The 61,402-nt window shown below is 46.0% G+C and overlaps 2 protein-coding genes across 3 annotated transcripts in view; both read right to left on the bottom strand.

Moving 5' to 3' along the window:
• Positions 1-9,859: 9,859 nt before the first annotated feature.
• On the bottom strand, positions 9,860-47,967 carry DDX55 (DEAD-box helicase 55). The gene is made up of 14 exons (XM_038763741.1): positions 47,848-47,967; positions 43,507-43,557; positions 43,300-43,386; positions 43,006-43,097; positions 42,863-42,925; positions 40,354-40,503; positions 36,948-37,137; positions 29,885-29,967; positions 27,820-27,951; positions 23,971-24,063; positions 22,459-22,573; positions 17,440-17,608; positions 16,826-17,118; positions 9,860-10,402 (listed from the first exon to the last, which is right to left on the bottom strand). The coding sequence occupies exons 1-14, from the start codon at positions 47,965-47,967 to the stop codon at positions 10,223-10,225; spliced, it is 1,818 nt and encodes a 605-aa protein (XP_038619669.1). The 3' UTR covers positions 9,860-10,222.
• Positions 47,968-59,276: 11,309 nt separating this feature from the next.
• TMED2 (transmembrane p24 trafficking protein 2) overlaps positions 59,277-61,402 on the bottom strand; it is a 17,196-nt gene continuing 15,070 nt past the window's right edge. Inside the window, exon 5 of one of the 2 annotated variants that reach the window (XM_038762871.1) lies at positions 59,277-60,921. In XM_038762871.1, the coding sequence (XP_038618799.1) occupies positions 60,797-60,921 (125 nt within the window). In that variant the 3' untranslated portion in view covers positions 59,277-60,796. The remainder of the gene's footprint in view (positions 60,922-61,402) is intronic. The other variant, XM_038762872.1, reaches the window with a different exon arrangement.

Here is a 61,402-nt window from a genome sequence, read left to right as displayed (position 1 = left end):
CCCTGCCCACCAGGAGCGGACAGTCCTCCCTTCGTCTTCCACCCTGTACTCCGGGGACGCGCAAACCGCAAGGGCAAAGGTGATCCAGGCCGTAGGGGGGACATTTCAGACAGAAATAAGCTACCGTTTCATCAGGTGACCGCAGAGGCCCTGGATGGGACCTTACGGAGTGGGATTTGTTGGGAAAAATGTGTTTTCCAAGTTCACATTAAACTTACTGGTCAAAAAGTCCCTGGGGGTCCCTGGGGTCTTCTCCGAAGCTCACCGAGGCGACACTTACCCAGATGGAGTCGGCCCCGTTCCACTGAGGCGCTGTGACAGTAGCCACCGGAGAGCGGTGCCTAAGGAGGAGTGTTCTGGTACTGCCCTTCCGAGAAGTATCGCAAGACATGGACGCCCTCGAACATGAGGGGAATGCTCTTCAGGGTAAAGATAATAATAATAATGATGGCATTTATTAAGCTCTTACTATGTGCAAAGCACTGCTCTAAGGGCTGGGGAGGTGACATGGCGATCAGGTTGTCCCACGGGGGGGGGGGCTCACAGTCTTAACCCCCTTTTACAGATGAGGGAACTGAGGCACAGAGAAGTGAAGTGACTTGCCCAAAGTCACCCAGCTAGTAATTGGCAGAGCTGGGATTTGAACCCATGACTTCTGACTCCAAAGCCCGGGCTCTTTCCACTGAGCCACGCTGCTTCTCTGCAGATAATGTTTGGGGGGTGGGCAGAAAGACCACCACTTCAAATAAACCGTACTGAAGAATTTGAAGATGATGCAAGTTAATCGACCGCCACCCCCCTCGCCCCGCAAAGCAAGCTGTTGATTCACGCTCTCCAGAAAAATACAGTGCCAGTATAATGATGACGGTATTAAGCGCTTACTATGTGCAAAGCACTGTTCTAAGCGCTGGGGAGGTTACAGGGTGATCAGGTTGTCCCCCCGGGGGGCTCACAGTCTTAATCCCCATTTTACAGATGAGGGAACTGAGGCCCAGAGAAGTGATGCTCAAAGTCACACAGCTGACAATTGGCAGAGCAGGGATTTGAACCCATGACCTCTGGCTCCAAAGCCTGGGCTCTTTCCACTGAGCCACACTGCTTTTCTAATAAGGAAACTAATCCAGGTGAAACCTATTTTTGTCAGATTTAAGATCCTGTAACATGTTTGACAGTGAGCTCCAGATGGGACAGGGACAATGCCCTGACCTTTTCATTCAATTGGATTTATTGAGCGCTTACTGTGTGCAGAGCACTGGACTAAGCACTTGGGAAGTACAAGTTGGCAATGTATAGAGACGGTCCCTACCCAACAGTGGGCTCACAGTCTACGTAACTTATGCGTAGATCAATGCTTGACAGATACAATAATAATGTTTTTTAATGGTATTTAAGTGCTTACTTAATGCCAGGCACTGTACTAAGCACTGGGGTAGGTACAGGCTAATCAGCTGGGACACAGTCCATGACCACGTGAGGCTTACAGTCTTAGTTCCCCTTTCACAGACGGGCTAACAGATGAGGCACAGAGAAGTGGCGTGACTTGCTCAAGGTCACACAGTAGACGAGAGGCAGAGCGGGTTTAGAACCCAGACTTGCAATATTCAATCAATCGTACTTATTGAGCGCTTACTGTGTGCAGAGCACTGTACTAAGTGCTTGGGAAGTCCAAGTTGGCAACATATAGAGACGGTCCCTACCCAACAGTGGGCTCACAGTCTAGAAGACTGCCATAATAATAATGATGGCATTTATTAAGCGCTTACTATGTGCCAAGCACTGTTCTAAGCGGTGGGGAGGTTACAAGGTGATCAGGTTGTCCCACGGGGGGCTCACAGTCTTAAAATCCATTTTACAGTTGAGGTAACTGAGGCCCAGAGAAGTGAAGTGACTTGCCCAAAGTCACACAGCTGACCAGTGGTGGAGCCGGGATTTGAACCCCTGAGCTCTGACTCCAAAGCCCGGGCTCTTTCCACTGAGCCACGCTGCTTCATTAAGCGCTTACTATGTGCAAAGCACTATTCTAAGCGGTGGGGAAGTTACAAGGCGATCAGGTTGTCCCACGGGGGGCTCACAGTCTTAATCCCCATTTTACAGGTGAGGTAACTGAGGCCCAGAGAAGTGAAGCGGCTTGCCCAAAGTCTCACAGCTGACGAGTGGCAGAGCTGGGATTTGAACCCATGACCTCTGATTCCAAAGCCTGGGCTCCTTCCACTGAGCCACGCTGCTTCCTCTACCCACTAGATCACACGACTTCTCTTTTCATCATCAATTGTATTTATTGAGCGCTTACTGTGTGCACAGCACTGTACTAAGCGCTTGGGAAGTACAAATTGGCAACATAGAGAGACGGTCCCTACCCAACAGTGGGCTCACAGTCTAAAACATTGTTTCTCTTTTAGAAACAGTATCACACCCCAGAGCGAGAATTGTAAGAGACCACCGCTAACAGAGACAGAACAACCGGTCAGGTGGGTGGCGGGGGGGAAGGAAAAGGAAAGGAAGGAACTTCCTAGTACGTGGGTGGCCCCAAAAGTGAAGTGGGGGGCAGTTCATTCATTCAATCAATCGTATTTATTGAGCACCTACTGTGTGCAGAGCACTGTACTAAGCGCTTGGGAAGTACAAATCAGCAACAGCGACAGTCGCTACCCACCAATGGGCTCCGACGGAAGCTGGGCTTGAAGTACACCCCACTCTGGCTTCTGTCTTTAGAACTCCAAGTTTCAGGAAGATTTAGGGCTTTAATAATAATAATGATAATGATAACGGCATTTATTAAGCGCTTACTATGTGCAAAGCACTGTTCTAAGCGCTGGGGTGGATACAAGGTGATTAGGTTGTCCCAGAAGGGGCTCACAGCCTTCATCCCCATTTTCCAGATGAGGTAACTGAGGCCCAGAGAAGTGAAGTGACTTGGCCAAAGTCACGCAGCTGACAAGTGGCGGAGCCGGGATTTGAACCCACGACCTCCGACTCCAAAGCCCGGGCTCTTTCCACTGAGCCACGCTGCTTCTCTCGAAGGCTCCCTCCCCCTCTCTCCTTCCCTCACCCCTCACCTTCGCTCCATTTCCCGAAGCCAGCGAGTTTGGGAATAGGAATGGGAAGGCCCAACTCAGCTCCCCTGTGCTAAGCACTGGGGAAGAGTACAATCATCATCATCATCATCAATCGTATTTATTGAGCGCTTACTATGTGCAGAGCACTGTACTAAGCGCTTGGGAAATACAAATTGGCAACATATAGAGACAGTCCCTAATCCAATTGAGTTGGTAGACATGTTCCCTGACCACAGAGAAGCAGCGTGGCTCAGTGGAAAAGAGCCCAGGCTTTGGAGTCACAGGTCATGGGTTCAAATCCTGGCTCCGCCAATTAGCTGTGTGACTTTGGGCAAGTCACTTCACTTCTCTGGGCCTCAGTTCCCTCATCTGGAAAATGGGGATGAAGGCTCTGAGCCCCGCATGGGACAACCTAATCACCTTGTATCCACCCCAGCGCTTAGAACAGTGCTTTGCACATAGTAAGCGCTTAATAAATGCCATCATTATTATTATTATTATAAGGAGGAACAATTATTGCCTTCTCTAACATTTGTCCAGAGTCAGGAAATGTAGTAAGCGCTTAATAAATGCCATCACTATTATTATTATAAGGAGGAACAATTACTGCCTTCTCTAACATTTGTCCAGAGTCAGGAAATGTAGTAAGCGCTTAATAAATGCCATCATTATTATTATTATTATAAGGAGGAACAATTATTGCCTTCTCTAACATTTGTCCAGATACAGGAAATGCAGCGGCTCAGTGGAAAGAGCCCGGGCTTTGGAGTCAGAGGTCATGGGTTCGAATCCCGGCTCCACCACCTGTCTGCTGTGCGACCTTGGGCAAGTCACTTAACTTCTCTGAGCCTCAGTTCTCTCAACTGTAAAATGGGAATGAAGACTGTGAGCCCCACGTGGGACGAACTGATCACCTTGTATCCCCCAGCGCTTAGAACAGTGCTTTGCACATAGTAAGCGTTTTAACAAATGCCGTTATTATTATTCCTAACCCCTAGTTCCCTCTAGTTTCCTAACTTCCAGTCCCTTTCCGTAGCTCAGAGCTCATCATCTTGTAGCCTGGATTACTTTTCCCCACATAAATGGTTTTGCATTTTACACGCGCCACTTTTCCACCCCCTCACTCACCTTTCGAGTTCCTGCGGCATATCCCCCCCACTGCACGACACTTCCCAGTTCCCGAAAAGGTTAACTCTGGAAAACGGTGGCATTCGTGAAACGCTGGGGTCAGATACGATCGGATCGTGCTGTCCCTGACGGACAGCCCGTGACCTGAGGGGATGAGAGGGACTCTTTAAACCTCAATTTAGGTGAGAAGTAAAGCGACTTGCCCAACAACACACCCTAGGCAGGTGGCGGGACGGGGATTACAAACTGGGTCTCCTGATTCCCAATCAAGTGGCAGGACAGGGATTACAAACTGGGTCTCCTGATTCCCAATGGTGTGTTTTTTTCCCAATCCTGTGTTTTTTCCCCACTAGGCTCTACTACACTCTCATGGTTTTGTGCTTGTCTTCCCTTCCCCTCAAACACCTCCAATAGTTTCCCATTCCTCTCTGCCTCAACCAGAAACTCCAGCCCGTCGGCTCTAAGGCCCTCAATCAACGCTCTCCCCGCGACTTATCCTCCCTCCCAGCTCACACGCTTTGCAATAAATACGACTGAATGAATGAATGAACCGGTACCTAATACAGTTCTTAGGCACATCATTATTATTTAACCTTTTTTCAGGGGTTACTTGTGGGGCCTGGGGAGCCCCAAACCACTGATGCTTCGAAGTTATTTTCATTTCGTCGGTTCTGATGAGAGGTTGGATTAGTAGGATCCTATATGGATCCTATATCATCATCATCATCATCAATCGTATTTATTGAGTGCTTACTGTGTGCAGAGCACTGTACTAAGCACGTGGGAAGTACAAATTGGCAACATATAGAGACAGTCCCTACCCAACAGTGGGCTCACAGTCTAAAAGGGGGAGACAGAGAACAAAACCAAACATACTGACAAAATAAAATAAATAGAATAGATATGTACAAGCAAAATAAATAGAGTAATGAATCTGTACTAACATATATACATCTATACAGGTGCTGTGGGGAAGGGAAGGAGGTAAGATGGGGGGATGGAGAGGGGGACGAGGGGGAGAGGAAGGAAGGGGCTATAGGATCCACCGTCCCTATATGTTGCCAACTTGTACTTCCCAAGCGCTTAGTACAGTGCTCTGCACAAAGTAAGCGCTCAATAAATACGATTGATTGATTGATAGGATTATTTACCCTTTTCATTTCGTTGGTTCTAATGAGAGGTTGTATTAGTAGGATTATTTACTCTATTATTTATTACTGTGTATTAGATTATTTAGAGAAGCAGCGTGGCACAGTGGAAAGAGCTCGGGCTTTGGAGTCAGGGGTCATGGGTTCAAATGTCGGCTCCACCAATTGTCAGCTGTGTGACTTTGGGCAAGTCACTTCACTTCTCTGGGCCTCAGTTACCGCATCTGTAAAATAGGGATTAAGACTGTAAAACCCCCCCATGGGACAACCTGATCCCCTTGTAACTTCCCCAGCGCTTAGTACAGTGCTTTGCACAAAGTAAGCGCTTAATAAATGGCATCATTAATTTTAAGCGCTTAGTCCAGTGCTCTGCACACAGTAAGCACTCAATAAATACGATTGATTTATTATTATTATTATTATTTATTACTCTATTTTATTTGTACATATTTACTATTCTATTTATTTTATTTTGTTAATATGTTTTGTTGTCTGTCCCCCCATTCTAGACTGTGAGCCCGTTGTTGGGTAGGGACCGTCTCTATATGTTGCTGACTTGTCCTTCCCAAGCGCTTAGTCCAGTGCTCTGCACACAGTAAGCGCTCAATAAATACAATTGAATGAATGAATGAATGCTCCTCTCAAGTCAACATCATTCATTCATTCAATGGTATTTGTTGAGCACTTACTGTGTGCAGAGCACTGGACTAAGCACTTGGGAAGTACAAGTTGGCAACATATAGAGCCAACAGTGGGCTCACAGTCTAGAAGGGGGAAACAAAGAACAAAACAAAACATATTAACAAAATAAAATAAATAGAATATGTACAAAATAAAATAGAGTAGTAAATACGAACAAACATATGTACATATATACAGGTGCTGTGGGGAGGGGAAGGAGGTAAGACAATCAATCAATCGTATTTATTGAGCGCTTAATGTGTGCAAAGCACTGTACTAAGCGCTTGGGAAGTACAAGTTGGCAACATATAGAGACAGTCCCTACCCAACAGTGGGCTCAGTCTAAAAGACAATGCCTCATTGTCATCTCCCAGCTGAGCTCCCACGGACATTCCCACCCAGAGGGGATTCAATCCCATCCAAGTGCTTGGCGTGAATCTAAAACATTCATTCGAGAAGCAGCGTGGCTCAGCGGAAAGAGCCCGGGCTTTGGAGTCAGAGGTCATGGGTTCAAATCCCGGCTCAGCCACTTGTCAGCTGTGTGATTTTGGGCAAGTCACTTGACCTCTCTGGGCCTCAGTTCCCTCATCTGGAAAATGGGGAAGAAGACTGTGAGCCCCCCATGGGACAACCTGATCACCTTGTCACCTCCCCAGCGCTTAGAACGGTGCTTTGCACATAGTAAGCGCTTAATAAATACCATTATTATTATTAGAGCTAAAGCATCCCGCCCAGAATTTAATCCATTACTTCTTCCCCACCTGCTATAAAATAAAAAGTCCTAGGCTGTGGGAATCCCTTCCATCTCAGTTAAGGCGATACCAGAAACAGCCTCTCGGTTTATCTCCTCATTCCCGCGGGCCCCTTTCACACCCCAATCCCCAGCCGCCCAATTAATAATAATAATAATAATAATAATAATGGCATTGATTAAGCGCTTACTATGTGCAGAGCACTGTTCTAAGCGCTGGGGAATTTACAAGGTGATCAGGCTGTCCCCCGTGGGGTTCACAGTGTTAATCCCCATTTTCCAGATGAGGTAACTGAGGCCCAGAGAAGTGAAGTGACTTGCCCAAAGTCACACTGCCGACGAGTGGTGGAGCCGGGATTCGAACTCATGACCTCTGACTCCAAACCCCAGGCTCTTTCCACCGAGCCACGCTGCTTCCCACGGTGCACAATTCCCACGGTGCAATCATAAAACGTCACTGTACGAGTCGAAACCCACAAAATAAACTGGGAGAGAAACAAGATTTTCTCTCTCTTCACCCTTCTGCTGCTCAGGAGTTTCCTCACTGGCTTGTGTCCTTCTGTGAGATCGCGGTTCTCAATCAATCATCAATCAATCGTATTTATTGAGCGCTTACTATGTGCAGAGCACTGTACTAAGCGCTTGGGAAGTACAAATTGGCAACACATAGAGACAGTCCCTACCCAACAGTGGGCTCACAGTCTAAAAGGGGGAGACAGAGAACAGAACCAAACATACCAACAAAATAAAATAAATAGGATAGATAGGATAGAAATGTACAAACATTAGGTTGTCTCTTTTTTTTTTTTTTGGGTATTTGAGCGCTTACTATGTGCGGAGCACTGCACTTGATCACTCGGGAGAGTACAACGCAACAGAATTAGTGGACACCTCCCCTGCCCGCAATGAGCTTCCAGTTAAGAGCAGCAGCCTGGCCTAATGGCTAGAACACCGGCCATTAGCGTCACTGGTCAGAAGATCGCGGGTTCGACTCCGCCACCTGTCAGCTGGGTGACCCTGGGCAAGTCACTTCACTTCTCTGTGCCTCACTTACCTCATCTGTAAAATGGGGATTGAGACCGTGAGCCCCACGTGGGACAGGAACCGTGTCCAACTTGATTTGCTTGTATCCGCCCCAGCGCTTAACACAGGGCTTGGCACATAATAATAATAATAATGATGGCATTTATTAAGCGCTTACTATGTGCAGAGCACTGTTCTAAGTGCTGGGGAGGTTACAAAGTGATCAGGTGGTCCCACGGGGGGCTCACAGTCTTTTAATCCCCATTTTACAGATGAGGGAACGGAGGCACGGAGAAGTGGAGTGACTTGCCCGAAGTCACCCAGCTGACAAGTGGCAGAGCCGGGATTTGAACCCACGACCTCTGACTCCAAAGCCCGGGCTCTTTCCACTGAGCCACGCTGCTTCTCTAATAAACACTTAAGATATCATCATCATCATTATTATTATTATTGTGAAGCAGCTTGGCTTAGTGGAAAGAGCCCGGGCTTGGGAGTCAGAGGTCGTGGGTTCAAATCCCAGCTCCGCCACTTGTCAGCTGTGTGACTTTGGGCAAGTCGCTTCACTTCTCTGGGCCTCAGTTCCCTCATCTGTAAAATGGGGATTAAGACCGTGAGCCCCACTGGGGACAACCTGATTAACTTTTGTATACACCCCAGCGCTTAGAACAGTGCTTGGCACATAGTATATATGTTTGTACATACTAATTACTCTATTTATTTTGGGGATTAAGACCTTGAGCCCCACTGGGGACAACCTGATTAACTTTTGTATACATCCCAGCGCTTAGAACAGAGCTCGGCACATAGTATATATATATGTTTGTGCATACTTATTACTCTATTTATTTGGGGGATTAAGACCGTGAGCCCCACTGGGGACAACCTGATTAACTTGTATACACCCCAGCGCTTAGAACAGTGCTCAGCACATAGTATATATGCTTGTACATATTTATTACTCTATTTATTTTACTTGTACATATTTACTTATTTTATTTGGTTTATTCGTTTTGTTTAGTCGTCTGTCTCCCCCTTCTAGACTGTGAACCCGCTGTTGGGTAGGGACTGTCTCTATTTGTTGCAAACTTGTACTTCCCAAGTGCTTAGTACAGTGCTCCGTACACAGTAAGCGCTCAATAAATACGACTGAATGAATGAACAAAAACCATCATTATTATTACTAGCGGGGCAGACGTCCATGAATATGGGTAATTTATCATTCCCTCCTCTCCCCGGCTCCAGCCCTTCCCAGCAGCTCAAAGAGGCTGCTCTTTTAAGCTTCTCAATAGGTGAGCTGCCAACTGGAACCCCCAAAGTCCAGCCTGCCGGTCATTCATTCAATCGTATTTATTGAGCGCTTACTATGTGCACAGCACTGGACTAAGCGCTTGGGAAGTACAAGTTGGCAACACAGAGAGACGGGCCCGAGGTCACGGTCTAAGACGGGGGTTGACCCTCTCCTGCACGGCCGGCCTCTTCCGATCCTCTTCCTCCGCCCTCAATCAATCAATCGTATTTATTGGGCGCTTACTGTGTGCAGAGCACTGGACTAAGCGCTTGGGAAGTCCAAGTTGGCAACATATAGAGACGGTCCCTACCCAACAGCGGGCTCACAGTCTAGAAGGGGGAGACAGAGAACAAAACCAAACATATTAACAAAATAAAATAAATAGAATAGATATGTACAAGTAAATTAATAGAGTAATAAATATGTACAAACATATATGCACGCCCTCCCCCCCCAACCCCGGCTCGAGGGTCTCGTTGCCCCCGGGCTCGTCTACATATGTTTGTACATACTTATTACTCTATTTATTTTGGGGATTAAGAGCCCCACTGGGGACAACCTGATTAACTTTTGTACACACCCCAGTGCTTGGCACATAGTATATATGTTTGTACATACTTATTACTCTATTTATTTGGGGGATTAAGACCGTGAGCCCCACTGGGGACAACCTGGTTAACTTGAGGGCTAGATTCTTGCCAAACGATTGCGATTTAGACAGAACAAAGTGAAGCAATTCCCCCTAATCATCTTTTACAATAGCGTACGATACGGAAAACGGGAATGCTGTATTTACGAAGCCTTTATCAGAATATTGAGAGCTGTTATTTACACTGGAAGTCTTGCAGGTAAAGTCCAAAATCTGTGAGCAAGAACTCTGTGAACGCGCATCCCCCTAGGCACTGTTTAATCCTCTCTGTGGATCACCCAGGCAGGTTTTAAAGTCCTCAATGGTCCCGAAGGCTGCCCTTCCTCCGGTTTTTTCTCCCGGTACCCGAGGGTGGCCCGCTCTCCAGATTCCTGACTGAAAGTCACTTCCTCCACTGGGTTTTCTTTCCTCCCAAACGCCACCCTCTTTTTGATTCACCTGCGTTACCCACACGGCCTTCCCCCGCTCCGGTGGCACGGATAACCCGACACGGAAGACTCAGCCGTCGCCTCCGGATTCCGGGCCCCCCGGATCTCCCGCCGCCTTGCCTTTTCTTCTTCCGCTTGCCAGCAAGCCCTTCTCAAACTCTTCTCCGCTGATTTTCCCTTTTTTTAACTTTTTCAAGAGTCTCGTATCCTTGAGAAGCTCCTCCATATCTTCGTCATCCATGTCGGAACCCTAAAAGCAGTTGGGGAAAAAAGACAAAACGTATCTCAGTGGGAGAAACTTTTGGAACGCTGAAGGAACGATGGGTTTTTCTGGGACTGTGACTGGAACGCTAAAGGAACGATCGGTTTTCCTGGGACTGTGACTGGAATGCTAAAGGAACGATGGGTTTTTCTGGGATTGTGACTGGAACGCTAAAGGAACGATTGGTTTTCCTGGGACTGTGACTGGAACGCTAAAGGAACGATCAGTTTTCCTGGGACTGTGACTGGAATGCTAAAGGAACGATCAGTTTTTCTGGGACTGTGACTGGAACGCTAAGGAACGATCGGTTTTCCTGGGACTGTGACTGGAACGCTAAAGGAACGATCGGTTTTCCTGGGACTGTGACAGGAACGCTAAAGGAACGATCGGTTTTCCTGGGACTGTGACTGGAACGCTAAAGGAACGATCGGTTTTCCTGGGACCGTGACAGGAACGCTAAAGGAACGATGGGTTTTTCTGGGACTGTGACTGGAACGCTAAAGGAACGATCAGTTTTCCTGGGACTGTGACAGGATGACTTATCAAAAACCAGTCCGAGCGCAGGTCATTCATTCATCCAGTCGTATTTATTGAGCGCTTACTGTGTGTAGAGCACTGTACTAAGCGCTTGGGAAGTACAAGTTGGCAACATAGAGAGACGGTCCCTACCCAACAACGGGCTCACAGTCTAGAAGACCGTGGAGGAGTCTTGGTGGAGGATTTCTCCGCTTATAATTTACCGCACGGGCGTCATTTCTGTTGAAAGCGTAAACCTCAACGCGGGGACTTCCCAAGCGCTTAGTACAGTGCTCTGCGCACAGTAAGCGCTCAATAAATACGACTGAATGAATGACTTGCCGTCGCATGGGGTTGTGCGAGGTGACGGTGTTGAGAGTGGAGAAGCGGAGGGAAGTGCGCTTTCAATAAGGTCCCGTCGCTCCACCGGGGTTTGGGAAAACAAGTCATCATCATCATCAATCGTATTTATTGAGCGCTTACTATGTGCAGAGCGCCGTACTAAGCGCTTGGGAAGTACAAATTGGCAACATATAGAGACGGTCCCTACCCAACATTGGGCTCACAGTCTAAAATGGGGAGACAGAGAACAAAACCAAACATACTAACAAAATAAAATAAATAGAATAGATAGAATAGAAAGTCCCCTTTCTCTTCCACCCACGCTGTACTGCAATTCTTGAGGAGCGGCAAGGCCTAGGGGATCATCTGTAAAATGGGGATTAAGACGGTGAGCCCCCACGTGGGACAACGTGATCACCTTGTATCTCCCCCCCAGCGCTTAGAACAGTGCTCTGCACATAGTAAGCGCTTAACAAATGCCATTATTATTATTATTATTATTATTCTCTGGGCCTCAGTTCCCTCATCTGTTAAATGGGGATGAAGACTGTGAGCTCCCCACGGGACACCCTGATCACCTTGTAACCCCCCCAGCGCTTGGAACAGTGCCTTGCACATAGTATTATTATTATTGTTATTCTAATTCCCGCTCTGGCACTTAGCTGTGTGACTTTGGGCCGGTCGCTTCACTTCTCTGGGCCTCAGTTCCCTCATCTGTCAAATAGGGATGAAGACTGTGAGCCCCCCGTGGGACACCCTGATCACCTTGTTACCTCCCCAGCGCTTTGAACAGGGCCTTGCACATAGTATTATTATTATTGTTATTCTAATTCCCCCTCTGGCGCTTAGCTGTGTGACTTTGGGCTGGTCACTTCACTTCTCTGGGCCTCAGTTCCCTCATCTGTAAAATGGGGATGAAGACTGTGAGCTCCCCACGGGACACCCTGATCACCTTGTAACCTCCCCAGTGCTTAGAACAGTGCTTGGCACAGAGTAAGCGCTTAATAAATGCCATTATCATCATCATCATCATAAAGCGTGGGCCTCGGAGTCAGAAGGATCTAGGTTCTAATCCTGGCTGTGCCGCTTGTCTACCGTTGATACCCTGGGCTAGTCACTTCACTTCTCTGGGCCTCAGTTCCCTCATCTGTCAAATGGGGATGAAGACTGTGAGCCCCCCGTGGGACAACCTGATCACCTTGTATCCCCCCCAGCGCTTAGAACAGTGCCTTGCACATAGTAAGCGCTTAATCAATGCCATCATCATCATCATAAAGCGTGGGCCTCGGAGTCAGAAGGATCTAGGTTCTAATCCTGGCTGTGCCACTTGTCTACCGTTGTTACCCTGGGCTGGTCACTTCACTTCTCTGGGCCTCAGTTCCCTCATCTGTCAAATGGGGATGAAGACTGTGAGCCCCCTGTGGGACACCCTGATCACCTTGTAACCTCCCCAGCGCTTAGAACAGTGCCTTGCACATAGTAAGCGCTTAATCAATGCCATTATCATCATCATCATCATAAAGCGTGGGCCTCGGAGTCAGAAGGATCTAGGTTCTAATCCTGGCTGTGCCACTTGTCTACCGTTGTTACCCTGGGCTGGTCACTTCACTTCTCTGGGCCTCAGTTCCCTCATCTGTAGAATGGGGGATTAAGTCTGGGAGCCTTATGTGGGACAGGGACTGGGTCCAACTGATCTGCTTGCATCTCAGTACATTGGGAAGTACATTTAACTTGTACTTCCCAAGCGCTTAGTACAGTGCTCTGCACACAGTATGCGCTCAATAAATACGATTGATCTCCCCATTCTAGACTGCGAGCCCGTTGTTAGGTAGGGACCGTCTCTGTTGCCGACTTGGACTTCCCAAGCGCTTAGTCCAGTGTTCTGCACACAGTAAGCGCTCGAAAAATGAATGAATGAATCTACCCCAGTGCTGAGTACGGTGCCTGGCATATAGTAAAGGCTTAACAAGTATCAATAATAATAATAATAATGATGATGAGGATAAATATCCTAAGGGAAAAGAACGCGAGGGTGTCGGGCCCCTCCATATACCTCCACCACGGTCGCCTCTATAATAATAATAATAATGGTATTTGTTAGGCGCTTACTATGTGCAAAGCACCGTTCTAAACGCTGGGGAAGTTACAAGATGATCAGGTTGTCCCACGTGGGGCTCACAGTCTTCATCCCCATTTTACAGATGAGGGAACTGAGGCAAAGAGAAGTGACGTGACTTGCCCCAAGTCACCCGGCTGACAAGTGGCGGAGTCGGCATTTGAACCCATCATCAATCATCATCAATCGTATTTATTGAGCGCTTACTGTGTGCAGAGCACTGGACTAAGCGCTCATGACCTCTCTGACTCCAAAGCCCACGCTGCTTCCACCGAGCCACGCTGCTTCTCCGGGACTGAATCTGTTTTATAGATGAGACCCCAAAAAGTGAAGTGACTTGCCCAACCTCGCCCGGCAAGCGGTGGAGCCGGGATCGGAACCCAGAACCCAGGCCCTTCTGCTCCTGGGGGGTGAATCCGTGTTGTCTCTCCAGTTTGAATCATATCTGGAAACTCTCTTTAAGGTGATGCGGGGGCAGAGGGGCCAACTGGGGAATGCCTGCTGTAGCCACCGTGTCCCTGCCCCATTCTTAGGGGCAGGTGGGACTCTCCGGGCTGGGCCACCACCCCGGGAAAGAAACTGAAAACAGCATCACTGAAACTCGGAGGAGCCACGCACTTCTCCCAGGCCGCCCGAATTTCGCTCTTCCCTGCCCACGCTTCCTTGCCGCGCGGCTCCCCAAAGCTTCTGCGTTGGCAGGGCCAACACAGCTCCGTGCCCGGTCCCGTGGCTAGTAATAATAATAATAATGGTGGCATTTATTAAGCGCTTACTATGTGCAGAGCACTGTTCTAAGCGCTGGGGAGGTTACAAGGTGACAGACTGTGAGCCCACTCTTTTAGACTGTGAGCCCACTGTTGGGGAGGGACTGTCTCTATATGTTGCCAATTTGTACTTCCCAAGCGCTTAGTACACTGCTCTGCACATAGTAAGCGCTCAATAAATATGATTGTTGATGATGATGATGATGATCAGGTTGTCCCATGGGGAGCTCACAGTCTTCATCCCCATTTTACAGATGAGGGAACGGAGGCCCGGAGAAGTGAAGTGACTTGCCCAAAGTCACCCAGCTGACAATTGGCAGAGCCGGGATTTGAACCCCTGACCTCTGACTCCAAAGCCCGGGCTCTTTCCCACTGAGCCACGCTGCTGCTCCCACGGGGCCACCCGCTGAGGGCCGCAGCTCGGAGCACCAGGGACTGCCCAACACGGGAGGCCTGACTGTCTGCATTTTGCTCATTCTGCTGACCACAGGATGCTACTATATACTTTTAGACTGTGAGCCCACTGTTGGGCAGGGACCGTCTCTATATGTTGCCAACTTGTACTCCCCAAGCGCTTAGTACAGTGCTCTGCACACAGTAAGCGCTCAATAAATATGATTGATTGATTGATATACAGATATTCTGTAGAAATATATACATACACACACCCTCACACTATATATATATACACATATAGTGTTTGTGTGGGTGTATGTATATAGTCTCCACCCCCCCCGTCTTACCTCCTTCCCTTCCCCACAGCACCTGTATATATGTTTGTACATATTCATTACTCTATTTATTTATTTATCTTACTTGTACATATCTATTCTATTTATTTTATTTTGTTAGTATGTTCGGTTTTGTTCTCTGTCTCCCCCTTCTAGACTGTGAGCCCGCTTTTGGGTAGGGACCGTCTCTATATGATGCCAACTTGGACTTCCCAAGCTCTTAGTCCAGCGCTCTGCACACAGCAAGCGCTCAATAAATACGATTGATTGATTGATATACAGATATTCTGTAGGAATATATACATACACACACCCTCACACTATATATACACATATAGTGTTTGTGTGGGTGTATGTATATAGTCTCCATCCCCCCCATCTTACCTCCTTCCCTTCCCCACAGCACCTGTATATATGTTTGTACATATTTATTACTCTATTAATTTATTTTACTTGTACATATCTATTCTATTTATTTTGTTAATATGTTTGGTTTTGTTCTCTGTCCCCCCGCTTCTAGACTGTGAGCCCGCTGTTGGGTAGGGACCGTCTCTAGATGTTGCCAACTTGTACTTCCCAAGTGCTTAGTACAGTGCTCTGCACACAGTAAGCGCTCAATAAATACGATTGATTGATTGATATACAGATATTCTGTAGGAATATATACATACACACACCCTCACACTATATATACACCTATAGTGTTTGTGTGGGTGTATGTATATAGTCTCCATCCCCCCAGTCTTACCTCCTTCCCTTCCCCACAGCACCTGTATATATGTTTGTACATATTTATCACTCTATTTATTTATTTTATTTGTACATATCTATTCTATTTATTTTGTTAATATGTTTGGTTTTGTTCTCTGTCCCCACCTTCTAGACTGTGAGCCCACTGCTGGGTAGGGACTGTCTCTAGATGTTGCCAACTTGTACTTCCCAAGCGCTTAGTCCAGTGCTCTGCACACAGTAAGCGCTCAATAAATACAATTGATTGATTGATTACTCTATTTTACTTGTACATATCTATTCTATTTATTTTATTTTGTTAATATGCTCGGTTTTGTTCTCTGTCTCCCCCTTCTAGACTGTGAGCCCACTGTTGGGTAGGGACCGTCTCTAGATGTTGCCAACTTGTACTTCCCAAGCGCTTAGTACAGTGCTCTGCACACAGTAAATGCTCAATAAATACGATTGATTACTCTATTTATTTATTTTACTTGTACATATCTATTCTATTTATTTTATTTTGTGAATATGTTTGGTTTTGTTCTGTCTCCCCCTTCTAGACTGTCAGCCCACTGTTGGGTAGGGACCGTCTCTATATGTTGCCAACTTGTACTTCCCAAGCGCTTAGTACAGTGCTCTGCACACAGTAAGCGCTCAATAAATACGATTGATTGATTGATTGATGGAGAGATGGTGAAGTTCACCTATGAAGGCGTTTTTGGCTGAAAAGACCAACGTGGGATCCACCGTCCCGCACACAGAAAGACTATCCCTTGCTGTGGTGTTGGCTTTAATGTCTGCAGCGAGTTTAAGGAGTTTATTCCATTTACTCACTCACTCAATCGTATTTACTGAGCGCTTACTGTGTGCAGAGCACTGTACTAAGCGCTTGGCAAGTACAATTCGGAAACAGAGAGAGGCAATCCCTGCCCACAATGGGCTCACGGTCTAGAAGGGGGGAGAGACAACAAAATACGTAAACAGGCATCAATAGCACTGATATAAACAAACAGAATTACAGATATATGTAGACATCAAAACGAGTACACAGGCATTAATATACATAAATAGAATTCACTCAATCGTATTTACAACACTGGTGGCCCGTTTCATTCCAGAGGGAAACTGACAGTCCCTTCAAAATAGGGGGAGGAAAAGAAAAATATATTAAGCTCATAATGTAGATTAACTGTAAAAAAAAAAATACGCCTACCTCTTCTCTCTTCCTCTTTTCCGTCATTTTTTTCTTCTTTTCCTTTTTGGCTTTCTGCTTTGACCAAGCTTTATTTTTTATGAATTTCTTCTTCCCTTCATTGTCTCTCCTCTCCTTTCTTTGTTGCTCCAGCTGTTTCTGTCTCTGCTTCTCTCTGTTTCTATCCTTAAACGGAATAGAGTCCGTGTCGACCTCGACGGGCACGAAGTCCGGAAACTGCTTTCCCCTAAGTTCGGGCATCTTGGGCATCCTCAGCAGGGCAAACCCCCGAGCGAGACTCGCAAAATCTAGATCTGAGAAAATCCAACGTCACCATCAGTGCCCGGCTTCTCGGCGTCAATAAAAAGGTTTTGACCGTTTCCAATTTAATCACGCCGAGGTCATTTCTACCCTCGGCAGGTTATCTGAGCTTCGGTGGCAGGCCATCACGAGGACTCGGTTGCTGATGATTTTTCCGTTTGGATGCTTAACGGTTACTTATTTCAACTAGGCATCCACGGACGTTACGGTAAAGTGAAAACCAAACGAAATGGAAGCAAAAATAGGAGCAAAAATCTCCCCCACTTGTTCAATTGGGGGGGGGGTGGGGGGGGCCCCAAACCAGCCGATTTTACCTTTTAATCGGAAGATGAGATTGCACTCGTGTTTGGCATAGGCCTGGACGCAGGACACAAAAGCTTTCATTCCCTTTTCAAACACTGCTCTGTCTGCCAGAGCCATCGACTTCAGCTTGGGAAGAAGCTCTACGGTGTTTTTCTGGGGTTTCATCTCCTGCAGTGGGCACTACAGAAAACACATTTTCAGTTTGTTGGCGGGAAATCAAACCTGACCCCCGCACGGATTATATAATAATAATATTAATAATGTTGGCATTTGTTAAGCACTTACTATATGCCGAGCTGTGTTCTAAGCGCTGGGGAGGTTCCAAGGCAATCAGGTTGTCCCACGGGGGGGCTCAGAGTCTTAATCCCCATTTTACAGATGAGGAAACTGAGGCCCAGAGAAGTGAAGCGACTTGCCCAAAGTCACCCAGCTAACAATTGGCGGAGCCGGGGTTTGAACCCATGACCTCTGACTCCAAAGCCCGGGCTCTTTCCAACTGAGCCATGCTGCTATATAATTATTACAATTATAATGGCATTTTTTAAGCGCTTACTACATGCAAAGCACTGTTCTAAGCGCTGGGGAGGTTCCAAGGTGATCAGGTTGTCCCACGGGGGGGCTCACAGTCTTAATCCCCATTTTACAGATGAGGAAACTGAGGCCCAGAGAAGTGATGTGACTTGCCCAAAGTCACCCAGCTGACAACTGGCGGAGCCGGGGTTTGAACCCATGACCTCTGACTCCAAAGCCCGGGCTCTTTCCACTGAGACACGCGGCTTCTCATCAGTAAGTCCCAGCTTGAACATCTGCCCCGGGACCCAAAGCCAATCAATCAATTGTATTTATTGAGCGCTTACTGTGTGCACAGCGCTGTACTAAGCGCTTGGGAAGTCCAAGTTGGCAACATATAAAGACAGTCCCTACCCAACAGTGGGCTCACAGTCTACTCAAAGCCACCCTTTCCAGTTACCAATCTCACCCCACCTTCTCCCTCAGCCCCCCGAAACTCCCCCTTGCCACAGCTGTCTCGGGCCCTTAGTCCCCTGGCAGCACTGGGTGCTCCCAGAGATCTTGGCCTGCTGGCTATGCTACCTTTACACTGTAAATTCCTGTAAAACGGCTGTTATAATCTCCCAAGCGCTCAGTACAGAGTTCTGCACACAGAAAGTCCTCAATAAATACCAAGGATTGCCTCCCCACCTCACCATTTCCAATCGATGTCTGCCTTGGTACACTCTGCCTGAAAAGACCGCGAGCCCGTTGCCGGGTGGGGACTGTCTCCGTTTGTTGCCGAACTGAACTTGCCAAGAGCTTAGTACAGTGCTCTGCACGCAGTAAGCGCTCGATGAATGGGACTGAATGAATGAAAAACAGTTGCCTGCCTATCTAAAATGCCGTTTCTCAGAAAGCCAGGAAGCCAACCCCCCTAAACCTCCACCAGAATTATCACTGGCAATCCCGTACAACCACCCTGTAATCCACCCAAGAATCACAGACAGTAACCTGAGGAAATGGAAACACTTCATTTCCCTCTCAAGCTTGCTGCCCCCCATCAGAGCCCTTTCGGCTACCGATCTAAAATGGCATTTCTCAGAAAGCCAGGAAGCCAACCCCCCTAAATCTCCACCGGAATTATCACTGGCAATCCCGTACAACAATCCTATAATCCCAAGAATCACAGACAGTAACCTGAGGAAATGGAAACATTTCATTTCCCTCTCAAGCTTGTCGCCCCCCATCAGAGCCCTTTCGGCTACCTATCTAAAATGGCATTTCTCAGAAAGCCAGGAAGCCAACCCCCCTAAACCTCCACCAGAATTATCACTGGCAATCCCGTACAACCACCCTGTAATCCACCCAAGAATCACAGACAGTAACCTGAGGAAATGGAAACATTTCATTTCCTTCTCAAGCTTACTGCCCTCCATCAGAGCCCTTTTGGCTACCGATCTAAAATAGCATTTCTCAGAAAGCCAGGAAGCCAACCCCCCTAAACCTCCACCAGAATTATCATTGGCAATCCCGTACAACAATCCTATAATCCCAAGAATCACAGACAGTAACCTGAGGAAATGGAAACATTTCATTTCCCTCTCAAGCTTGCCGCCCACCATCAGGGCCCTTTCAGCTACCAATCTAAAACGGAATTTCTCAGAAAGCCAGGACCTCCACCAGAATTATCACTGGCAATCCCGTACAACCATCCTGTAATCCCAAGAATCACAGACAGTAACCTGAGGAAATGGAAACATTTCATTTCCCTCTCAAGCTTACCGCCCCCCATCAGAGCCCTTTCAGCTACCGATCTAAAATGGCATTTCTCAGAAAGCCAGGAAGCCAACCCACCTAAACCTCCACCAGAATTATCACTGGCAATCCCGTACAACCATCCTGTAATTCCCCCAAGAATCACAGACAGTAACTTGAGGAAATGGAAACATTTCATTTCCCTCTCAAGCTTGCCACCCCCCATCAGAGCCCTTTCGACTACGGATCTAAAATGGCATTTCTCAGAAAGCCAGGAAGCCAACCCCCCTAAACCTCAACCAGAATTATCACTGGCAATCCCGTACAACAATCCTCTAATCCCAAGAATCACAGACAGTAACCTGAGGAAATGGAAACATTTCATTTCCCTCTCAAGCCTACCACCCCCCATCAGGGCCCTTTCAGCTACCGATCTAAAATGGCATTTCTCAGAAAGCTAGGACCTCCACCAGAATTATCACTGGCAATCCCGTACAGCCAACCTGTAATCCCCCAAGAATCACAGACAGTAACCTGAGGAAATGGAAACATTTCATTTCCCTCTCAAGCTTGCCACCCCCCATCAGAGCCCTTTCGGCTACCGATCTAAAATGGCATTTCTCAGAAAGCCAGGAAGCCAACCCCCCTAAATCTCCACCGGAATTATCACTGGCAATCCCGTACAACAATCCTATAATCCCAAGAATCACAGACAGTAACCTGAGGAAATGGAAACATTTCATTTCCCTCTCAAGCTTGCCGCCCCCCATCAGAGCCCTTTCAGCTACTGATCTAAAATGGCATTTCTCATGGCATTTTCGGCTCTTCCCCACAGCACCTGTATATATGTATATATGTTTGGACACATTACTCTATTTATTTATTTATTTATCTTACTTGTACATATCTATTCTATTTATTTTATTAGTATGTTTGGTTTTGTTCTCTGTCTCCCCCTCCTAGACTGTGAGCCCGCTGTCGGGTAGGGACTGTCTCTATGTGTTGCCGACTTGTACTTCCCAAGCGCTTAGTACAGTGCTCTGCACACAGTAAGCGCTCAAGAAATACGATTGATTGATTGACTGACTGATTGATCTAAAATGGCATTTCTCAGAAAGCCAGGAAGCCAACCACCCTAAACCTCCACCACAATTATCACTGGCAATCCCGTACAACAATCCTTTTAATTCCCCCAAGAATCACAGATAGTAACCTGAGGAAATGGAAACATTTCATTTCCCTCTCAAGCTTACCGCCTCCCCATCCGAGCCCTTTTGGCTACTGATCTAAAATGGCATTTCTCAGTAAGCCAGGAAGCCAACCCCCATAAACCTCCACCAGAACTAACACCGGCAATCCCATATTCCCTATTCCCTATAGGAATCCTATTCCTATAGGGATCCACCTATTCCCCCAGACGGCAACAGCTTGAAATTAAAATGTTTCATTTTCTCAGTTTACAACCCCCACCCTCGGAACCCTTCCCGTTACCACATGAAGAGTGTCTGGTTTCTTGCACAGCTTTAGGAACTACCACAGTCCTCTTAGCTAAGAACAACACCGAGAGAAATCAACCGATGGCATATGCTGAGCACTGTGAGCAGAGCACTGTACTGAACGCTTGGAAGAGTATAAAACAGCGGGGATGGTACACACCTTCCCTGCGCACAAGGGGCTTACAGTTCGAGGGATAATAATAATAATGGTGACATTTATTAAGCGCTTACTACATGCAAAGCACTGTCTTAAGCGCTGGGGAGGCTACAAGGTGATCAGGTTGTCCCACGGGGGGGCTCACGGTCTTAATCCCCATTTTACAGATGAGGGAACTGAGGCCCAGAGAAGTGAAGTGACTGGCCCAAAGTCACCCAGCTGATAGTTGGCGGAACCCATGACCTCTGACTCCAAAGCCGGGCTCTTTCCACTGAGCCGGAATGCTTATAATGGCATTTTTCCGCGCTTCCTATGTGCCGAGCACTGTTCTAAACCCTGGGGTAGATCCGACTTGTACTTCCCAGGTGCTTAGTACAGTGCTCTGCACACAGTAAGCGCTCAATAAATACGATTGAATGAATGAATACAAGATAATCGGGTTGAACACAGTCCCCGGGAGGGCTCACAGTCTTCATCCCACACTGACCTATGTACTTTCCGCGCTTGCCAGACTCACTCTCACTCATTCGTATTTACTGAGCGCTTACTGTGTGCAGAGCACTGTACTAAGCGCTTGGCAAGTACAATTTGGAAACAGAGAGAGGCAATCCCTGCCCACGACGGGCTCCCGGTCTAGAAGGGGGGGAGACCGACAACAAACTACGTAAACAGGCATCAACAGCATCGACATAAACAAACAGAATTACAGATATATGTACACATCAAAACGAGTACACAGGCATTAATAGAAATAAATAGAATTCACTCAATCGTATTTATTGAGCGCTTCCTGTGTGCAGAGCACTGGACTAAGCGCTTGGCAAGTACAATTCGGAAACAGAGAGAGGCAATCCCCGCCCACAACGGGCTCACGGTCTAGAAGGGGGGAGACAGCCAGCAAAACACGTAAACAGGCATCAATATACACAAACAAAATTACAGATATATGGACACATCAAAACGAGTAAACAGGAATTAATATAAATAAATAGAATTTACTCAATCGTACTTATTGAGTGCTATTATTCTAACTGAGCAACATCCAGACCGACCAACCCCGCCGGCCCAATGGCAGTCCCACCCTGGTGGGGACGAGGGACGGGAGGAAGGGGGGCGAGGAGACGACTCACCTTTTGGTTTATTGCGAGGAAATTGACGTAGGATTCTTCCATGGGCAGCAAGAACACCAGCGCGCTACCCCCATGGCCGATCCGGGCCGTGCGTCCACAGCGATGCACAAAGGCGCTACGACACAATGACAACTATTTGGAAAAGGGCTCAGGGCATAAGTAGTGTATCTCTCCCCCTTCTAGACTGTGAGCCCACTGTTGGGCAGGGACTGTCTCTACATGTTGCCAACTTGGACTTCCCAAGCGCTTAGTCCAGTGCTCTGCACACAGTAAGCGCTCAATAAATACGATTGATCGATTGATTCTCCTCGGATGACTACGCCGCAAGGCCGACAAACACACTGCTGCGGGCACACGACACTCTTGACAAATGAGTTAACGGGACCGGCTCTTGTAAGGAAAGCAGTCCGGCATCTTTTTTGTTTTAAAAAAAAAAAGGTATTTCTTCAACGTTAACTCTGTGTCCGGTACTATATTAAAAACCCTGGGGAAGATACAAGCTAATCAGGTCGGACACAGTCTTGACCCCCGTTTTATAGATGAGGGAACTGAGGCCCAGAAAAATGAAGTGACTTGCCCAAGATCATCCAGCAGGTAAGTGGTGGGGTGAGGATTAGAACCCGGGTCCTCCGGACTTCCAGGCTGGTGATTTAGCCATTAGGCTACACTGCTTTCAAGCGCTTAGCACAGTGCTCTGCACACAGTAAGTGCTCAATAAATACGACTGAAGGAGATACGTGTGCTGTGAGGGAGGGTGAATGAGGGGAGCAAGTCAAGGCGATGCAGAAGGGAGTGGGAGAAGAGTGAGAGAAGTCCCACAGGGGGACTCACTCTTTATCCGCATTTGACAGATGAAGTGATCGAGGAACAGAAAAATCAAGTGACTCGCCCAAGATCACCCAGCAGACAAGGGCTGGGAGCCCGGATGAGACGCCACATCTTTCTAATCAATCAATCAATCAATCGTATTTATTGAGCGCTTACTATGTGCAGAGCACTGTACTAAGCGCTTGGGAAGTACAAATTGGCAACACATAGAGACAGTCCCTACCCAACAGTGGGCTCACAGTCTAAAAGGGGGAGACAGAGAACAGAACCAAACATACCAACAAAATAAAATAGGATAGAAATGTACAAGTAAAATAAATAAATAAATAAATAAATAGAGTAATAAATATGTACTTTGAGGCCCGTGCTCTATCCACTAAGTATCCACTAAGCCCCGCTGCTTCTCCATGACATTATTCATTCAACTGTATTGATTGAGCGCTTACTGTGTGCAGAGCGCCGTACTAAGTGCTTGGCAAGTGCAATTCAGCAACAACAGAGACAGTCCCTCCCCGACAACGGGCTCACAGTCTGGAAGACATTATTATTATCATTTATCGACGCCGGCTTTGACGAACATCCAAGGTTCGTCTGAGTTCTCGGGATGAAAACTCTACGCATTTAGCTCCGGTCCAAAACGTTTCATGGGAGTCGGGGAGGGCCGGAATTTAAAGAGCACGGTACCTTGCATTACTAGGAGGATCATACTGCAAAACCCAGTTGACTTCCGGAATGTCTATCCCCCGGGCCATCACATCGGTGCACACTAATATGCCACTTGGAAAAAAAAAAAGAAACATATGCACCTCAAATTAGTAAATCATCCCTCCGCACACCGAGATAATAATAATAATGATGGCGTTTATTAAGTGCTGACTGTGTAAATCACTGTTGCAAGCGCTGGGGAGGTTACAAGGTGATCAGGTTGTCCCACCGCGGGCTCACAGTCTTCATCCCCATTTTACAGATGAGGGAACTGAGGCCCAGAGAGGTTAAATGACCCACCCAAAGTCACACAGCTGACAACCAGCGGAGCCGGGATTTGAACCCATGACCGCTGACTCCAAGCACTGTTCTAAGCGCCGGGGAGGTTACAAGGTGATCAGGTTGTCCCACGCGGGGGCTCACGGTCAATCCCCATTTTCCAGATGAGGTCACTGAGGCACAGAGAAGTGAAGTGACTTGCCCGAAGTCACACAGCTGACAACTGGCGGAGCCAGGATTTGAACCCGTGGCCACTGACTCCAAAGCCCCTCTTTCCACCGAGCCACGCTGCTTCTCTAGGTAGTCAATGTCTCTATATGTTGCCAACTTGTACTTCCCAAGCGCTTAGTACAGTGCTCGGCACACAGTAAGCGCTCAATAAATACGATTGATTGATTACTTCACAGAAAATGACTACACAAACTGGCCTCTTCAAATTCCACCCTACAGTATTTCTTCTCTGAATAATAAATACATTTCTGCAGACCTAACTTCCGAGGAACGCGGGCGATTTACCACCCGGAATTGCTCCAATAAGCATCCAGCCAGCCCTGAAAAAATGGGGGAAGAGAGGCAGTCTTAAAGGTGACCTTAAAACTGAAAATTAACAAAACTGCAGTGCTGTTTCCGGCAGCTTATTTGAACGCGGGTGTTTTACCCCTCGGAATTGCTCCAATAAGCATCCAGCCAGCCCTGAAAAAATGGGGGAAGCGAGGCAGTCTTAAAGGTGATCTTAAAACTGAAAATTAACAAAATTGCAGTGCTGTTTCTGGCACCTTATTTGAACGCGGGTGTTTTACCCCTCGGAATTGCTCCAATAAGCATTCAGCCAGCCCTGAAAAAATGGGGGAAGCGAGGCAGTCTTAAAGGTGACCTTAAAACTGAAAATTAATAAAATTGCAGTGCTGTTTCCGGCAGCTTATTTGAATGCGGGTGATTTACCACTCGGAATTGCTCCAATAAGCATTCAGCCAGCCCTGAAAGAATGGGGGAAGAGAGGCAGTCTTAAAACTGAAAATTAACAAAATTGCAGTGCTGCTTCTGGCGGCTTATTTAAAAAAAAAAAAAACACACAAAACTGCTGGTCATCCTTTGAATGTTGTTAAAAATCTGGTTGCATCGTTTCCCCCACAATTCCAACACTTACAAAAAACGCCCAATGCGCTAAAGTGAGAGAAATGCGATTTGCTTGTCCATTGGGCTCTGCCATAGAGTGTGTTTTCACTAGGTGCCTCGGCGCGACCGTTAGCGAATTAGGGAATGTCCATCCGACGACCTGACGCCGTTTGGATGCAGCCCGCTGCAGAATCAGAAGAAAGCTTGTGACTGTTTGCAGGTGCACCGTGTTGCAACTGGGGAGCAGTGAATTCTGTTTATATTAATGCCCGTTTACTCGTTTTGATGTGTACATATATCTGTAATTCTGTGTGTTTATATCGATGCCTGTTTACATGTTTTGATGTCTGTCTCCCCCCTTCTGGACCGTGAGCCCGTTGTGGGCAGGGACTGCCTCTCTCTGTTTCCGAATTGTACTTGCCAAGCGCTTAGTACAGTGCTCTGCACACAGTAAGCGCTCAATAAATACGATTGAGTGAATTCTGTTTATTTCTATTAATGCCTGTGTACTCGTTTTGATGTGTACGTATATCTGTAATTCTGTTTGTTTATATCGATGCCTGTTTACGTATTTTGTTGCCTGTCTCCCCCCCTCCTAGACCGTGAGCCCGTTGTGGGCAGGGATTGCCTCTCTCTGTTTCCGAATTGTACTTGCCAAGCGCTTAGTCCAGTGCTCTGCACACAGTAGGCGCTCAATAAATACGATTGAGTGAATTCTGTTTATTTCTATTAATGCCTGTGTACTCGTTTTGATGTGTACGTATATCTGTAATTCTGTTTGTTTATATCGATGATGATGATGATGGCATTTATTAAGCGCTTACTATGTGCAAAGCACTGTTCTAACCGCTGGGGAGGTTACAAGGTGATCAGGTTGTCCCACGGGGGGCTCACAGTCTTAATCCCCATTTTACAGATGAGGTAACTGAAGCACAGAGAAGTTAAGTGACTTGCCCAAGGTCACACAGCAGACATGTGGTGGAGCAGGGATTCGAACCCATGACCTCTGGCTCCAAAGTCCAGGCTCTTTCCACTGAGCCACGCTGCTATTGATGCCTGTTTATGTATTTTGTTGTCTGTCTCCCCCCTTCTAGACGGTGAGCCCGTTGTGGGCAGGGATTGCCTCTCTCTGTTTCCAAATTGTACTTGCCAAGCGCTTAGTACGGTGCTCTGCACACAGTAGGCGCTCAATAAATACGACTGAGTGAATTCTATTTATTTCTATTAATGCCTGTGTACTCGTTTTGATGTGTACATATATCTGTAATTCTGTTTGTTTATATCGATGCTGTTGATGCCTGTTTACGTATTTTGTTATCTGTCTCCCCCCTTCTAGACGGTGAGCCCGTTGTGGGCAGGGATTGCCTCTCTCTGTTTCCGAATCGTACTTGCCAAGTGCTTAGTACGGTGCTCTGCACACAGTAAGCGCTCAATAAATACGACTGAGTGAATTCTATTTATTTCTATTAATGCCTGTGTACTCGTTTTGATGTGTACATAGATCTGTAATTCTGTTTGCTTATATCGATGCCTGTTTACATGTTTTGATGTCTGTCTCCCCCCTTCTAGACAGTGAGCCCGTTGTGGGCAGGGATTGCCTCTGTTTCCGAATTGTGCTTGCCAAGCGCTTAGTACAGTGCTCTGCACACAGTAAGCACTCAATAAATACAATTGAGTGACTGTAGCGTAGGCTTTCTTTAAACCTATGGCTCTGCAGGAACGTCACCCCCGTGTAGAAGGCGTCTCTCTCCCCTCTCCCGCCCCCCACCCCGCCGTATGGGTTTTCATGGCCAGTGACGGTTGTAGGGGCTTCACTGTTCGGCCTGAGTAGCCCGAAAACTGCTCTTCGATGAGGGCTTTGGTCTCCACAGCGTTCTGATTGTCTTATTTATTCAATCGTATTTACTGAGCGCTTACTGTGCGCAGAGCACCGGACTAAAAGCGCTTGGGAAGTCCAAGTTGGCAACATATAGAGGCGGTCCCTACCCAACAGTGGGCTCACAGTATTGGGCGCCTCGGGATGGTTTCCCGGGCAGATGGCCAAACACAAACTGAGCGAGACGGCTCAACAAAAGTATTCATTCGTTCAATCGTATTTATTGAGCGCTCACTGTGTGCACAGCATTGTACTACGCTCAACAAAAGGCTTCTACGTATTCATTCAATCGTATTTATTGAGCGCTTGCTGTGTGCAGAGCACTGTACTAAGCGCTTAGGAAGTCCAAGTTGGCAACATATAGAGACAGTCCCTACCCAACAGTGGGCTCACAGTCTAAAAGGGGGAGACAGGGAACAAAACCAAACATACTAACAAAATAAACAGAATAGATATGTACAAGTAAAATAGAGTAATACGTACAAACATATATACATATATATATATATATATATATATATATACATACATATATACAACATTCGGAGCGGACCTACCTCGGCAACTGGCGAAACTCCATGAATATCTTGTTGCGTTTGTGCTTCATCTTCCCGTGAATACACATGATTTTTGCATTCTTAACAAAGGACTCCAGAGCTTTCCCATAAAATTCCACACAGGCACAGGTGCTGTGGAGAGCAACAACCCAAACGTTAAGCCAAGATGGTCTCCTGGACCCTTCTGAGGAAATCTGAAAGGATTAAAAGGCATTTTGCTGAAATTTACGGCACTTGGATTAAAAAGCTTAAGGCGCTTAAGGAGATATCCTAGGGGAGGAAAAAATTGAGAGAGTTCTTCCTAAAAATGAGGAGGGGAGTTACTTGTAGGTATCAGAAACAGCAGCCTGCAGACTATGGGAGAAGCAGCGTGGCTCAGTGGAAAGAGCCCGGGCTTTGGAGCCAGAGGTCATGGGTTCAAATCCCGGCTCCGCCAATTGTCAGCTGTGTGACTTTGGGCAAGTCGCTTCACTTCTCTGGGCCTCAGTTACCTCATCTGTAAAATGGGGATTAAAAGACTGTGAGCCACCCGTGGGGCAACCTGTAACCTCCCCAGCACTTAGAACAGTGCTTTGCACATAGTAAGCACTTAATAAATGCCATTATTATTATTATTATTATTATTATTGGAGTGCCTGCTTCTTGGAATCAACTGTCTCCCCCCTTCTAGACCGTGAGCCCGTTGTGGGCAGGGATTGCCTCTCTCTGTTTCCGAATTGTACTTGCCGAGCGCTTAGTACAGTGCTCTGCACACAGTAAGCGCTCAATAAATACAACTGAGTGAATTCTATTTATTTCTATTAATGCCTGTGTACTCGTTTTGATGTGTACATAGATCTGTAATTCTGTTTTGTTTATATCGATGCTATTGATGCCTGTTTACGTATTTTGTTGTCTGTCTCCCCCCTTCCAGACCGTGAGCCCATTGTGGGCAGGGATTGCCTCTCTCTGTTTCCGAATTGGACTTGCCAAGCGCTTAGTACAGTGCTCTGCACACAGTAAGCGCTCAATAAATACGACTGAGTGAGTGAACTGGCCGAATTATGCACTTGAAAAGTCTCCTTTGAACGAATTATAAAACCAGGCCAGTCCGCCTGGGAAAGGTCCTCAACAGGTCATCCGATACGGCTGAATCCATTTTCCTCCAGAATCCAGTTGGGACCAACATCGCCTGCCCTCCCCAGCACCGACCGGATGATCAAATGGCCACTGGATTTTCTTTTATTCACTAAGCATTGTCATTCTACACCAAAATAGCCACGGCACGGCCCCCCTCGGCTAAGTACCTGAATTTTGTTGGCAGGATGAAAGGTACTTAAGGAAGTTACTACTTAAATTCGAAAAGCCTAACTGCAGGTGTTCCTGGGCCAGCAGCCCATCAATCAATGGTATTTATGGAGCACATACTATAATAATAATAATAATAATAATGGCATTGATTAAGCGCTTACTACGTGCAAAGCACTGTTCTAAGCGCTGGGGAGGTTACAAGGTGCAGAGCACTGTACTAAGCACGTGGGAGAGGACAATGCAATAGAATCGGTAGGCTCGTCCCCTGCGTACCGGGAGTTTAAGTCCAGAGTCTAGCACCTTTCACCAACATAATGAACGCATGACTCTTTTCAAGACAAACTTCCCCGCCACGCACAGAATTGACAGCTATGTCCCACACAGAGATAGAGGTATTTATTGGGCATTCGGCACCCAATCAATCAATCGTATTTATTGAGCGCTTACTGTGTGCAGAGCACTGGACTAAGCGCTTGGGAAGTACAAGTTGGCAACATATAGAGACGGTCCCTACCCAACAGTGGGCTCACAGTCTAAAAGGGGGAGACAGAGAACAAAACCAAACATACTAACAAAATAAAATAAATAGAATAGATATGTACAAGTAAAATAGAGTAATAAATATGTACAAACATATATACAGGTGCTGTGGGGAAGGGAAGGAGGTAAGATGGGGGGATGGAGAGGGGGACGAGGGATTTTTTTTTTTTTTGCTAAGGCGGCGTTAGCTCCGTCTTGCGGGGAGGGAGAGAGGGGACGATGCAGAAGAATTTACCTAAAGAACACGAGATGTTTCTCCTGCTTACGGTTTCGAAGAAAGTGCACCAGTTGATTGAATTTCTCATCTGCCTTGCAGATCTGGAAAACCAAAGAAGCACGAGGGGGGGGAAAAAAATCACACATAAACAGGTGGCATGCTTAGAAACACGTGCTGGATACGTTTTTCAGAGTCGGCGTACTATTCTTGGGGGATTGATTCCCTTATTGCAATAAGGGATTTTTATGGGTTGGAAGGAATTCGCTGGTTTTCCGTTTCCTCACGGGGTAACGAGGACTCGACCTACCAGTCGCACCGGAATCGTCCCAGACAAGACAGCTTGACACCTGCCCGTGTCACATGGAGAGGTACGAGAGAGAGGGGAAAGGACGTTAATGCCGGTTTACTGGTTTTGATGTGTACATATATCTGTAATTCTGTTTGTTTATATCTATGCCTGTTTACGTGTTTTGCTGTCTGTCTCCCCCCTTCTAGACCGTGAGCCCGTTGTGGGCAAGGATTGCCTCTCTCTGTTTCCGAATTGTACTTGCCAAGCGCTTAGTACGGTGCTCTGCACACAGTAAGGGCTCAATAAATACGATTGAGGGAGGGCAGCCGAGTGGGTTGAATGGGGACTCTGAGCCATCTCCCCATCTCTTCTGGGGCCCTGACCCTCGGGGGGCTCGCGGCTGGACTAGGCGCCGTTCAGACACATTTCCGGTCTCTCACAGGCAATAGGATGGCTGATGTTCGCTTTCAGAAACTCTAGACCTATGCGCAGGGATTTAGGATGGCCAACACTGGCAATAGCCAGAATAAGAATCATCATCATCATCACCATCAATCGTATTTATTGAGCGCTTACTATGTGCAGAGCACTGTACTAAGCGCTTGGGAAGTACAAATTGGCAACATATAGAGACGGTCCCTACCCAACAGTGGGCTCACAGTCTAAAAGGGGGAGACAGAGAACAAAACCAAACATAATAACAAAATAAAATAAATAGAATAGATATGTACAAATAAAATAAATAAATAAATAAATAAATAGAGTAATAAATATGTACAAACATATACACATATATACAGGTGCTGTGGGGAAGGGAAGGAGGTAAGAACTCTACTATTTCCCCAATCTATTTTAAAGTCTGTCCCCTACTCCCCATCCCTTTTTTAACGGTATCCGTTAAGTGCTCACTATGCGACAGGCACTTTACTAAGCGCTGGTGCCCCTCCTCCCCCTCCCCATCCCCCCCGCCTTACCTCCTTCCCCGCCCCACAGCACCTGTATATATGTATATATGTTTGTACCTATTTATTACTCTATTTATTTATTTTACTTGTACATATCTATTCTACTTATTTTATTTTGTTATTACGTTTGGTTTTGTTGTCTGTCTCCCTCTTCTAGACTGTGAGCCCGCTGTTAGGTAGGGACCGTCTCTATAGGTTGCCAACTTGTACTTCCCAAGCGCTTAGAACAGTGCTCTGCACACAGTAAGCGCTCAATAAATACGACTGATTGATTGATTGACTGACTGATAGACCTATGCATAGGGATTTAGGATGGCCAACACTGGGAATAGCCAGAATAAGAATCGGTCAACTCTACTATTTCCCCAATCCTTAATCTATTTTAAAGTCTGTCCCCTACTCCCCATCCCTTTTTTAATGGTATCCATTAAGTGCTTACTATGCGCCAGGCACTTTACTAAGCGCTGGTGCCCCTCCTCTCCCTCCCCATCCCCCCAGCCTTACCTCCTTCCCCTCCCCACAGCACCTGTATATATATATATATGTACATATATATATGTTTGTACATATTTATTACTCTATTTTACTCATACATATTAATTCTATTTATTTTATTTTGTTACTATGTTTGGTTTTGTTGTCTGTCTCCCCCTTCTAGACTGTGAGCCCGTTGCTGGGTAGGGACCGTCTCTATCTGTTGCCAACTTGTACTTCCCAAGCGCTGAGTCCAGTGCTCTGCACACAGTAAGTGCTCAATAAATACGATTGATTGAATGAATGAACACAGTGGCTTGGTCAATATCCATTCATTCATTCAATCGTGTTTATTGAGCGCTTACTGTGTGCACAGCTCTGTACTAAGCACTTTAGAGAGTTCTTCCCTCTTCAGGTCTGACAGACCTCCACTCCTTCCATCTTCAAAGCCCTCCTACAATCCTATCTCTTTCACGTGGCCTTCCCGGACTGATCTCCCCTCCTTGATTTCTCTCCCTTCTGGGTTATATCAATCAATCAATCAATCAATCAATCAATCGTATTTATTGAGCGCTTACTGTGTGCAGAGCACTGTACTAAGCACTTGGGAAGTACAAGTTAGCAACATATAGAGACAGTCCCTACCCAACAGTGGGCTCACAGTCTAAAAGTTATGTTACCAGCGCTTAGAACAGTGCTTTGCACATAATAAGCGCTTAATAAATACCATTATTATTATTATGCTTTAATTCTATTTGTTCTGACGATTTTGACACCTGTCTCCATGTTTTGTTTTGTTGCCCGACTCCCCCTTCTAGACCGTGAGCCTGTTACTGGGTAGGGACCGTCTCTATATGTCGCCGACCTGTACTTCCCAAGCGCTTAGTCCAGTGCTCTGCACACAGTAAGCGCTCAATACGACTGAATGGATGAATGAACCTAGGAACTTGAGTCCATCCTAAGCCCTCAGATGCTCACCCCCCTAACCCCACCTCCACAGCCTTTATTCAGTCATATTTACTGAGTGCTTACTGTGTGCAGAGCACTGTACTAAGCGCGTGGAAAGTATCATAAAGAGGGACAATCCTGGCCCACAACGGGCAGACAGTCTTCATTCCCCCTCCCTCCGCCCGTTACTTTAATGTCTGTCGTCCCTGCTGGATTCTAAGTTTCTTCAAGGCAGGGATTGTGTCTATTTACTCTTTCAATCAATCAATCAATCGTATTTATTGAGCGCTTACTGTGTGCAGAGCACTGTACTAAGCACTTGGGAAGTACAAGTTGGCAACATATACAGTCCCTACCCAACAGTGGGCTTTCGAGGGTTTCGCACAGGGCTCTGCACACCGTAAGCACTCAATACCACTGATATTGACCGAAGCTTCGACAGGCGCCCTTAGTACTGAATTCTAGCGTCTCGGGTCAAGACTTACATTTGGTTGGACTTAATGATGATAATTGTAGTGCTTGTTAAGCGCTTACTATGTGCCAGTCACTGTACTAAGCACTGGGGTGGATACAAGCAGGGTTGGATTGGACACAGTCCCTGTCCCATATGGGGCGCGCAGTCTCAATCCCCATTTTACAGATCAGTTAACCGAGGCCCAGAGAAGTAAAGCGACTTGCCCAAGGGCACACAGCAGACACGTGGCGGAGCCAGGATTAGAATATGGGTGTCGATGAGCACAGCAGTGCTTAAGTGTTTCACAAGTGTTGGGAGTGGCAGGGTGGGGTGGGTGGGAGCGAGAGATCAGTCAGGGCAGGCTTCCTGGAGGAGATGGGATTTGATGAGAAGCAGCGTGGCTCAGTGGAAAGGGCCCGGGCTTTGGAGTCAGAGGTCATGGGTTCGAATCCCGGCTCCAACACATGCCTGCTGTGTGACCTTGGGCAAGTCACTTAACTTCTCGGAGCCTCAGTTCCCTCATCTGTAAAATGGGGGTGATGACTGTGAGCCCCCCGCGGGACAACCTGATCACCTTGTATCCCCCCCCCAGCGCTTAGAACAGTGCTTTGCACATAGTAAGCGCTTAACAAATGCCATCAAAAAAAAAAAAAGGACTTTGAAGTGGGGAGAGCAGTGGTCTGTCAGATGTGAAGGGGAGAAATTCCAGCCAGAAGGGAGAGGTGGGCGAGAGGGGAGGGAAGGCGAGAGATGGGTGAAATCAATCAATCAATCGATTGATCACTGTACTAAGCGCTTGGGAAGTCCAAGTTGGCAACATATAGAGACGGTCCCTACCCAACAGCGGGCTCACAGTCTAGAAAATGAGGCACGGTGAGCACGCTGATTTGAGAGGAGTGAAGCAGGGGAGCTGGGGGGAGCGCCGTGAGGATACGTGGGGAGACAAAAACTCACTGAGTGCCTTAATATCAACGGTCAGGCGTTCCCGTTTGATGTGGAGAGGAATGTGAGCCCACTGTTGGGTAGGGACCGTCTCTATATGTTGCCAACTTGTACTTCCCAAGCGCTTAGTACAGTGCTCTGCACACAGTAAGCGCTCAATAGGTACGATTGATTGATTGACACTGGGGAAAGCACAACAGAATTAACAGACAAGTTTACGATCTTGGGGGGGCGGAGGGGTCGACACTACCATAAATAACAGGCGGGGAAGTAAAGTCCAGAAGCACTCAATAAATACGATTGATTGATTGATTGATTGATTGGGCGACTTTTAGAGGTTTCGGAGGAGTGGAGAGATGATAATAATAATAATAATAATAATGGCATTTATTAAGCGCTTACCATGTGCAAAGCACTGTTCTAAGCACTGGGGAGATTACAAGGTGATCAGGTTGTCCCACATGGGGCTCACAGTCTTCATCTCCATTTTACAGATGAGGGAACTGAGGCCCAGAGAAGTGAAGTGGCTTGCCCAAAGTCACTCAGCTGACACTTGGCAGAGCCGGGACTTGAACCCATGACCTCTGACTCCAAAGCCCGGGCTCTTTCCACTGAGCCACGCTGCTTCTCTACAGAAGACCTCTGTTTTAGAAATATGTCGAGACAATAATACTAATAATGGTATTTGTTAAGCGCTTACTATGTGCAAAGCACTGTTCTAAGCGCTGGGGGGGATACAAGGTGATCAGGTTGTCCCACGGGGGGCTCACATCCTTAATCCCCATTCTACAGATGAGGGAACTGAGGCTCAGAGAATCAATCAATCAATCGTATTTATTGAGCACTTACTGTGTGCAGAGCACTGTACTAAGCGCTTGGGAAGTACAAGTTGGCAAGAGAAGTTAAGTGACTTGCCCAAGGTCACACAGCAGGCATGTGACAGAGGCAGGATTAGAACCCATGACTTCTGGCCCCAAGCCCGTGCTCTTTCCACTGAGCCACACCGCTTCTAAAATGGGGATGGAGACTGTGAGCCCCATGTGGGCCGGGGACTGCGTCCAACCTGGTTTCTTGTATCCACCCCAGTGCTTAGTACAGTGCCTGGCACATAGTAAGCGCTTAACAAATACCACAATCAGGCTATTGATGCCTGTTTACTTGCTTTGTTTTATTTTGCTGTCTGTCTCCCCCCTTCTAGACTGTGAGCCCGTTGTTGGGTAGGGATTGTCTCTATTTGTTGCCAAATTGTACTTTCCAAGCGCTCAGTACAGTGCTCTGCACACAGTAAGCGCTCAATACATATGACTGAAAGAATGAATGAATGATTATTGGAGCACCCAGCACAAATCTGGCTACACACTGAGGGGTCAGTCACAAGAAGGAAACATTTGAGGAAAGGATCGGCCTCTGTCTAGAACTGTAACACGCTCGGTTCTTCCGGAAAATGGATGAAACGGATATTTGGCATTACGCCTTTAATTTTCTAGAGAAGCAGTGGAAAGAGCCCGGGCTCTGGAGTCAGAGGTCCCGGGTTCAAATCCCGGCTCCGCCAACTGTCAGCTGTGTGACTTTGGGCAAGTCACTTCCCTTCTCTGGGCCTCATCTGTCAAATGGGGATGAAGACTGTGAGCCCCCCGACCGTGGGACAACCTGATCACCTTGTAACCTCTCCAGCGCTTAGAACAGGGCTTTGCACATAGTAAGCGCTTAATAAATGCCATCATTAGTATTATTAGAGGCCATCATCATTATCATCAATCGTATTTATTGAGCGCTTACTGTATGCAGAGCACTGTACTAAGCGCTTGGGAAGTACAAGTTGGCAACATATAGAGACAGTCCCTACCCAACAGCGGGCTCACAGTCTAAAAGGGGGAGGCAGAGAACAAAACAAAACATACTAACAAAATAAAATAAATAGAATAGATATGTACAAGTAAAATAAATAAATAGAGTAATAAATATGTACAAACATATATACACATATACAGGTGCTGTGGGGAGGGGAAGGAGGTAAGATGGGGGGGATGGAGAGGGGGACGAGGGGGAGAGGAAGGAAGGGGCTCAGTGTGGGAAGGCCTCCTGGAGGAGGTGAGCTCTCAGTAGGGCCTTGAAGGGAGGAAGAGAGCTAGCTTGGCGGATGGGCAGAGGGAGGCCATTCCAGGCCAGCGAGTCGGCCTCTAATGAACTTGTTGTCCACTAGAGGACTTGACGTGACTGACTCCATTTTGTGTATGCTGACAGTAACCCTCCACTTTGTACAGGCCGAGAGAACCAACTCCTTTTTTTGTATTTTATGCAAGGCTCAGCAACAGATGTCTTCAAGGCCAGTAACACCTATCTACGCAAGGCCCTAGGGCAGATAACAACAACCTGCACAAGGCAGTGAGAACAGAGAATAATGAGAATTTATAGCATCCTGTCGGTCCCAATTGGATTCCTGAAATTCCCAATTGCCCCACTCCCATGTTGCTGTAACTCAATAAAAGACACAGTGAGCATGGGATCGGGGCTGCTTGTCACTCGTCCCTCTCCCGGGAGGGGAATGGGCAGGTAGCCACTTTCCTTCTTTCCTGCTCTATCTGAACTCATGTCTCCGAGTCCTTTTTCCTGTCTGCGTCACCACCCTGGGTACAAGAACCCTGCGGCCGATTTACACCGATTAACCTATTTTGCACCCTACTTGTCGGTAACAGAACTTAACTGTTCTGGATCGTTATTTACTGAGCGCTTTCTGGGTGCAGGGCATCATCAATCGTATTTATTGAGCGCTTACTGTGTGCAGAGCACTGTAGGCATCATCAATCGCATTTATTGAGTGCTTACTGTGTGCAGAGCACCATACTAAGCGCTTGGGAAGTACAAGTTGGCAACATATAGAGACAGTCCCTACCCAACAGTGGGCTCTCAGTCTAAAAGTGCTTGGACTAAGAGTTACAGGGTCGTTTGGGGGAAAAAGGAGAGACCGACGAGCCTCCTGAGGCCCCCGTCCAAGTGGCTCCCTCTCACCATATAGTAGTTCTCAAGGCGAGAAGGTGTTTTCTGGGTGCTGCTCGCCGCCACCCCCTTCTCCTTCACCGAGATCCGGACGGGGTTTCGAAGGCCGGCCCTCACCAGGTTCTCCACTTCTTGCGTCTGAGTAGCTGAGAAGAGGCCAGTTCTCCTCTGCTTCGGCAGATATTCCAGAATGGTGTTTATACTGAAAACAAATCATAAGGAGGGCAGGGGGAGAGAGGTTTCCTTTCGTGAAACATCACAACCGATATCAATCAATCAATCAATCAATCGTATTTACGTGTGCCCGATATGCCCGATACGTGTTGGGCATTTGTGGCCCAAGCTTGACAGAAAAGAAAGATTCTGCTGGAGGCGAATCAGGAGAGGAAGAATTTAGATCAACGTCGAAGGAACAATTGAGGACCTCAAAAAATCCATGTTTGTCTCTACATACTGGAGGCGAATCAAGACAGGAAGAATTTAGATCAACGTCAAAGGAACAACTGAGGACCTCAAAAAATCCATGTTTGTCTCTACATACTGGAGGCGAATCAAGACAGGAAGAATTTAGATCAACGTCGAAGGAACAATTGAGGACCTCAAAAAATCCATGTTTGTCTCTACATACTGGAGGCGAATCAAGAGAGGAAGAATTTAGATCAACGTTGAAGGAACAATTGAGGACCTCAAAAAATCCACGTTTGTCTCTACATGTTACAATGTAAACTCCTTGTGGGCGGGGGTCGTTTGGTTATTCAAAACTTCCCAAGCGCCTCGTACAATGCGCCACGGCAAGTGGGTGCTGAATAAATTCATTCATTCGTTCGTTCAATCGTTTTTATTGAGCGCTTACTGTGTGCAGAGCACTGGACTAAGCGCTTGGGAAGGACAAGTTGATAACATATAGAGACTGTCCCTACCCAATAGCGGGCTCACAGTCTAGAAGGGGGAGACAGACAACAAAACACCACATATTAACAAAATAAAATAAATAGAATAGTAAATATGTACAAGTAAAATAAAACTAAAAATATTTGAAAATATTTAATGCACACAATCCCGCAGACTTAAACCCTAACCTTGATATTATCCATAATTCCTCCCTCTCTTTCAACTCCCACACTGTCAGGTGTATTTCCTCCACATCATTCCCTGGATCTGCCCTTTCCTGTCCATCCAGCCACCACCTGATCCAGGTACTTGTCTTATCCCTGCTTAATTACTGCATCTTCCTCCTAAAGTGGGATCCCTGCCTCCTGTCTCTTCCTCTCTGCAGTCCATACTTCACTCTGTTGCCTGAGTTACTCTTCTCTGGGCCTCAGTTGCCTCATCTGTAAAATGGGGATGAAGACTGTGAGCCCTCCGTGGGACAACCTGATCACCTGGTAACCTCCCCAGCGCTTAGAACAGTGCTTTTCACATAGTAAGCGCTTAATAAATGCCATCATTATTATTATTATTATTATCTGTGTTCCAAACTGCCTCCAGTTGGTAACTTTGCTTTGTAATTATCTTTGGCAGCTTGGATGGGGAAAGCTTGCCGCTTCTTCATGGTCTGCAGATGTAGCTTTATATTGACCATTTTTACCTTCTCCTGCCTATACCTCATTTTACATTTCTCAAATGTATTGCTGTCTATAAAAGTACACACACACACACACACACACACACACACACACACACACACACACACACGAGAAGCAGCGTGGCTCAGTGGAAAAGAGCACGGGTTTTAGAGTCAGAGGTCATGGGTTCAAATCCCTGCTCTGCCAGTTGTCAGCTGTGTGACTTTGGGAAAGTCACTTCACTTCTCTGTGCCTCAGTTACCTCATCTGGAAGATGGGGATTAAGACTGTGAGCCCCATGCGGGACAACCTGATCACCTTGTCACCTCCTCAGCGCTTAGAACAGTGCTTTGCACATAGTAAGCACTTAATAAATGCCATTATTATTATTATTATTATTATTATTATTATTATTATTTTCTAAAGCATCATTCCACATATGCCTCCTCACTCGTCAAAACAGTCCAGTGGCTATCCATTACTCTCTGCATCACGCATAAATTCCTATCCATTCCCTTTAAGGCAGTCCATCAGATCTCTCCCTGATTCATTCTATTCTACTAGACTCCAGCTCCCAATAAATACTACTTACTCTTACTGAAGAGCTTTTTTAATGGTATTTGTTCATCGATCCATCAATCCATGGCATCTATTGAGCACTTACCATGTGCAGAGCACCGAACTAAATGCTTGAAAGTACAACAGAACTAGTGGATACTATTCCTGTCCATAACAATCTTACAGTCTAGGGGCGGGGGAGACAGGCGTTAATATAGTTTAAAATACATAATTTAAAGATATACACATAAGTGCTTCGAGGTTAAGGGTTAAGCTCTTACCCCGCATCAAACACTGTTCTAAGCAATGGGGTAAAATAGGAGTTACTTTGGGCCCAGTCCCTGTCCCCCATGGGGCTCACAGTCTAAGCAGGAGAGAGAAATGGTACTTAACCCCCATCGCTCAGTTGAGGAAACTGAGGCAGAAAGAAGCTAGCTGACTTGCCCCAAGTCACACAGCACAGCAGGCAGTTGGCAGATATGGGATTAGAACCCAGGTCCGAGGGGGAGTAGGGCACTGACTGATGGATCGATTAACAAATACCATTAAAAAAAACTCTTCAGGAAGAGTAAGTAGCATTTATTCAGCACCCGCTTGCCGTGGTGCATTGTAGGAGCCGCTTGGGAAGTTTTGAATAAAAAAATGACCCCTGCCCACCAGGAGTTTACATTGTAACATGTAGAGACAAACATGGATTTTTTCATGGATTTCAGCGCTTAGAACAGTGCCTTGCACATAGTAAGCGCTTAATAAATGCTAAATGCTATCATTATGGTTTTTTTGAGGTCCTAAATTATTCCTTCAACGTTGATCTAAATTCTTCCTGTCTTGTTTCTTCCCCGTCTGCCCCCTCGACCGGGCCCAGAGGGCCGGGGGAGACTGGAATCTCTGCTGAGCTCCGGGGCTCTCGGGGCTCTCTCTGGGTCTCCCCCCACAACCCTCCCATTTCTCCAATTCTCTCCTGAATCCCTCCCACCACTTATTTTCATATCCCTTATTAATGTCCGCCTCCTCCTCTAGACCGCAAGCTCTGTTGGGGGCCGGGAATATGTCTGTTTATTGTTATATTGGACTCTCCCAAGCGCTTAGGACAGTGCTCTGCACACAGTAAGCGCTCAATATGAATGAATGACTGAATGAATGAATGAATGACTCCCAGGCGGGTGCTCTTTCCACTAGGCCACGCTGCATCTTACGCTGCCGCCTGCAACTCTATAAAGACTTCAGTACAGAAGTGCAAAAGATTCAGAGGAGACTCCATCATCTGCCCACCAGGACCCAGGAAGTCAAAATACCTGGCTTCGAATCCCATGTCCAGAAGTCGGTCAGCTTCATCCAGCACTAGGACATCGAGGGACTTCACGCAGCTTGCCAAATCCAGGCCTTCCGCCTTCCGTCTAAACATGTCCTCCAATCTCCCTGGTGTGGCCACTATGATGTTCCCACTTTGGAAAGGAAATTAAGGAGCGCGGCTTTTTGGGGTATCTCATTGTCGACGATGACAGCGGCACTTCCCAAAAATTGCATGTCCCCCCACCCGCCGACGATCTCCCCGGGCCCTGTCCCTTGGGGATCTCCAGTTAAAGGCCTCGAGGAGAGGCAGCCTGGGACCATGAGTTGTTTCCTTCCTGCAGAGCAATCAATCAATCGATCGTATTTATTGAGCGCTTACTGTGTGCAGAGCACTGTACTAAGCGCTTGGGAAGTCCAAGTTGGCAACATATAGAGACAGTCCCTATCCAACAGTGGGCTCACAGTCTAGGAGAGACCAGAGCAGAGACCAGCACTGAACTGCCGGTCCGGTATTAATGCTATCGGCAACTCGGAGCGTGTTCTTTCTGCAACTGCTCTGACCGCTATTGCTTTCTGGAGAGGATTTTTGGTGGCGGGGCGGGGGGGCGTGAGCTAGAGTTATAGCGCGAGCGAGCATGTCTTTCCAGGGGTGAGTGAACGGAAGAATGAATCGCTTAGGGCTTAGTATAAGCGCTTAGTACAGTGCTCTGCACATAGTAAGCGCTCAATAAATACGATTGATGATGATGATGATGATCAGGTCAGACGGGGTCTAAGTCTGACCACGAGGGAGACCAGGTATTAAATCCCCATTTAAAGATGATGACGCTGAGGCACAGAGAAGTGAAGTGATTTGCCCGAGGTCACACAGCAGGCAACTGGCAGAGCTGGGATTAGAACTCAGGAAGTTCAATTCCCAATCAATCAATCGTATTTATTGAGCACTTACTGTGTGCAGAGCACTGTACTAAGCACTTCTGGGCTCTTTCCATTAGACCACGCCGGAATACTGGGAGTCTGTATATATGCTTGTACATATTTATTACTCTATTTATTTATTTATCTTACTCATACATATCTATTCTATTCATTTTATTTTGTTAGTATGTTTGGTTTTGTTCTCTGTCTCCCTCTTCTAGACTGTGAGCCCGCTGTTGGGTAGGGACTGTCTCTATGTGTTGCCGACTCGTACTTCCCAAGCACTTAGTACAGTGCTCTGCACACAGTAAGCGCTCAATAAATACGATTGATTGATTGATTGATCGAATCTGAGGAAGGGCCCACTTCAGGTGAGCGTCCTGGAGTAGTTTCTAAGAAAGGGTAAAAACCCCTGCTCTTGCCCAGGAAATATTACACAGCAAACTGTAACAGTTTAGGCCTAGGATTTGGACAGCATCACAACGGCGAATCGATCCATCAGTGGTATTTATTGAGTGTTTACTGTTCCCAGAGCACCGTTAAGCACTTACTATGCGCCAGACACGGTTCTAAGTGCCGGCGTAGATATGAGTTTAGTGTGGACAGTGCTTTGCACGTAGTACGCGCTTAACAAATACCACCAATATTATTATTACTATTTGGACACAGTCCCTGTCCCTCATGGAGCTCACAGTCTAAGTAGGAGGGAGAAGAGGTACAATACAACAGAGTTGGCAGACACATTCCCTGCCCAGACTGAGCTCAGAGTTTAGAGGGGGAGGCGGACTTTAATATAAATAATTCTCAGATATCTACATAAGTGCTGTGGGGCTGAGGGAGGGGTGAATGGCAAAACAGTCATTACCGTACCCAAAACAAGCACTCTCTACTCCTTATTATCGCCTGGCAACCTCATGAGATAATAATAATAATGATGGTATTTGTTAAACGCTCACTATGTGCCAAGCACTGTTCTAAGCTCAGGGGAGGATACAAGGTGATCAGGTTGTCCCATGTGGGGCTCACAGTCTTCACCCCCATTTTACAGATGAGGGAACTGAGGCAGAGAGAAGTTAAGTGACTTGCCCAAAGTCACACAGCCGACAATTGGCAGAGCGGGGATTCAAACCCGTGACCTCGGACTCCAAAGCCCGGGTTCTTCCCACCGAGCCAGGCTGCTTCATCATCATCATCATCAATCGTATTTATTGAGCACTTACTGTGTGCAGAGCACTGTACTAAGCGCTTGGGAAGTACAAGTTGGCAACATATAGAGACAGTCCCTAACGAACAGTGGGCTCACAGTCTAATAGGGGGGAGACAAAACCAAACATACTAACAAAATAAAATAAATAGAATAGATATGTACAAGTAAAATAAATAGAGTAATAAATATGTACAAACATATATACATGTGCTGTGGGGAAGGGAAGGAGGTAAGATGGGGGGATGGAGACGGGGACGAGGGGGAGAGGAAGGAAGGGGCTCAGTCTGGGAAGGCCTCCTGGAGGAGGTGAGCTCCCAGCAGGGCCTTGCTTCATACTTTCAGTGCGACAACAAAAGGCAAAGAAGACACAAACAGCCCAAGCTTACCCTTGTTCTTTGAACTTTTCCACATCTTCTGAGGGGTTCCTACCCCCAATTAAAAGAATCTGGCTAAAAAGAGAAAGAAGGGTCAAGCCCCGAACCGGTCGGACGGAGCTAAAATCCTCGTAGACGCTTCTGTATTAACTTACCTAAACTGGGGAAAGTATTTGGAAAAATGCAGCAACACCTCATCGATCTGGATAGCAAGCTCTCTGGTGGGTGTGATGATTATGGCTCCGACCTACACGCGGGCGAAGGGAGAGAATCAGCCGGGCAGAAGGCCGACGAAACCGAATTCACCTGGGGGACAAACGCTTCTCACACATCCACGTGAACAGGGACCTTGGTGATCCACAAAGAAACGACATTTCCATGCCATTTTCCCTGCAGCACAACAAACAGCACGCTTGGTTAAAAAAGAAAAAAGATGCTGTCGTTTTTACCTGTTTTTTTCTTAACTTCTCTTCCCGTCTCAAAAGAATCTGCAGGATGGGAATGACGAAAGCCAGGGTTTTGCCACTGCCTGTGACCTAAATAAGAGGGGGGAGATGTGGGGAGGTTCATTTATTTTTTTGAAAAAGGTCATGTCTCAGTTATCACCACCAAAAATGCTTTTCTACAAAAAGGCATTAAATTTCGGGCACACTCACCGCTTCTGCAGCGACGTCTTTGTTGTTCATAAACAGGGGGATGGTGGCCGACTACAGGAAAAAAATTAAGAGAGCGTTGTTGGAATTATCACGTTAATAATTTTGCACAACAATAACAAGAGAAGACGGTCTAACGTTCGGAAGCGAACTCCACCGCCGGGCTGCCGCCTTTCTTTTCGGGAAAAAAATGATTTCACGAGAAGCAGCACGGCGGAGTCAGAAGCAGTTTGGCACGGCACGGGGCCCGGCAGTCGGAAGGACCGGGATTTTAATCCCGGCTCCGCCGCTCGTCTGCTGTGACACCTTGGGCAAGTCGCTTAACATCCCCAGGCCTCAGTCCCCTCACCTGCAAAATGGAGATAATAATAATAATGGCATTTATTAATTCTCTCCCTAGCGCTTAGGGCGGCGCAAAGCAGCGTGGCTCAGTGGAAAGAGCCCGGGCTTTGGAGTCAGAGGTCATGGGTTCAAATCCCGGCTCCGACAACTCTCAGCTGGGTGACTTTGGGCAAGTCACCTAACTCCTCTGTGCCTCAGGTACCTCATCTGTAAAATGGGGATGAAAACTGTCAGCCCCCCGGGGGACAACCTGATCACCTTGTAACCTCCCCAGCGCTTAGAACAGTGTTTTGCACATAGTAAGTGCTTAACAAATACCATCGTTATTATTATTATCATCTTTTAGACTGTGAGCCCACTGTTGGGTAGGGACTGTCTCTATATGTTGCCAATTTTGTACTTCCCAAGCGCTTAGTACAGTGCTCTGCACATAGTAAGCGCTCAATAAATACGATTGATGATGATGATGATGAAGCTCTTACTATGTGCAAAGTACTGTTCTAAGCGCTGGGGAGGTGACAAGGTGATCAGGTTGTCCCACAGGGGGGCTCACGGTCTTCATCCCCATTTTCCAGATGAGGGAACTGAGGCCCAGAGAAGTGAAGTGACTTGCCCAAAGTCACACAGCTGACAGTTGGCGGAGCCGGGATTTGAACCCATGACCTCTGACTCCAATGCCCGGGCTCTTCTCCACTGAGCCACGCTGCTTCTCGAGATGAAGACTTTGAGCCCCACGTGGGACGGGGACTGTGTCCAATCTACCCCAACGCCTGGAACTGTGCCTGGCACATAATGAGCGCTTAAATACCATTAAAAAAAAAAAAGAAATGTTTTCTTTCCTTTCCAGCACACCAAACACCTTCCCCTGATCGCAAACAAGTCCGAGGGGGTGTAGATGCCCATTGCCACAGGAGACTTTTAGACTGTTAGACTGTGAGCCCACTGTTGGGTACGGACTGTCTCTATAAGTTGCCAACTTGTACTTCCCAAGCGCTTAGTACAGTGCTCTGCATATAGTAAGCGCTCAATAAATACGATTGATGATGATGATGATGAGACTTGACTCTCTCCCGTCGGCTCTTGGCAAATCCACCCGGGGGGCTGCCCCACATAATAATAATGGCATTTATTGAGCGCTTACTACGTGCAAAGCACTGTTCTAAGCGCTGGAGGGATACAAGGTGATCAGGCTGTCCCACGTGGGGCTCATGGTCTTAATCCTCATTTTACAGATGAGGGAACTGAGGCTCAGAGAAGTTAAGTGACTTGCCCAAGGCCACACAGCAGACAGGTGGCAGAGCTTGTATCTACCCCAGGGCTTAGAACAGTGCTTGGCATAGTAAGCGCTTAACAAATACCAACATTATTATTAGGCTCTGCACAGCAGAACTTCCAATGCGCACAGTGCGTTGTCTACAAAGAGGGCTGGGTTCCTCCATCATCATCATCATCAATCGCATTTATTGAGCGCTTACTATGTGCAGAGCACTGTACTAAGCGCTTGGGAAATACAAATTGGCAACATATAGAGACAGTCCCTACCCAACAGTGGGCTCACATCTAACACTAGACTGCGAGCCCGCTGTTGGGTAGGGGCCGTCTCTAGATGTTGCCAACTTGGACTTCCCAAGCGCTTAGTCCAGTGCTCTGCACACAGTAAGCGCTCAATAAATACGATTGAATGAATGAACACACTTCTCCCCAGGCCCTGTACAGCAGAACCTCCACTGCGCACGTTGCGTTGTCTACAAAGAGGGCTGGGTTCCTCCATCTAATACTAGACTGCGAGCCCGCTGTTGGGTAGGGACCGTCTCTCTATGTTGCCAACTTGGACTTCCCAAGCGTTCAGTACAGTGCTCTGCACACAGTAAGCGCTCAATAAATACGATTGATTGATTGACTGCCGAGCCTGGGCTCTTCCCGAGAAGCAGCGTGGCTCAGTGGAAAGAGCCCAGGCTTGGGAGTCAGAGGTCATGGGTTCAAATCCCGGCCCCGCCGCTTGTCAGCTGGGTGACTTTGGGAGAGTCACTTTGCTTCTCTGGGCCTCAGTTCCCTCATCTGGAAAATGGGGATAAAGTCTGTGAGCCCCATGTGGGACAACTTGATCACCCTGTATCTACCCCAGCGCTTAGAACAGTGCTGGGCACATAGTAAGCACTTAATACATGCCACTATTATTATTATTTACCCCAGCGCTTAGAACAGTGCTTGGCACATAGTAAGCACTTAATATATGCCATTATTATTATTATTATTATTATCTACCCCAGCGCTTAGAACAGTGCTTGACACATAGTAAGCGCTTAATAAATGCCGTTTGTACATATTTATTACTCTATTTATTTACTTTACTTGTACATATTTACTATTCTATTTACTTTATTTTAATACGTTTGGTTTTGTTGTCTGTCTCCCCCTTCTAGACTGTGAGCCCGCCGTCGGGTAGGGACCGTCTCTAGATGTTGCCAACGTGTACTTCCCAAGCGCTTAGTGCAGTGCTCTGCACACAGTAAGCGCTCAATAAATACGACTGAGTGAATGAATGAAGAGAAGCAGCAGCGTGGCTCAGTGGAAAGAGCCCGGGCTTTGGAGTCCGCGGTCATGGGTTCAAATTCCGACTCCGGAATTTTGTTAGTATGCTTGGTTTTGTCGTCTGTCTCTCCCTTCTAGACTGTGAGCCCGCTGTTGGGTAGGGGCCGTCTCTAGATGTCGCCAACTTGTACTTCCCAAGCGCTTAGCGCAGTGCTCTGCACACAGTGAGCGCTCAATCAATACGACTGATGGTGATGATGATGATGACTCCGCCACTTGGTAGCTGTGTGACTTTGGGCTTCTAGCCTGTGAGCCCAAAGTTGGGTAGGGACCGTCTCTGGATGTTGCCAAATTGCACTTCCCAAGCGCTTAGTCCAGTGCTCGGCACACAGGAGGCGCTCAATAAATACGGTTGATTATTGTTATTAATAATAACAATTGTTATTAATTCAATCAATCGATCACTCCATCGTATTTATTGAGCGCTTACTATGTGCAGAGCACTGGACTAAGCGCTCGGGAAGTACAAATTGGCATCACATAATCAATCAATCAATCAATCGTATTTATTGAGTGCTTACTATGTGCAGAGCACTGTACTAAGCGCTTGGGAAGCACAAATTGGCATCACATAGAGACAGTCCCTACCCAACAGTGGGCTCACAGTCTAAAAGGGGGAGACAGAGAACAGAACCAAACATACCAACAAAATAAAATAAGTAGGATAGAAATGTACAAGTAAAATAAATAAACAAATAGATAAACAGAGTAATAAATATGTACAACCATATATCCATATATACAGGTGCTGTGGGGAAGGGAAGGAGGTAAGACGGGGGGATGGAGAGGGGGACGAGGGGGAGAGGAAAGAAGGGGCTCATAATGTTATGTCACATAGAGACATAACATTAATAATAACATTATTGTTAATTAGCGTTCATTGTTAATTATTAATAGTAACATTCTTGTTAACTATTGTTAATTGTTAAATATTAATAATAACATTATTGTTAACTATGGTTAATTGTTAAATATTAATAATAACATTAATAATAACATTCTTGTTAACTATGGTTAATTGTTAAATATTAATAATAACATTAATAATAACATTATTGTTAACTATGGTTAATTGCTAATTACTAATAATAACAATGACAATGTTGGCATCTGTTAAGCGCTTACTGTGTGCCAAGCACTGCTCTAAGCGCTGGGGGGGGGGGGGCTACAAAGTGATGAGGTTGTCCCACGTGGGGCTCACAGTCTTCATCCCCATTTTCCAGATGAGGGAACTGAGGCTCAGAGAAGCGACAGGGTCGCACGGCAGACGTTTGGGGGAGGCGGGATTCGAACCCACGACCCCTGACTCCCAAGCCCGGGCTCTTTCCGCTGAGCCGCCCGCTGAGGCAGGCCGCTGCTAAGGGGGGATTCGAACCCAGGACCCGAGCCGGCGGTTTTCCCTGTTCGGACCTGCACGGGGGTCATGCGGGTGAAGCGCAGGGCCCTCAGCGCCGCCAGGACCCGCGGGTGCAGCGCCGTGGGCAGCGTCTCCCAGGCGCCCTCCATGGCGCCCTCCATGGCGCCCTCCATGGCGCCCCCCATGGCGCCCTCCATGGCGCCCCCCATGGCGCCCTCCATGGCGCCCCCCATGGCGCCCTCCATGGCGCCCCACCACTTCCGCTTCCGCCGCCGCCACTTCCGCTTCCGCCGCCGCCACCTCCGCCCCCGCCGCCGGAAGTGCGCACGCGCCCCCATCCCCCCGGAAACCGCGCCCCGCCCCCAACCGGGGCCCGCCACTCCTCGTTCCCTCACGCGTTCGGCTGTGTTTCTGGAGAGCCTGCTCTCATCCGTTCAGTCGTATTTATTGAGAATAAATACGAGAATGTATACGAGAATAAATATGATAAATAATGATCAACCAATCAATCGTATTTATTGGGCGCTTACTGTGTGCAGAGCACTGTACTGAGCGCTTGGGAAGGACGAGTTGGCAACATCTAGAGACGGTCCCTACCCAACAGCGGGCTCGCAGTCTGGAAGGGGGAGGCGCAGAGCAAAACCAAACATACTAACAAAATAAAAGAAATAGAATAAATATGCACAAATAAAATAAATGGATTGCAACAAAACAAAACGTATTAACGAGATAAAATAAGTGGAATAAATATGTGCAGGTAAAATAAATAGCTTGCAACAAAACAAAACGTATTAACGAAATAAAATAAATGGAATAAATATGTACAGGTAAAATAAATAGATTGCAACAAAACGTATTAACAAAATAAAATAAATGGAATAAATACGTGCAGGTAAAATAAATAGCTTGCAACAAAACAAAACGTATTAACGAAATAAAATAAATGGAATAAATATGTACAGGTAAAATAAATAGATTGCAACAAAACGTATTAACAAAATAAAATAAATGGAATAAATACGTACAGGTAAAATAAATAGCTTGCAACAAAACAAAACGCATTAACAAAATAAAATAAATGGAATAAATATGTACAGGTAAAATAAATAGATTACAACAAAACAAAACGTATTAACGAAATAAAATAAATGGAATAAATATGTACAGGTAAAATAAATAGCTTGCAACAAAACAAAACGTATTAACGAAATAAAATAAATGGAATAAATATGTACAGGTAAAATAAATAGATTACAACAAAACAAAACGTATTAACAAAATAAAATAAATGGAATAAATATGTACAGGTAAAATAAATAGATTACAACAAAACAAAACGTATTAACAAAATAAAATAAATGGAATAAATATGTACAGGTAAAATAAATAGCTTGCAACAAAACAAAACGTATTAACGAAATAAAATAAATGGAATAAATATGTACAGGTAAAATAAATAGCTTGCAACAAAACAAAACGTATTAACGAAATAAAATAAATGGAATAAATATGTACAGGTAAAATAAATAGATTGCAACAAAACGTATTAACAAAATAAAATAAATGGAATAAATATGTACAGGTAAAATAAATAGATTACAACAAAACAAAACGTATTAACAAAATAAAATAAATGGAATAAATATGTACAGGTAAAATAAATAGCTTGCAACAAAACAAAACGTATTAACGAAATAAAATAAATGGAATAAATATGTACAGGTAAAATAAATAGCTTGCAACAAAACAAAACGTATTAACGAAATAAAATAAATGGAATAAATATGTACAGGTAAAATAAATAGATTACAACAAAACAAAACGTATTAACGAAATAAAATAAATGGAATAAATATGTACAGGTAAAATAAATAGCTTGCAACAAAACAAAACGTATTAACGAAATAAAATAAATGGAATAAATATGTACAGGTAAAATAAATAGATTGCAACAAAACGTATTAACAAAATAAAATAAATGGAATAAATATGTACAGGTAAAATAAATAGATTACAACAAAACAAAACGTATTAACAAAATAAAATAAATGGAATAAATATGTACAGGTAAAATAAATAGATTACAACAAAACAAAACGTATTAACAAAATAAAATAAATGGAATAAATATGTACAGGTAAAATAAATAGCTTGCAACAAAACAAAACGTATTAACGAAATAAAATAAATGGAATAAATATGTACAGGTAAAATAAATAGATTACAACAAAACAAAACGTATTAACAAAATAAAATAAATGGAATAAATATGTACAGGTAAAATAAATAGATTACAACAAAACAAAACGTATTAACAAAATAAAATAAATGGAATAAATATGTACAGGTAAAATAAATAGCTTGCAACAAAACAAAACGTATTAACGAAATAAAATAAATGGAATAAATATGTACAGGTAAAATAAATAGATTACAACAAAACAAAACGTATTAACAAAATAAAATAAATGGAATAAATATGTATAGGTAAAATAAATAGCTTGCAACAAAACAAAACGTATTAACGAAATAAAATAAATGGAATAAATATGTACAGGTAAAATAAATAGATTACAACAAAACAAAACGTATTAACGAAATAAAATAAATGGAATTAATATGTACCGGTAAAATAAAGAGTAATAAATCTGTACCAACATATATGCAGGTGCTGTGGGGAGGGGAAGGAGGTAAGGTGGGGGGGGGGGATGGGGAGGTGGAGGAGGGGGAGAGGAAGGAAGGGGCGCTCAATAAATATGATAGAATAAAGGAAAGACAAGTTGGCTTATAGTCCAGTGCTCTGCACACAGTAAGCGCTCAATAAATACGATGGAATGATTGACAGAAGGAAGGACAAGTTAGCAACATGTAGAGACGGTCCCTACCCAACAGCGGGCTCACAGTCTAGAAGGGGGAGACGGACAACAAAACAAACCATAGTAACAAAAATAAAATAAGTAGAATAAATATGTACAAATAAAATAGAGTAATAAATCCGTACAAACATCTATACAGGTGCTGTGGGGAGGGGAAGGAGGTAAGGCGGGGGGACGGAGAGGGATGGGGAGAGGAAGGAGGGGGCTCAGTGTGGGAAGGCCTCCTGGAGGAGGTGAGCTCTCAGTAATAATAATAATAATAATAATAATAATGATGGTATTTGTTAAGCGCTTACTATGTGCGAAGCACTGTTCTAAGCGCTGGGTAGGGCCTTGAACGCTTACTGTGTGCAGAGCACTGGACTAAGCGCTTGGGAAGTCCAAGTTGGCAACATCTAGAGACGGCCCCTACCCAACAGCGGGCTCACAGTCTAGAAGGGGGAGACGGACGACAAAACAAAACATGTGCCTATAATAATGATGATGGCATTTGTTAAGCGCTCTGTGTGACTTTGGGCAAGTCACTTCACTTCTCTGTGCCTCAGTTCCCTCATCTGTCAAATGGGGATGGAGACTGTGACCCCACATGGGACAACCTGATCACCTTGTAACCTCCCCAGCGCTTAGAACAGGGCTTCGCACATAGTAAGCACTTAACAAATGCCATTATTATTATTAAATGTGCGAAGCACTGTTCCAGGCGCTGGGGAGGATACACATAGTAAGCGCTTAATAGATACTATTATTATTATTATTATTATTATTATTATTATGTGCAAAGCATTGTTCCAGGCGCTGGGGAGGATACAAGCTGATGAGGTTGTCCCACGTGGGGCTCACAGTCTTCATCCCCATTTGACAGATGAAGGAACTGAGGCTCAGAGATAATAATAATAATGGCATTAAGCGCTATGTGCATAGCACTGTTCTAAGCGCTGGGGAGGATACAAGGTGATCAGGTTGTTCCACGGGGGGCTCAAAATCTTCAGCCCCATTTTAGAGATGAGGGAACTGAGGCTCAGAAAATAATAATAATAATGATGGCATTTGTTAAGCGCTTACTATGTGTGAAACACTGTTCTAAGCGCTGGGGAGAATATGAGGTGATCACGTTGTCCCGCGTGGGGCTCACAGTCTTCATCCCCATTTTACAGATGAGGGAACTGAGGCCCAGAGAATAATAGTAATAAGGATGCTATTTGTTAAATGCTTACTATGTGCGAAGCACTGTTCTAAGCACTGGGGAGGATACAAGGTGATCACGTTGTCCCACGGGGGGCTCACAGTCTTCATCCCCATTTTACAGATGAGGGAACTGAGGCTCAGAGAATAATAATAATAATGGTATTAAGCGCTCACTATGTGTGTAGCACTGTTCTAAGCGCTGGGGAGGATACAAGGTGATCAGGTTGTCCCACGTGGGGCTCACAGTCTTCATCCCCATTTTACAGATGAGGGAACTGAGGCTCAGAGAACAATAATAATAATAATAATGGTATTAAGCGCTATGTGTGTAGCACTGTTCTAAGCTCTGGGGATGATACAAGGTGATCAGGTTGTCCCACGTGGGGCTCACAGTCTACATCCCCATTTTACAGATGAGGGAACTGAGAGCCAGAGAATAATAATAATAATGGTATTTGTTAAGCACTTACTATGTGCAAAGCACTGTTCTAAGCGCTGGGGAGAATATGAGGTGATCAGGTTGTCCCTTGGGGGGCTCAGTCTTCATCCCCATTTTACAGATGAGGGAACTGAAGCTTAGAGAATAAGAATAATAATAATAATAATTACGGTACTTGTTAAGCACTTACTATATGTGAAGCACTGTTCTAGGCGCTGGGGAGGATACAAGGTGATCATGTTGTCCCACGGAGGGCTTACAGTCTTCAACTCCATTTTACAGATGAAGGAACTGAGGCTCAGAGAATAATAATAATAATGATGATGATGGTATTTGTTGAGCACTTACTATGCACGTAGCACTGTTCTAAGCGCTGGGAAGAATACGAGGTGATCACGTTGTCCCAAGTGGGGCTCACAGTCTTCATCCCCATTTTACAGATGAGGGAACTGAGGCCCAGAGACTAATAATAATGATGCTATTTGTTAAGTGCTTACTATGTGCGAAGCACTGTTCTAAGCGCTGGGGAGGATACAAAGTGATCACATTGTCCCACGTGGGGCTCACAGTCTTCATCTCCATTTTTCAGATGAGGGAACTGAGGCTCAGAGAATAATAATAATAATGATGATGATGATGGTATTTGTTAAGCGCTTACTATGTGCAAAGCACTGTTCTAAATGCTAGGGAGGATACAAGGTGATCAGGTTGTCCCCACGTGGGGCTCAGAGTCTTCATCCCCATTTTACGGATGAGGGAACTGAGGCACAGAGAATAATAATAATGATGGTATTTGTTAAGCGCTTACTATGTGCAAAGCACTGTCCTAAGCGCTGGGGAGGTTACAAGGTGATCAGGTTGTCCCACGGGGGGCTCACAGTCTTCATCCCCATTTTACAGATGAGGGAACTGAGGCTCAGAGAATAATAATAATGATGGTATTTGTTAAGCGCTTACTATGTGCAAAGCACTGTTCTAAGCACTGGGAAGGTTACAGGGTGATCAGGTTGTCCCACGGGGGGCTCACAGTCTTCATCCCCATTTTACAGATGAGGGAACTGAGGCTCAGAGAATAATAACAATAATGATGATGGTATTTGTTAAGCGCTTACTATATGAGAAGCACTGTTCTAAGCACTGAGGAGGATACAAGGTGGTCACGTTGGCCCACGTGGGGCTCACAGTCTTCATCCCCATTTTACGGCTGAGGTAACTGAGGCTCAGAGAAGTGAAGCGACTTGCCCAAAGTCACACAGCAGACATGTGGGGGAGTCGGGATTAGAACCCATGACCTCTGACTCCCAAGCTCGTGCTCTTTCCACTGAGCCACGCTGCTTCTCCATATCTACTGTTGGGTAGGGACCGTCTCTATATGTTGCCAGCTTGTACTTCCCAAGCACTTAGTACAGTGCTCTGCACACAGTAAGCGCTCAATACGATTGATTGATCTATAGATACCTGTATCTATAATTCTATTATTTATTTTGACGCTATTGATGCCTGTCTACTTGTTCCATTTTGTTGTCTGCCTCCTCCCTGGAGAACGTGAGCCCATTGTTGGGTAGGGATGGTCTCTGTTGCCGAATTGTACTTTCCAAGCGCTTAGTCCAGTGCTCTGCACACAGTAAGCGCTCAATAAATACGATGGAATGAATGAATTCTTGGCCCCTTACCACCATGTTGCTCAGATATTATTGATGGCATTTATTATTAAGCGCTTACTATGTGCAGGGCACTGTTCTAAGCGCTGGAGAGGTTACAAGATGATCGGGTTGTCCCCCGGGGGGGCTCACAGTCTTCATCCGCATTTTCCAGATGAGGGAACTGAGGCCCAGAGAAGTGAAGTGACTAGCGTAAAGTCACCCAGCTAAGTGGAGGAGTCGGGATTTGAACCCATGACCTCTGACTCCAAAGCCCGGGCTCTTTCCCACCGAGCCACGCTGCTTCTCAAGCCCTGTTCTAAGCACTGGGGGGATACAAGGTGATGAGGTTGTCCCCCGGGGGGCTCACAGTCTTCATCCCCATTTGACAGATGAGGGAACTGAGGCCCAGAGAAGTGAAGTGACTTGCGCAAAGTCACCCAGCTAAGTGGCGGAGTCGGAATTTGAACCCATGACCTCTGACTCCAAAGCCCGGGCGCTTTCCCACCGAGCCACGCTGCTTCTCAAGCACTGTTCTAAGCACTGGGGGATACAAGGTGATCAGGTTGTCCCCCGGGGGGGCTCACAGTCTTCATCCCCATTTGACAGATGAGGGAACTGAGGCCCAGGGAAGTGAAGTGACTTGCGCAAAGTCACCCAGCTAAGTGGCGGAGTCAGAATTCGAACCCATGACCTCTGACTCCAAAGCCCGGGCTCTTTCCCACCGAGCCGCGCTGCTTCTCAAGCACTGTTCTAAGCACTGGGGAGGTTACAAGGTGATCAGGTTGTCCCATGGCGGGGCTCACAGTTTTAATCCTCATTTGACAGATGAGGGAACTGAGGCCCAGAGAAGTGAAGTGACTTGCGCAAAGTCACCCAGCTAAGTGGTGGAGTCAGGATTTGAACCCATGACCTCTGACTCCAGAGCCCGGGCTCTTTTCACTGAGCCACGCTGCTTCTCAGGTACCAGTGGTTAAGAGAAAAAAGTTGTATCCTGCCAGCAAGCCATGCTCTTCAACCTGCTTCTGCTGTAGTGGTGGGAGAGGATGGCTCACACTTTCTCCCCCAGTCCCCCTCAATCAATCAATCAATCAATCGTATTTATTGAGCGCTTACTGTGTGCAGAGCACTGTGCTAAGCGCTTGGGAAGTGCAAGCTGGCAGACACCTGGTAGGGACAGTGGGGTCCCAAAATTATGAATCTGAGACTTACAAGACAAGCAGCGGAAAGAGCCCAGGCTTGGGAGTCAGAGGTCGTGGGTTCTAATCCCGCCTCCGCCGCTTGTCAGCTGTGTGACTTCGGGCGAGTCACTTCGCTTCTCTGGGCCTCAGTTCCCTCATCTGGAAAATGGGGGTGAAGATGGTGAGCCCCGCGGGGGACAACCTGATCTCCTCGTATTCATTCATTCGATTCATTCATTCATTCACTCTCTTCCTCCCTTCAAGGCCCTGCTGAGAGCTCACCTCCTCCAGGAGGCCTTTCCAGACTGAGCCCCTTCCTTCCTCTCCCCCTCGTCCCCCTCTCCATCCCCCCCATCTTACCTCCCTCCCTTCCCCACAGCACCTGTATATATGTATATATGTTTGTACATATTTTTTTTTACTTTATTTATTTAATTTGTACATATCTATTTATTTTACTTTGTTAGTATGTTTGGTTTTGTTCTCTGACTCCCCCTTTTAGACTGTGAGCCCACTGTTGGGTAGGGACTGTCTCTATATGTTGCCAATTTGTAATTCCCAAGCGCTTAGTACAGTGCTCTGCACATAGTAAGCGCTCAATAAATACGATTGATGATGATGATGATTCAATCAATTGTATTTATTGAGCACTTACTGTGTGCAGGGCATTGGATTAAGCGCTTGGGAAGTCCAAGTTGGCAACATATAGAGACCGTCCCTTGTGTCCTCCCCAGTGCTTAGAACAGTGCACTGCGCATAGTAAGCGCTTAACAAATAATAATGATAATAATGATGGTATTTGTTAAGCGCTTGGAGAAGCAGCGTGGCTCAGTGGAAAGAGCCCGGGCTTTGGAGTCAGAGGTCATGGGTTCAAATCCCAGCTCCGCCAACTGTCAGCTGTGTGACTTCGGGCAAGTCAGTTAACTTCTCCGTGCCTCAGTTACCTCATCTGTAAAACGGGGATTAAAACTGTGAGCCCCATGTGGGGCAATCTCATCACCTTGTAACCTCCCCAGCTATGCACATAGTAAGCGCTTAACAAATACCATCATTATTATCATTATTATTACCATGAGCAGAGCACTGTTCTGAGCACTGGGGTGGTTACAAGCTGATCAGGGTGTCCCGGTTTTAATCCCCATTTTACAGATGAGGTAACAGGCACGGAGAAGTGAAGTGACTCGGCCAAAGTCACAGCTGACAGTTGGTGGAGCCGGGATTTGAACCCATGACTTCTGACTCCAAAGCCCATGCTCTTTACACAGCCACGCTGCTTCTCCATGCCATCATTATTGCATAATAATAATTGGGGTATCTGAGCCCAGACTGTGAGCCCACTGTTGGGTAGGGACTGTCTCTATATGTTGCCAATTTGTACTTCCCAAGCGCTTAGCACAGTGCTCTGCACATAGTAAGTGCTCAATAAATACGATTGATGATGATGATAAGCACTTACCATGTGCCAAGCACCATATTAAGCGCTGGGATGGAGACATCAGGTTGTCCCATGTGGGGCTCATAGTCTCAATCCTCATTTGACAGATGAGGAAACTGAGGCCCAGAAGAGTGTAGCGATTTGCCCAGGGTCACACAGCAGACACGTGGCAGTGCCGGGATTAGAACCCACGATCTTTTTGACTCCCGAACCCACGCTCCATCCACTTCGCCACGCCGCTTCTTCAACTATAACACACACCATTGTGACCGTATCCTAGTGGAGGATGCCTCCATCATTCCCAACAAGACTAGACTTTTTCCCTTATTTCACACAGTAAGTGCTTAATAAATGTCTGGTGAGCGGTAGAAGATTGGTCTACACAGCCGATGGTACGGATCATTAATTATTCTTTTACAATAGGCAAAGCATTCTAAGCGCTAGGAAAAATTCAAAGATATTAGACCCAATCTCCGCCCATAAAGGACTCAAATCTAAATGTTGGGGCAGGGTGAGGAGGCAGATCATCATCATCATCATCATCAATCGTATTTATTGAGCGCTTACTATGTGCAGAGCACTGTACTAAGCGCTTGGGAAGTACAAATTGGCAACATGTAGAGACAGTCCCTACTCAACAGTGGGCTCACAGTCTAAAAGGGGGAGACAGAGAACAAAACCAAACATACTAACAAAATAAAATAAATAGAATAGATATGTACAAGTAAAATAAATAGAGTAATAAATCTGTACAAACATATATACATATATACAGGTGCTGTGGGGAAGGGAAGGAGGTAAGAAGGGGGGTTGGAGAGGGGGACGAGGGGGAGAGGAAGGAAGGGGCTCAGTCTGGGAAGGCCTCCTGGAGGAGGTGAGCTCTCAGCAGGGCCTTGAAGGGAGGAAGAGGGCTAGCTTGGCGGATGGGCAGATATGGAGGCGGAAGTCTAATGTGAAATAAGGGAAAAGTAAGCGCTTAACAAATACCATCATTATTATTATTAGACTGGATTGCAAACTCGGCCCCCACCCACCCACCTCGGTTCCTTCCACAGAAGCGCTCAATAAATACAATTGATTGATTACTCTATTTTACTTGTACAAATCTATTCTATTTATTTTATTTTGTTAATGTGTTTGGTTTTGTTCTCTGTCTCCCCCCTTCTAGACTGTGAGCCCACTGTTGGGTACGGACCGTCTCTGAATGTTGCCAACTTGTACTTCCCAAGCGCTTAGTCCAGTGCTCTGCACACAGTAAGCGCTCAATAAATACGATTGAATGAATGAATGGGCTCACCAAGAAGGAAGTTCGGGAATTTAGTAGTCCAACCCCTCGCATCGAAGCTCCGTTCGCCTCAACCCAGCTATGCCGGGTGGGGAGCGCGAGGACAGTAAGCGCTCAATAAATACAATTGATTGATTGATTGAGGAGAATGAACGGCAGCAGAATGGAAAGCTGAAATTGGGAAAGAGAGAGTGAGGAGGGCAGAGGAAACATTTTAAAGACACAGTAAGTCAAAGCCTCCATCCCACATGAGAACTGGGACTCAACTGCCAAGTACGTTCACTCATTCATTCATTCAATCGCATTTATTGAGCGCTTACTGTGTGCAGAGCACTGTATTAAGCGCTTGGGAAGGACAAGTTGGCAACATATAGAGACGGTCCCTACCCAACAGCGGGCTCACAGTCTAGAAGTACAGGCCAGCCTCGTGCACCGCTAATAATCAATCAATCAATCGTATTTATTGAGCGCTTACTATGTGCAGAGCACTGTACTAAGCGCTTGGGAAGTACAAATTGGCAACACATAGAGACAGTCCCTACCCAACAGTGGGCTCACAGTCTAAAAGAAAGGAGGGGCTCTTTTTGAGCAAAAGCTTTGTAAAGAACAAAAGATAAGGAGGTAAAAGAGAAAGCAGTGTCGTGCACGGCAAATACTGGATATAACACAAGGGACAGCTTTTTTGTGGGCAGAATGAGGCTGCGACTGGGCTTCATGCGTCGGCCTTTCCAGCCGATGAATTTCACCGTCATTTGTGTCTTTTTCTAATATACTCATTTTCATTCTCTCTCCCTCTTTCTCTTCCCCCAGGGGTTGTACTGTTTCAAATGGCGGCACAAAACTGAAACGTTAACACGAGAGCCTCAAGGATAAAAGAAAAAGCCACGAAACTGTGATTTGCAAATTTAAAAAGGGTAACAAGTTGCTGAAAGTTACTTTCCTACACTGCTGCAGCTCCACAGAACCAAGTGAAAAGAGAGTCGAGTAACTACTTGATTTGTTCCCGAACCTCGGCCAACCTGGATCGCTCAAGCTTCGGGGGACTTTGTGGGGGGGTCCACATTTTCCAGTTCACTTGCGTACACAAGTTCAATTAACTAAAAGCTGGAAAGGTCTGATCAAGAAATGGGAACTTCTGTTTTAAGATAAACGTTGCACGAACCACCACAATCAAGCCATTAACTCAGTATGTTGCATTTCAGAAATTTCCTCTCCAAGCTATAACGGAAGGTAAGGATACATTTAGAGAAATTAAACGACAGCGGCTCAACCCTGTCCGAAAATTTATTTCACAACTAGACGTAAAGTTTGCATTTATTAAGATCACTTCTCCAGAAGTAAAAAATAAAAGTCTAAATCTTATATTACATTTATTTCACACCTAGATGTACAGTTTGTGTTATGATAATTTCTTCGGAAGGAAAAAAAAACCCAAACGTGATCCTTTTTATTAAAGAATTGTTTATTTACCGAACCTGGGTCATATTTAGACAACCAATTTTCATTTACATCTTTGAGTCCAATTTTGAACTGTTTCACACAGAAGAGTCGGTAACAACTGCCCTAAGGTGAAACACTCACCTTACTGGTCAACTGTTGCAAGAATTTGCCTAAGGTTGAAAAATTTTTTACTCCCGACATGAAAACCTGTAACAAATTTTAAATTAATAGAGTACAAAACTCGTTACTTGTAGTTTTCCCCCTTGAGAAGATCAAAAAAAGGACAAGTAACTAATATCTATCAGTCCCAGCGTAATCCTGAATCAGCCCCACACCATAAACAGATGCTTTTCAAATTTTAAACCCATCGTCCCAGACCAAGAGCGAAAAAGGCGTTTCATACGGAAGGAAGTTCACATGTGCCTAAAACAAGAAAAAAACGAAACCAAAACCAACTACCACTGAGAATTATGCTCAGTACTCTCTAGACAATGGCCCAAAATGCCAATACTAAAAATAAAATAGTGGCTGTATAACATTGCGATAACACTCGGGAGCCTTTAACCCTTTGGCATCAGGAATCCAGCTTTCCCCAGTTACACTTCAATAGTGCCAATGGTTTTGGGCGGCGGGGAGGTGAAGGTGGGGGGCAAGAGGGGGCAAACGCCGGGCGGGCCAGCGCAGAGGAATTTAATAGCCATCATCCGCTGAGCCAACACGTTGCACGCAACTGGCTTTAATGTATATTGTTACAACAAATGGAGCGGACCCCAGAGCCGCGTGGGTTACCGGCCTGCTACACCGGACAGAAAATTCATTTATTCGGCACATACTTAAAAAGCCCAAGGGTCCAATGTAACGAACGCTTAAATCTTGTTAGGAGAGTAGTCTGTTGGGTACGTGTCTTTGTTTCTTAATTAAAACCAGAAATAGGAACACAAGTTCCCAGTTACGGCATCATCCTGAAAAGTCGGATGCCTCCTGCCCTGTTATTCGAGGGGCAGGATTTAAGTTATCTGCGTTCCTGAAAACAAAGCAAAACAAAAGAGACCCCACCCCCAAACCACCAGCCAAATGCAACATTTTTACAACCTGTACAGCAGGGTTAGAGATCCAGAGAACATATACAGCAATTTTAGTAAAGTACCATCAGGCCTTGTGCTGTCGTCTTCAAGGAATTGCACTGGATTATGAAAACAGGAAAGAGAAAAATCGAGGCCAAAAAAAAGTTACTATGTTACTACATTCCATTTACAGTATTTGAGCTCTAGAAGGACCTGCGTGGTGGAGGCAGATTTAAAATGACAAAACGCCAATCAAATGTCAATGTTTTCAGGACAGTCTTTGCTACAGAATGTTTTACCTTTTTTTCCCCCCAAAAAAACATATTTATCAAGAGGAAATATTAACAATGAGTGTACAGAGTTCAGAAAACAAAAGCTTAGAAGCTAAGTGACATTGTGGTGACCAAGTTGTTTGGTAAACAGTGAATTTTGTGTTTGGGATCATCAGGAAAGGCCTTTAAACCACCCGCCGGACTTCAAAAAATCTCTTCAGGTAGTAGATCTGTCCCAATGTCATGGCAACTAGTACAAGAGCTTCAAAAAACGACCAGAGGACCACTCTGCTGTTTGTGTTGTCATTGACTGGGGAAGACAGACAAAGGAGAGAATTAATTCAGTTATCATATGCACGCAGTAAGCGCTCAATAAATACGACTGAATGAATAAATGCTCTAGTCCATCAGTAGGTCAAGAACAGTTCTAATTACTGTGTGCATTTGTGCATTTCTCCCAAGAAAATCCAAGCGGCCTCACATTAATGATTCTCCCAAGATTCCCATCATATGCACCAAACAAAATCCCCACTGAGCAGAGAGATTACTTTCCGAAGATGACGAACCCAACCACTGGGAGTTTTCAAGTCTCCAAAGGCTCAGATCTGCATCACCCAGCACGATCACCCAGACCATATCATCATCATCAATCGTATTTATTGAGTGCTTACTATGTGCAGAGCACTGTACTAAGCGCTTGGGAAGTACAAATGGCCAAAGTACAAAGTACCATATGGCCAAAAGACGGCTCTAAAACCGGAACGGGAACATTTAGCTTTACGGTTTGATCG

The sequence above is a fragment of the Tachyglossus aculeatus genome, chromosome 21 (assembly GCF_015852505.1).
Source record: "Tachyglossus aculeatus isolate mTacAcu1 chromosome 21, mTacAcu1.pri, whole genome shotgun sequence".
NCBI classification, from domain to species: domain Eukaryota; kingdom Metazoa; phylum Chordata; class Mammalia; order Monotremata; family Tachyglossidae; genus Tachyglossus; species Tachyglossus aculeatus.
The sequence above is the reverse complement of the archived record's forward strand: the minus strand, read 5'-3'. Positions and strand labels throughout refer to the sequence as shown.

Excerpts from the sequence above, each read along its gene's own strand:
- DDX55 (XM_038763741.1), bottom strand. The coding sequence starts at position 47,967 with ATGGAGGGCGCCATGGAGGGCGCCATGGAGGGCGCCTGGGAGACGCTG. Across the intron at positions 24,064-27,819 it reads GAGTTTCGCCAGTTGCCGAG|TGGCATATTAGTGTGCACCG; the intron begins GTAGGTCCGCTC and ends TTTTTTTCCAAG. Across the intron at positions 22,574-23,970 it reads GATCCTCCTAGTAATGCAAG|CGCCTTTGTGCATCGCTGTG; the intron begins GTACCGTGCTCT and ends ATTGTGTCGTAG.